The 72,089-nt window shown below is 41.0% G+C and overlaps 1 pseudogene; it reads left to right on the forward strand.

Annotated features, from left to right (window-relative positions):
- Positions 1-5,484: 5,484 nt before the first annotated feature.
- On the forward strand, positions 5,485-56,264 carry LOC100589892 (annotated as a pseudogene).
- The last annotated feature ends 15,825 nt before the right edge of the window (positions 56,265-72,089 follow it).

Here is a 72,089-nt window from a genome sequence, read left to right on the forward strand (position 1 = left end):
GACCTGCAGGCAAGAAAACTCAAATCTCTTCGTTGGGCAGTATTTGCAGAATAATCACCCCAGATATATTCCGTTGATGCAAAGAATTTGCTGGGACTCCTTATTTCCCAGTAACTCGTGCTGAATGGGCTATTTTCCCCCTTGTGAGGAGGGCGTCTCCATGGCAGGGCCAGTAAAGTGTATGACTTGGGGAGATACTTCTTAAGAACATGTGCTGAAATGTAATGTCTCTTTATATTTTACAAATCAAAAGATACTATGAACCTTCTCTTTCCTCTGCAATAGAAACCATCTCACTTTGTTTTCAGCAGCCTATTCCGTCTTTTCAATAGTCTCTTCTTGCTGTGTGAAGGCAATCCTCCACAGAGAAGTCTTTGACCTGCCTTCTGCATGTGCTGAAATCTGACAACCCAATGGCCACCATTAACCATTTTGCCCTAGCCACATGCTGAGGGTGATGGCTGGGTTGGGGTGTGTGTGTGTGTGTGTGTGTGTGTGTCTCGGGGGATGGGGGGGTGATCAAATGAATTAAATTTGGGCTGGTTTTCAGTCTTTGCAGTGGCAATTGTAAAATTTAATAATTTGAATAGATGCCTATTGACCTGATTCAAAAACTGTAAAAACTTGAAAAGGTACCCATGAAAAATTTAATAACCGTTCCCTCATCTTGTTCTTTTAGGTGCCTCATTTTTTCTCTTCCAACAGGAAAACAGTTTTCTGTTTCTTTGTGACCTGCTAGAGTTGCTTCATGTATATTTAAGAAAGAGCAAATGTAGATCCATTTTTTCCTGTTTTTATAAAAGATAGTATATTGTATACACTGTTCTGAACCTTTTCTTTAATTTTTTTTCTTTCTTTTTTTTTTTTACTTACTGGCATATCTGGGAAATTTTTCCATATCAGTACATAAGAAGTACCCTAGTAAAAAAAAAAAAAAAAGCAACTGGATAACTTTCCATCATGTACATATGCCATAATTTACCTAATCACTTGATAGACCTTTGGAGTCTTTCAAGTGTTTTGCTATTATTAATACCGCTATAGTGAATGATTCGGTGCATAGGCACAGAAGCGCATAATGACTTTGCGTGTAAGTCCTTTTGCAATTGTGCAAGTGTATATGTAGGATAAACTCCCCAAAGCGGAGAGCTGGGTCAAAGGATCCATGATAGCTATTACCAAATTGCCCTGCATGTGTGTTGTGCCCGTTTACCTTCTCACCAGCAATGTACAGAAATCTGAAGCTGGCAGTTTTAATCCCTCTTGGCAAGCACTTACATTTCTAGGTCAGAAACTGTACTAGTCAGGGTTACAAACAACAGAAAGAGAGCCCAGTTAATTTAAGGCAGAAAGAGTTTATTGGAATCGATTGAAAAACTGGAGCACAGACTTTGGGGAGACAAGGGAAGTGAAAAACAGCCAAAGATGTGCGGTGGGAACAGTCTCATGGGAATCATATCTCCAGGCATAATTCCTGTGGCCACTGGCATCTCCACGGTGCACCCCACCCCAGATCTTGCCCTCCCTGCACCACATACAATCTCTAACCTCCTCTGAGATGTGAAATGGAACCAAATTTGGCTTCCATAGGGTTATAAAGGTGGGGGAAAGGGAAGGGAACCCCTGCAAACCTCTCTGCCTTCTGGTGAGAACAGTTTTCAGATTTTGGGCAGCCCAAGCAATGTGCTCTATGAAGACCAAGCTACCTTTTCACCTTTCTTTCAGTTGGGGTGCTTCCAAAGATACTTCTTGAATTATGCGGGTTTTGGGACCTGTGTTTAAAAGCTCCTCTGGCTTTAGGATCAGAATTGGGCCTAGAATCTGCCACTGTGCCCAAGAGGGGATTAATGCATCATTTTAAGACTCAGTGAGTCAAGTCAGTAAGGAGTATACCATTTACTGATCACGTGCTGCATGCTAAGTAAGCAGACACTTGGCCAAGGATTCAGTGTCAAGAATTGGTCCATCTAATTCTGCTTCAGCTCTTCTGATGGGTGGCTGAGCCTTGGGCAAGCCATTCTTCTTAAGCCTGTTTTCTCATCCATGATGCAGCTATAATAATATCGACCTACTTTCCCAGGGCTGTTGCAGGGATTCATTTAATTGATAGCAGTAAAGAACTCTGAAAATACTTTAGAATCACCCAGCCCCCATCGCCCAACACACATCTATGCCTCCAAGCCCATTTCCCTTCGGCACTCCTGCCACTTGTCCTGTAATTTGGGTTGGCGCGAGGAAGGGAATAGACAAGGGATTGGAGCACAAACATGACTTGTTTGGCAAATAAAGTCAGTGATCCTGAGCCAATGCAGTAGGATGGTACTTAGCAGTTAGCAACTGTTGTTAAGGTTTTCGTGGTGCCCCACTGCCACAGGTCCAGTGAGCAAGGATCACAACAGATGCCCATGTCCTAATTGCTTTCCCTGGTTGTCATCTTCATACATAAATAAATTAGCCGCCCAGCCCTTGACACTGATGGTATGAGTGGCTCACTCTGAGCACCTGTTACAGAGTGTCTCTGATATTAATCACACACTCCCTCTAATGGCAGTGACCTTAGGGTGAAAATACCTTGCTCTTGTTCCAGCAACTGAGAAGCGGTCAGTCTCATAGAGCGAGTATATGCTTGTGCTGGGGAGAGTGAAGCTTTGATTCTTATCATTATGGTAATCACAATAATAACATTTTTATATCACATTAGGGTTTACAAAGCATTTTACATTTGTGATCTCCATTGAGCCTCAACAATGTTTTGAGGTAGACAAAAATGGTTATCTCCACTTATGATAGAAAAACCCCAATTCAGAGAGATTACTGGCCCTAAGATCCTAAAGCTGGAAAATGAAATCTTTCACCCAGCAAGTCTAGCACTGTCTGCATTTATATTATCCTGTTTCTTTAAATGATAAGTAACTGCCTCTAGTTCTCCCCTTTGATACTCAAGTGAATTGACTCAGAAATGTTAAAATATGCACAACAATTCTCGATTAAATGCTCACTATACCCCACACACTGTGCTAAATGCATCACAGCCAGAATATCCTCTAATCCTCACCCAACTCTACTAGGTGAGTATCTGTGTCTTTCTTTGGAGATGAAACAAACTGAGGTTCAGAGAGGTTAATAACTTGCCCAAGGACACACAGAGTTCAAGCATTCAGCTGCAATTCTATACTGCCTGCCTCAGAAAATACTAGTATCTGAGAGCCAGCAATACCACTGCACAAGGCAGAGGACTGCTTTTTCATGGTTGGATAGAAGAAACGGGAAGCTGCCTCTGGCCTCTGGAATCAAGGGTTGCTTCACTTCAGCTTACTGCACCGACTGAGAGTTTATTTCTATAATTTCAAGAGGAGAGTTGTAAACCTAGCATGGTGGAGTTTGCTGGGGACACAGTAGAGGAGCAATGGAACATTTCATAAGTGCATGGTAGAACATGCATGGCTCTCATGCTCCTGCCCTAGTCCTGCTGCCTGCTGTGTGTGAAGTGTCCCCTCCCACTGCACTGCCCCCTTGTGAGGCAGGTACAGCTGGGAGCTAGACTCTTATGCATGCCACATCACCTCTGACTTTAGCTGTGGCTGGGGTGGGCAGTTCGGAGCCAGCTTTGTGCTTCACTTCCTGCCCAGAGTGTCTGGATTCCTGCACATGTCTTAATATTTCTGCTTTCTGTCCCAGGGATTCCCTGCTACCAGGGATGCCTGAGGGAGCTCGGAAGACCAATACACCATTGGAGAGGGGTCAGGGGAACTCTGGGGAAATGCTGTTTCACCTCTCCTTGTGAGAGCACAGTGGCAACCCCCATAATAAACCTTTATTTCGTCTTTGTTTTTCTGTTGCTGTACCCCATCCTTTGCTCCTTGGGGTCACCTTAGAAATAACCTACATGCATCTAGATTCTTGTCTCAAGTCATGCTATTGGGAGGAACTCAAACTAAGAAAACATATTTCTTTTCTAACAGCCTTTATGGTGTCATTCACACGTTATGTCTTCTAAACAGGGTGGCCAAATTGTGTGGTAATTATGGTCTGCATTTGAATTCTGGCTTCTGTGAGATCTTGGACAAGTTACATAACTTCTCTGAACCTCAGTGTCTTATTTGCAAAAGGAGAATTGAAGTAATACCTTCTTCACTGTGTATTTTTGTTGTTGTTGTCGTTGTTGAGACGGAGTCCTGCTCTGTCTCTCAGGCTGGAGTGCAGTGGCGCGATCTGGGCTCACTGCAAGCTCCGCCTCCCGGGTTCAGGCCATTCTCCTGCCTCAGCCTCCGGAGTATCTGGGACTACAGGCGCCCGCCACCACGCCCAGCTAATTTTTTGTATTTTTAGTAGAGACGGGGTTTCACCGTGTTAGCCAGGATGGTCTCAATCTCCTGACCTCATGATCCGCCCGCCTCGGCCTCCCAAAGTGCTGGGATTACAGGCATGAGCCACCGCGCCTGGCCAAATTTTATGTGTGTTAAATGCATGGGGCAGTGTCTAGTGTTCAGTAAATGCCAATGTTGGTCCAGTTACTATCTACTATGGTAATAAACACAGGTTTTGGAATGGGAGGGGTTTGTCTGCATCCAGTGTCATTTACTTGGTGTCCTGTAGCCTTTGGCAAGTTTCCTGGCTTTGTCTCCCTTGGTTTCCTTAGGTATACAACGAGGCTAATAAGACTGTCTACATCATGGGGTGTAAGAGTTAGCTAATACATAGTCTGGTGCATAATAGCAGGATTTCAGTATTAAATGTAGCTGTTATTGAAATAACAGTTTCTAGTTGGATTTAATGGCTTCCTCCGCTGTAATCTTTTCACACTTCCTCATATAACTTCTAATGGAGTTACTGCGCACTTCCCTGTCTCTCCCCCAAGACTATGAGCTTCTTAAGGGAAGGGGTTATGAGTCATTTCTCCCTGAAGCGTCTGGTATTGTACCATGACTTTCAGGCAAGACAATTAAAGACAGTTTTAGTAGAGAGTCAGAAGAAGTGCTTTTGGGAAGCGCTCTAGTTTGGCTACCTCAGTGAATAAGAAAACTGTGGTTCCAGAGTTCCAGAGACATTAACTGAGCACTGGCAAATGCCATTGACAGGGCAGGCAGAAGGCAAATGAGAAGCAGCTCAGAGGAACTGGCCTCATTCGGCTAGTGGCCTAAGGTGGTCTTTAAAGAGGCTTTCCCTGGAGAGGCAACAGGGTTGAACTGTGGAAGGGCAAGTGTTAGCCACTAGTGTAGGTGAAAGTCAGATGCATCTTCCAGGAAGCATTTAAGGCTTTTCAGAGGCAGGATTGTCAGCTCAACCATGGCTTTCCCTGAAAAAGAGACCGAGGACATGCAGGGGAGCTGGAGGGAGGCCTCTGTGTGTCACCTGGGCATGGGGCTGTCCTGGCCGTGAGGGGTGGGGTGAGGGCGGAGGGTCAGAGGAAGCTCTCTCTAACCTTATTTCCCTTTAGTTTCTCATGTGACTACATCCTCAACATCAAGTCAGATGAGGGCAAACATGCCCTGGAGAGAGGAAATCACAGAATTTGGTTGTGTCGCTGAAGAGGCTAGTACAAGGGTGGAGAGCGACAGCAGCGTGGACTGGCAGGTAGCAGAGAGCTGGGTCTGCAGAAGAACTTCGGCATCCGCTCAGGGCTGACAAGAGGAGTTGGCTGCTTTGCTATCTGTCCTACATAGCTGACCAGCAGGCCAAACTTACTGCAGCTTGTGGCTGGAGTGTTAGCCCTGATTTGCCTCAAGGATTCCAAGGGAGATTCATTTCCTCTTATTTTTTCTTGGGGCTCCATTCCCCTCAACACAAACCTTCTCAGCTAATCCCTCTGTGCTGGCTTCAGAAGAAACTGAGAGATCGGTGGCAAGGAGGGATGGAAGCCGGAGGTGGTTTCTCCAAGTTGGGGATTGTGGTGTTTGAGGCATTGCCTTCTGTCTTTGGGACAGACTGGGAACTTTGGTAGGGGGTAGCTGAGAACTGCTGCTCTACTTCATCTCTGATCATAGTGGAAACATAGGGATGGGACATGGTTAAGGGGTCGTCTTATCCAGACACCTATGCAATGCAAGATTCCACCTGATGGCTTCTTGTACAATGACTTAAGGCTCACTCCCTCTGGAAATGATCTTGGCTGAATATTTCCACCCTGCCCCACACTCCCTCCAACAAAACTCTTTTCAGTTTCTTCTTACCCATCTGACCACTCCTTAGCTTCCCCCCAATTTCCTTTTGCATGTTGGTGTTGCTTGATCTTTGTCCTTGGTCTTCCCACTGACTTCAACTGCCGCTTACAGATCCATGACCTCCAGTTCCATAGTGCCAGTCCTGATTACTCTGTTCCCTGGATGTCCTTTATGCCTCCCAACATGGCATGGCCAAAACTCCTCCCGGAAATGTTCCTCTTCTGAATTCCCTAGCTCAGTGAATGGAGTCACTCTTCACCCAGTTTGCCTAGTCCAAAATCTGGGTGCAATCAGCTACTCTCTTAAATACTGCACCGCCTCCCCCCCACCCCCCACTGACCCCACTACTGCCCCCTGACCCTCACCCCCGATAGTCTCACACACTCCCCAGCACCTCCACAGATACATGTCACCAGATGTGCTGATTAATTTCCAGGTGCCCTCCAGGCCCATCTCCCTCCTTGTCCTCCCTGCTCTGTGCCCCAGGAGGCTGACTTCTGGGTTGCATCATCCAGGATCTATTGCCTTCCTGTTCTGGGTTGGGTTCTGTCAATGGGAGGTCCTGGGAAGATAAATAAGTTGATGCATTTATTATTCCTGCCCTTTCCCTACTGGGATGTGGTTTGGCAGCGACTGCATTTCTTCCCCTAAGGTCTTGCCTTCTGTGAGCCTACCCTCTCCCAGGGGTTCAGTCCTTTCTAAGTTCCAATAACCACTGCCTCCCCTTGCTCCTTCAGGTCTAGGGCTGGTAACAGCTTCCTGCTGTTGTTAGTGCTTCTGTGTGATTGTCCTTTTTGGTGCTTGTAACGCTGCCTACACTTTTCTGTGTATTGTCCCTTTAGTAAACTTTCTGCAGCTACATCTTTAAGCACCCTGGGTGTTTCTTGCTAGGATGCTGCCAGATATATCAGGTCATGCCATTACTATCTCCTTCATCTTCCTCAACTCTAACTTTGACAATTTAAAAAACAGGAAACTGGTTTTCTAAAACAAAATCACAAACAGTTCAAGGCAATAGCTCCAGCCACATGCCTCATTATTGTATCTGACCTGACTGTCTTGTGGTTCTTCTCATCAGTGTGACATAGAATTTAGTCCCATACTTTGGCTTTGTTTCCTGCCTCAGGTAGCATTGATGGCCCTCTGTACTTCCCTTCAAGTTTCCTACAGGGTGTTCACACATACTCATTCCCTTGGATGCTTGCCTTCTCTGTAATATACAAAGTATGGGGCATGCACCATCAAAGCTGGCTTCATGGGTGTGAGGTCCTATACTCAGAAGGGCCCAGTGCTTGGGTTCTTGCTCTTCTGTTACTGTCTTGAAACTATTAATAATTTTTTTAAATTTATTTTAATTTTTTGTGAGTACTTAGCAGGTGTATGTATTTATGGAGTACATGAGTTGTTTTGATATAGGCATGCAATGCTTAATAATCACATCAGGGATATTGGGATATCCATCTCCTCAGCATTTATCCTTTGTGTTATAATAATCCAATTATACTATTTTAGTTATTTAAAAATGTACAATTAAATTATTGTCAAATACAGTCAGCCTGTTGTGCTATTAAATACTAGGTCTTATTCATTCTATTTTTTTTTTTTTTTGTACTCGTTAACCATCTGCACGTCCCCCGCCATGCACCCACTACTCTTTCTAGGCTCTGGTAAACATACTTCTACTGTCTGTGTCCATCATTTCAACTGTTTTGATTTTTAGATCCTACAAATAAGTGAGAACATGTGATGTCTGTCTTTTTGCACCTGGCTTGTTTCACTTAACATAATGACCTTCAGTTCCATCCATGTTATTGCACATGCCTGAATCTGATTCTTTTTTCTTTTTTCTTTCTTTCTTTTTTTTTTTTTATGAGACAGAGTCTAGCTCTGTTGCCAGGCCAGAGTGCAGTGGCATGATCCCGGCTTGCTGCAACCTCTGCCTCCCGGGTTCAAGCGATTCTTCTGCCTCAGCATCCCGAGTAGCTGGGATTACAGGCATGCATCTCCACACCTGGCTAATTTTTGTATTTTTAGTAGCGATGGGGTTTCACCATGTTGGCCACGACTGTCTTGATTTCCTGACCTTGTGATCTGCCCACCTTGGCCTCCCAAAGTGCTGTGATTACAGGCGTGAGCCACTGCGCCCAACCTGATTCTTTTTTTATGGCTAAACAGTACTTCATTGTGTATCGGTATCACATATTCTTTATCTATTCCTCTGTTGATGGACACTTAGGTTGCTTCCAAATCCTGGCTATTACGAACAGTGTTGCAACAAACATGGGAATGCAAGTATCTCTTCAATGTACTGATTTTCTTTCTTTTGGGTATATGCCCAGCAGTGTGATTGCTGGATCATATGGTAGCTCTATTTTTAGTTTTTTGAGGAATCTCCAAACTGTTCTCCATAGTGATTGTACTAGTTGATATTCCCACCAACTGTGGATGAGGGTTTGCTTTCCACATCCTCACCAGCATTTGTTATTGCCTGACTTTTAGATAGAAGCCATTTAAACTGGGGTAAGAGAATACCTCATCGTAGTTTTGATTTGCATTTTTCTGATGATCAGTGATGTTGAGCACCTCTTCATATGCCTGTTTGCCATTTGTGTGTCTTCTTTTGAGTATATTAATAATTTTTTAAACAAGGACCCACATTTTCATTTTGCAGTGGGCCCTTCAAATGATAGAGCTGTTCATGTGTCCCATACTATGATTTAGGTAGTGTATGGGCACAACAGTGAATGACACTGAGTCCCACAAAGAAGGAAATGGCCTCCTTTTCATTTATCTTTTGATCCTTCTGATTATTTCCCATCCAACTACTAACTAGGCCCAACCCTGCTTAGCTTCTGAGATCAGACGAGATTGGGTACATTCAGGGTGGTATGGCCATAGACCCTTCTGAATATTTCAAGAAAAAAGATTTCATTTTTGTGCCAGCATGTGTTTAACAGCTCTCTTGACACTTGCTAATTCTCTCCTTTCTAATGTAGAGAGTGGGCCTTAGATTTTGGGTCTACTAATAACATCCCAGGGCCATATAAGAACACATTTTCTTTCATGGTTCCTTTTTATTATGGCGAGTGATACCACTTTTTCATTTATGGAACTAATAGAAAGTTTTCATTAAAAACGAATTTAAGGCTCACACCTGTAATCCCAGCACTTTGGGAGGCCGAGGTGGGCAGATCACAAGGTCCAGAGCTCGAGACCATCCTGGCCAACATGGTGAAACCCCGTCTCTACTAAAAATACAAAAATTAGCCCGGTGTGGTGGCGGGCGCCTGTAGTCCCAGCTACTCAGGAAGCTGAGGCAGGAGAATGGCGTGAATCTGGGAGGCGGAGCTTGCAGTGAGCCGAGATCGCACCACCGCACTCCAGCCTGGGTGACAGAGTGAGGCTCTGTCAAAAACAACAACCACAACAGCAACAACAACAAAGAATTTAAATAAAAAATATGGGTTAATTAAAAGTAAAATGTGAAGTAAATAAGTGTAGAGGTGACATTTGGATGTAACAACGATCTTGAAGACTTTTGAGAATAATTGAAATTTGGGTAACACTAGCTTAGAATAAGAACCATTTTTCCTTCTACCCTCAGCTCCCCAGAAGCCTATCCCAAGCCCAACTGGCCCTTGAGGAATTCAGGAGAAGGCTGTTCTGGAAATTAATATGAGAACTGAGTAGGAATTAATGTTATTCTCAGTTGAAGTCTTTGGTTCAATTTAAATAGCTCTGATTATGATACTTATAAGTTTAACCCAGAAATGGGTATACGAGGAGCAGAATCAGAGGGAGGCTGACTGTAAGACCTAATCATGCATTTATTTATTGCTGCCATCCACACCATGCCTGAACCCTGAGAGATAAGTAGACAGAGACAGAGTGAGGTGAAATAAACCTCTAGGGGCAGCTAAAGAAGACACATACTTCTCTGCAAACCTAAAACTCCTAAAGTCTCTTAGGCTTGGGGTTTTAGTGCTCAAATGGCAAGGAGTTAAACCAGGAGTAATCAGAGGGGTCAATTTACCAAAAAACCAGTTCCCAAGGTTCTTCTGGATGGCCATCCTGAGCTGGTGATGCATGTTCAGTCTGTGCATCTTTTTGTCTCTATGTATGACATTTAAGGTGGCAGAAACTTTCCCTACTGGCTACATTCTTCATCTTATTACACCCATCATTGATTTCATTGGCTGGCATTTAAAGAGGAAGCTTGTTAAACTAAGCTGTTATGCTTGTGGTTTTAGAGGTTGGCACAGCAAACAATTATAAAAAAGGAAGAAGCATGCATGGGTGGACGGAAGTGTGTCTCTCCTAACAACGTACAAACATACTTCTAGAAAAAAAAAGTCCCCACTAGCACAAAGCATCTCTGAGTGGATTTTGCAACAGCAAACTCCTAATCTCACTATCCTTCTGGACTGTAATAAGTGATGTGAAATGATTTCATTGGATGGGAGATGGAGGTTGGTGCAAGTTCCTGGGCCCGGCCCTGTATGTGTGGAAGTTATAAATGTGGTCCAGTTTCATCCCATTCCTCACAATTTCTGGGTAAATCACGTCAATTACAGTTCCATCTTCTGCCCCACAACATCATGCTCAGCTTGGACAACTCAATACAGGGAACCCAAGTGCAGGGTAGAAGTTAATTAATAATAGTAATAACGAGGATAATAACATTAACTGCTCTGCTCCAGGAATGAAACACAGAGCCCTTACTTAAATTATCTCCAGCTCTTAGAGAACATTTGAAAGCCAAGTATTATCCTCAGTTTTTAAGTGAGCTGCCCATTTGCCTGTTTGTTCTAATATCAATTTCCTGCCTGTTCCTTCTCTTGCTGTGTTCTGTATTTCAGGGAACTACATTTTCTAGGTCCCCTTGACAATAACCCTCCAGGTAGCTTCGGCCGATAGGAAGTACTGCTATGAAATTGAGGGTAAGAGGGAAGTAAGGACCCAGGATTTTCTCCCCTAAGCCCCACCCCTTTCCCTGGGTGGCACCTCTTGCATAGCAGCATATCATTCAGTTCTGTTGGCCACCTGCAGCTTCCTGGCCCTGATTAGTTACACCACATCCTCCCATGTTCCTCCAACTGCAGGGTGGTAGCAGCTTCCTGCAGTTGTTAATCTCTGTGCTGCCTCACTGTGTTCTGTTTGTCTCCTCAGTTCTTATAATCCTTGGGTAAACAATTCTCTAGTAAATTTCCCCCCATGTGAGTGGAGCAAACTGTTCCTGGTTTCCTGGCTGGATCTGACTGATATGCCATGGCAGAGGTTAGCAAACTTTTTCTATAAAGGGCCAGATAGTAAATATTTTAGGATTTGTGGGCCAGGAAGCAAAATTGAGGTACTTATTATGAAGGTATTTATATAATAAGAGGGAAAACAAATTTCCACAAGTTATTTTAGCTCACAGACCATACAAAAGCAGGTGCAGGCTAGAATTGGCCAGCAGGAAAGGACAAGAGGAACCAGTTAACCAGCTACTCCAACAACCCAGGCAAGAGTGGGTGGTGACTTGGACAAGGATGGTGGCCCTGAGATGGAACATGGTGGTTGGATTGGAGTCATATTCTCTATCTTAAAGCCAGAGTGATTGTCCTGAAATACAAACCTGATCATGTCACTGAGTAAAACCATCCCAAAGTCCTAGATTGTTCACAATGCAGTTGGTGAGCTCTGTGGACTCAGTAGCCATCTATTCCAAACCCCCATATGAGGATGCTAATGGGACAAGGAAGAACCAAGGAAAAGAGAGAGAAGTGGTGCAGTCTGTTTCTGTGTGTCAGCAGGGAAGAGGGATGAACAACAATTAATTTGGATGGATTTAGAGCTGAAAGGAGTTACTGTCTGTCTATAATTCTTTCCCTTCATTCCAGATTTCAGGACTTTCCATGCCAGCAGTTTGAGGGATTTGCTGCTAGCCCAGTTAAATTAAAAAGGTGAAAGTGTACTTTCATGTAGAGCTCACTCTGATGGGAGAGGGTCATTGTCATATTAAATTACCGTTTACTTCCAGTGCAGTGTTACTTCTTTCCAATGAGTATGTTACCCTCCAAGCATCCTGGGCCCCAAGAATGGCCTGGGGCACCCTTCTCACTCCTGACCCCACACAAGGCCCAGGCTCCTGGCACTTCTTTTCCTTAGTATGCAAAGACTTCCCATCCCACACACCTTTAAAGCTTAACCTAAGGCACATGGAGAGAATTCAGGGATCTATAAGCTTGGGTTAAAAAATTATTTATTTTCACTAACATCTGAATGAAACTTAGCACTTCTTTCTGTGATAAATGGAGGCCAGAAACCCACCATAGAACAGTTCCAGGCCAGGCACAGTGGCTCACGCCTGTAATCCCAGTACTTTGGTAGGCTGAGGTGGGCGGATCACCTAAGGTCAGGAGTTCGAGACCAGCTTGGCCAACCTGGCAAAACCCCATCTCTACTAAAAATACAAAAAGTTAGCCGAGTGTGGTAGATGCGTGCCTGTAATTCCAGCTACTTGAGAGGCTGAGGCAGGAGAATCACTTGAGCCTGGGAGGCAGAGGTTGCAGTGAGCAGAGATTGCACCACTGCACTCTAGCCTGAGCAGCGGAGTGAGACTCTGTCTCAAAAAAAAAAAAAAAAAAAAAAAATTAGCAGTTCCAGCACATATTATACAGATATTTTCATACCACACAGCTATTGTACATATTTTGAAATATTCATTACTTCCGTATGTCTAAGTTATTGCACCCACCACTAGATCTTATTAATGTTTAATAAAGACACGCAACTATCAGTACATCACCAATTTTTTTTTTTAAAATATCTTGGTAGCTGTATTCTTTTCTTATCCTTAGTATTTATTTTATATTCATAAAAATGTTGTTCAGGGAAGGTGCTTATAAGCTTCACTAGTCTCCCAAATCCTAAAGAAGAGCCCAGTTCCACCCCTCAGTGTTTCCACTCTCAAGAAATATCAGTGGATGGTGTTGGTCCCAGTTGGGGACAGGTATAAAGCAGAGTTCTCCTTCCTTAAGCACCTCATGCTTAAGAGGGAGCCAACTGTGCTCCCAGCCTTCCCCAGCACAGAAGCACTTAGCTAATTGTGTTGAACTCAGGGCCAGACCTCAGGGAGGGAGAAGCAGCTTGTCTGGGCCGCTTTGGCAATCAATTATTCCCCCAGGCAGAAAGATTGATAGCTTCTGCACATCTTGGCCCAGCTAATAATATCGCAGATGCTGTTTTAATTCCAAAGCACAGAGCCACCCCCAGACTTTCTTTTTAACCTCTCTGCCTAAAATGGGACGTAGTGAAGTGGCTTTCAGAGACAAAGTGACTATGCCACTTTGGGTCCATTTCAGTACTTATGCATCACGATTCTGTTCATTTCCACAGCTCACCTACTTTCTGGCTACCAATTTGAATTTTCTCCCATCCTTTGGTTACATTTCTCAATTTTATTTATTTATTTATTATTATTTATTATTTTTTTTCTTTAGCTCAAACAATCTCCTTCCCTGCATGTTCTGAAATTGCCTTTTCTCTCACTGGAAACCCCTGGATATTTTCTTGTCCTTCTCTGGACCTCTCTAATCCTTGATAGGGCTTGAGAAAACAGAGGTCTCTGAGTCTGAGCGATGGGCTGGGAGTGGGGAAATGGGAATTGGTTATTGTTTTCCCCCTGCTAGTTGTTCAGAGACACTTGGAACCCTGCAGGGCCCTGAAAAGCCCTTTTGAACAGATTGCTCCATGACATTGCTGAGAACTTATCCCTGAGAATACGGCCATTTCCAAGTTCAGCCTGAAAGCTCAGAAGTTTAAACAACAGTTTCTGGCAAGAAGTCTGTGATTAAAAGTGTTGAACTTTCCCAATCTGGTTGCCTAGAACTTAGCTGCCTTCCTCTCACTATTTGCTAATTTACCCTCTCCTTCTGTCCTTCTAGTATCTCCAGGGGACTTCCCCTCCCCACCCCCCAAGAGTCAAATAGAGCAGGGGGCCCCAACTCCTGGGCCACGAATTATTAGGAACTGGGGCTACACAGCAGGAGGTGAGCAGCCAGCTAGTGAAGCTTCATCTATATTTATAGCCACACCCAATTGCTCCCAAAACCTCCTGAGCTTTGCCTCCTGTCAGGTCAGAGGCAGCATTAGATTCTCGTTGGAGCTCAAACCCTGCTGTGCACTGTGTATGTGAGGGATCTAGGTTGCATACTCTTTATGAGAATCTAATACCTGATCATCTGTCACTGTCTCCCATCACCCCCAGATGGGACTGTCTAATTGCAGGAAAACAAGCTCAGGGTTCTCACTGATGCTACATTACGGTGAGTTGTATAATTATTTCATAAAATATTATAATATAATACTAATAAAAATAAAACACACAATAAATGTAATGCACTTGAATCATCCTGAAACCATCCCCCTCCACCACCCAATCTGTGGAAAAATTGTCTTCCATGAAACCAGTCCCTGGTACCAAAAAGGTTGGGGACCACTGAAATAAAGCATTGCCAACATAAGGCCCTTCCAGGAGCTTCTCTGAAAGGTCTTATAAGACTCGGGAGACACTGGTATCTCAATCAAGCAGTGTGGGTGTTTTTGCTTTTTCTCTGTGTTTTAAGCATAGGAAATCCCAACACAAGCAGTATCTTGAACTCTTTCTGGATAGAGGATTATGTAATTCAAGTGTTCCTATTACTGCACTTGTGTTAGTGACGGGCGCTGATCATGACCACGCTTGGGTGCAACCGTCTCTTAACAACTCATGGTAAGCTCGTCTAGTTTACATTCTTCTTAATTGAATTCTTTCCTTTTTGTCCCCCACAAACAAGAAGGTTTCAGGGTCACAGAAGGAAGTCGAATTCCACTGAAACAGCAGATAATTTTAAAATGATACTGTAAAAGGTGTGCATAGGGTTCAGGGGACCCACAGGGATGCTAAGATTCCCAGAGACTAGCATTGGAGGAGCCTGGACTGTCCCTAGACCTGAAGGGACAAGGGCAGCAGGCAGTGTTACGGGAGCCCCATGAAAAATGCAGCCGTAGAAGAGGGGCGGCCTGTCTTTCACAGGAAGATGCAGCCACCTTCAGAAATGAGGTGCAGAAGGAGGGAGGGTTGGGTTGAAGAATATCCTGGCCTCACTCCCTTCTCCTGTCCTCACATTTCCTTCTAGTAGTTCACATTAGTTGGCCCCTGTCAGAAGCCAGAAAGCAAGGAGACTTCTGTGGCCGTATGGGGTACAGAGCAGAGGGGAGAAAGGCAGAGGACGGACCTGGGTCAGGGGCAGGCTCTGGAGAATATGGTGGTGGATGGGAATAGCAGCAGTGCTGTTTGCTAGGCTGGGCTGGGTGTCTGCCTGAGCCCCGTGCCCTCTAGTGTGTGGTGCAGTTCTTCACTTTTCACAGAAAGGTGCTGACATGCTGAAAGATGAGTGAGCAAGTAAACTTTATTAAAGACAGTATAGGAGCAGTGCAGGTGGCCTTCATCCCACATTCCATGACATCCAGTGCAGTGTTACTTCTTCCCAATGAGTATGTCTTCCCCCAAGTGTCCTGGGCCCCACAAATGGCCTGGGGCACCCTTCTCACTCCTGACCCCACATGAGGCCCAGGCTCCTGGCACCTCTTTTCCTTAGTATCCAAGGACTTCCCTTCCCACACACTTTTAAAGCTCTCTTCTCTTAATCAGAGCAATCTATGTATCAGCTTTTCTAGATTTATAGTCATGTCTGAACTTTCTGTAATTGAGAAAGTTCTTCCTTAGAAAGCAGTTGGAAAAATGGTTTTTATTTTGGCTTACCTGTTTTTTGTTTTGTTTTGTTATTGCAGAACAGAAAACTGGGAAACCCCGAGTTCTTTGCTCTCTGGGCTGCGAAAAAGACAGACAGGACAAGGGAAACTGTTGAAGTGTTAGACAGTATCAGATTTTTAAAACAAAGAGATTTTCTTTCAAAGTTTAATTGTGATAATAAACACATAACATAAATGTATCCTTGTAACCACTTTTTTTTTTTTTTTGAGATAGAGTCTTGCTCTGTCCCCAGGCTGGAGCGCAGTGGCATGTTCTTGGCTCACTGCAACCTCTGGCTCCCGGGTGAAAGCAATTCTCCTGCCTCAGCCTCCCAAGTAGCTGGGATTACAGGCGCACACCACCATGCCTGTCTATTTTTTTTTAGTATTTTTAGTAGAGATAGGGTTTCACCATGTTGGTCAGGCTGGTCTTGAACTCCTGACATTGTGATCCACCTGCCACAGCCTCCCAAAGTGCTGGGATTACAGGTGTGAGCCACTGTGCCCGGCCCTTGTAACCATTGCTAATTGTGTAGTTCAGTAGTGTTAATTATATATCATGCAACAGATCCTTAGGATTTTTCATCTTGCAAAAGCAAAACTCCATACCCATTGAACAACCATTCTGCCATCTCCCTTTTTCCTAGCCTCTTGTAACCACTTTCTACTTTCTGTTTCTATAAGTTTTGCTAATTTAGATACCTCATATGAGTGGAATCATATGGTATTTGTCTTTTTGTGACTGGCTTATTTTATCTAGCATAATGTCCTTAAGCTTCATGCATACTGTGGTATGTGACAGGGTTTTCTTCTTTTTAAAGGTTGAATAATATTCTATTGCATGTATATTCCACATTTTCTTATCTACTCATTTATCAGTGGAAATTGGGTTGCTTCCACCTCTTGGCTATCGTGAATTATGCTGTAATGAACATAGGTGCAAATATCTCTCCAAGTTCCTGCTTTGAATTCTTTAGGATATATACCCAGAAGTAGAACTGCTGAGTTTTATGGTAATTCTACATTGAATATTTTGAGGAGCCTCCATACTGTTTTCCATGATGGTCACACCATTTAACATTCCTACCAATAGTGTACAAGTTTCTAATTTCTCCACCTCCTCACCAACACTTGTCATTTCCTGTTATTTTTTACTTTTTCTTTTTTTTGATTTTGGACAGCAGCCATTCCAATAGGTGTGAAGTGATATCTCCTACCTTTGTGGTTTTGATTTGATTTCTCTAATGATTAAGAATGTTGAGCATCTTTTCATATGTTTGTTGCCCATTCGTATATCATCTTTGGAGACATGTCTATTGAAGTCCTTTGTCCTTTTTTGTTGTTGTTGTTGAATTGTAGGAGTTCTTTATATATTTCAGATATTAACCCCTTGTCAGATAGATGATTTGCAAATATTTTCACGCATTCCATAGTTTGTCTTCTCACTTTGTTGATTATTATTTTTTGAAGACAATGTCAGGTTTTGCCTAACTTCTCTAATCATAACAATCTTTGGGCTCTTCTTCAAAATATAGTGTATTCCCAACTCATTTTCCTAGAAATTCTGATTCAGGAGCTATAGTTCAGGGCCCATGCATCTGCATTTTCAACCAGGGCCTCAAGTGATCCTATCAAATACATTTGCAACACTTTGGATTCCACTATAATTGTGTTTCTCAACTGCAGGGCTGCGCAATGGAAACATGTAAAAAATATTAATGTCTGGTCCTACTCCCAGAGTTTCTGAATTATTTGAGAAAAATCAATTGTCAGTAAATTGAGACCTAGGTGTTGGGATTTTAATAAGCCCTGAAGGGACACTATTAACCATCCAGGCTTAAGAACCACAGCCCTATCTTCCCTTCAGGGCAGGGACCCCCCTCCTGGCATAGTGCCTGGCTCAATTTGTATTTGTTGTACTCCATGCCTCACTTTCTTATTTTGAAAGTGATTCTTTCATTTATTACATTTGAAAGTGGTTCTTGTCTGGTGGGGTTGAGAGCTTTATACATGAATCGGACATCTGTGGTCAAAAGTCTCCATGTTGTGATGAGAAGCTGAAAAAAACCTGACTGTCAGTTTGTGTCACAGATAACCCAGTGAAGTTCTGCTCTTTTGTGGTGAGATCTGAATATTTCCTTCTGCAGAAGTTACAGGCACTGATTAAAGAAGTTGGCTGCCTCAACTGCTCAAAAGAATGTACCTTTTATCACTGGATTATCTACCATGGTTAAGTCCACAGCTGCTTGCAATTACCCTGGACCCTGTGAAATCATCTCTTTATTCATGGCAGGTTTTTCTTCTCAAAAACTAATATGTGATTATTTAAAAATTATTTCTACACCACCCTATGTAATGTGGATGTGTGGTTTTGTGGCTCTAAACACCAATATGGGGCAAGAAAAGCTAGCTGGAGAATTTATAAATTAGCTTCCATTTATCCTTCAGACAAACAAGCTATTTATTAGTAGGGGAGTGTAGTAAGAGAAAAGAATGTGGAATTGAGAATTCAGACCTGATTCTTTTGCCTGCTCTTTATGGGCTTGTGGGGCATGACATCTAACCTTTCTTGGTCTCAGCTTGTTTATCTGTAAAATGGAATTAATAATAGTACTCACTGAGGCTGCAGGAGGACCAAATGAAAAAGACATAACAGTGATTCGTTAACCTTTGTATGCAAATAAATGTTATGCCCTTAATAAGTGGAAGTTGACCCTGTTGCTACTATTGTTATGAGCTGTTGTGTCTATCAGTGAACATTGCTTTTACAAATCTCTTCTAGATGAAAGAGGCAAACTCTTCATCTTCATAGTGCCTGCAAGGCCCCAAAGAGCACACAGCCACAAGGACATGAAATATTTTTGAGCACATTTCCTGTCTGCACATGTTTGCCAAATTATTCCAAAACATGACCATCCTCCTATTGGATGAACACAACTGCAAGCCATAGCACCATTTTCTTCTTTAGCTTTTTCAGATGACCAGTCTCTTCCAGCTTACTCACCAGCCATAACCAAATCAAATGGAAAGAGAAACTGCCTGTAACTAGAACTCATTCATGCCAAAGTGTTGACATGCCTATTCCCAGATGCATTTTAATCTGTTTATTTCTACTTGTGGACCCAAAGCCATCTGTCATGTTATATACAAAAAAGTTTTGTATAAATTTTTCTTCAGCTGATAAGAGGTATATTTTTGAAAGCATGGATAAATTTAAGATTTTAGCATGAGACTGATTTGGAGAATGAAAGCATTTGCTCTCAGGGGAGGGATACAGGGCATACGAAAAAAAACTCATGGGGAGAGGATCAAGAACCTCTCATTAAGGCATGTGAAAGTAATGTTGATATAAAAGACAGGAAGAAGATCTTTACTGAGCACCTACTACATACTCACGCTGTGTTAGCTACTGCATTTCAGTTTCTCGTTTGATTCTTATAGTGACCCTGCTGGAAAGGCACTCATTTCAATTTTACACAAGAGGCCTAGAGATGTCATGTGGTTTGATCAAGATCACACAGTGTGAGTGATTTGTTTGATTCCAAAGCCCATATGTGTTCTTCTTTACCAGTCTGACTTAGGGGAAACCAACCACAGTGACAGTAAGTAGAGACAGATACTTGAAAATTATCAAAGAGGTGGATATTTGGAAACACAAAAATTGTTTGATATATAAAGTACTTCTAGCAAGAGTCATTTATGTCCCATTTATGCCTAATTACCACATAACACAATAATGATTATGATTAAATATCTGACAGATGAGTTGGCTGTACATTTTATTTGATCCAAACAGAAAGTACAGCACATATGGGCTTTATCTTCATCATTTCTTGCCCACACAGCATGGTCATTTCTTTGGTCAGCAGTTTCAGGCCACCACCTGTAGTCTAGACATGTAACAAAGTAGAGCCATATATAGTCTTTGCATTAATTAGCCATTTATATATATATGACTATGCCATATATAGTCTTTGCATTAATAAAGTAGAGCCATATATAGTCTTTGCTCTACTTTGCAAAGTAGAGCCATATATAGTCTTTGCATTACTTTAACAAAGTAGAGCCATATATAGTCTTTGCATTAATAAAGTAGAGCCATATATAGTCTTTGCTGTACTTTGCAAAGTAGAGCCATATATAGTCTTTGCATTACTTTAACAAAGCAGAGCCATATATAGTCTTTGCATTAATATATAGTCTTTGCATTAATTAAGATTCTTCTTTGCATTAATATTATTATATAGTCTTTGCATTAATTAAGATTATTCTTTGATTCAACAAAAGAATAATCCATCGATTTGCTAATTGTTCCTCCTTGCTTTGTACAGGTATCATTAGGAAAAACAAATACATTTAGGCTTCAGTGACTAAAAGTTCCTTCTTTGGTTATTGAATTTGCTGAGACTGGTTTTTAAATTTTGAGATTAAGATGAGTGTCTAGGCCCGCAGTGAGTGAGCAAATTAACTGATTTGTTCTTGGAGAGAGAAAAGAGGTTGCTTAAAATGGCAAAGGATGGGGGTATGAGTGGCAGGGAGATGCAGCTATAATGAATCAGGAAGCAGTGGATTAGGATTCAGAAAATCTGGTTTTGCTATTATTTGCTATATAGCTGTAACTTATGCATATTAATTTTTTAAATCCCTAAAGTGAGAATAATAATAATATCTATCTTATTTGGCATGTTTTAGACTCTTAACGCAAACCCTGAGACAAGAATTTTGAGTGAAGGTTCTTTATTTTGGATGTGATCCAAGGAAGCATAGTGAGGTAATTGATGAGCAAGTGAGAGCTGTGGGTAACTGAGGGTCAATACCATGAGGATGCTGTATTGTTATCTACCACTATGTAACAAGTTGACCCAGAATTTAGTGGTTTAAAATAACAAGTATTTACTGCATTCATATTTTTTTACATCTGGAACTTGGAGTGGCTTATCCAGGTGGTTTTGGCTCAGAATTTATCTCACATGAAATTATATATAGCCAAGACATTAGTCAAAGCTGCAATAATCTAAAGGGATGAGTGGGGTTGGATGATCTATTTCCAAGGTGGCTCAGCCATGTAGCTTGTGAACTGGTGATGGTTGTTGGCAGGAGACCTCAGTTCCTATCTGCATCAACTTCTCCACAAGCTGCTAGAATGTTCCCATGACATGGAGGCTGGCTTTTCCCAGTAGAAGTGATGCCAAAGAGAAGTCGCCTTCTTATGACCTAGGTTTGGTCATAAATGATGCTATGATGACATAGCATCACTATCATCTTCTGGTCATTCAAAGTGAGTCACTTAGTATAGCCCACATTCAAGGGAAGAAAACTCAGTCTCTATCTCTTGAAGAAAGAAGGTTCGAATAATTTGTTAACATGTCTTAGAACTGCCACACACCCTGTGTGGTACACACTTCAGAATTTTCCTTTTCCCTGAGAGTGAAAGGAACTGAGTTATTGATTGGTTGAAGATACTCGGTGGTGTGCTGCAGGCAAAAGTGAGTGAAATTGAGAGAGAGAGAGAGAGAGAGATGTTCTCCTGTTTGGAAGGAAATATAGGAGGTTAAGAGATACTCTCTGAGGTCCTAGGGTTGCTGAAGAGCACTGTTGATAAGCTGTACTGACACAGGCTGATTCCTGTCCGCAAGAAGAACCAGTGGTGCCCAGGCCAGCTGAGAAATCTGAGCTCAGTTTAAGCCTAACTCTTACTTAACAATCTCCATTTATCGTGACTGGAAGAACTTGCCTTTTCTTACCTTTGTATCCTTCAGCTGAAAATGAGATTGAGGATTTTGTTCTATTTCCTAGGATCCCCTTGCTTGCACTAGCAGATTATTTCCAAATGCCATATAAATGAAAGGTATTTACAAACATATACACATACACTTGCATCCACAAAGACAAATTGCACCCCTCTCTGCTTTGCTATTTCTGGTGCTAACCTTCATTTATAATGCCATATTTATGTAATTACAGTGCTGCGGCGGTGGATCATGATTTCAAAATACAATCATAATCACCATCAGAAGAAAGGTGAGAGAAGATGAAAAACAAACGCAAAGCAATTAAAAAGGATGAGTTTTCCTACTAAATGAGTGAATTTGTTTCCCATTGCCTTCTCCTACACTTGGGCCTTGGGATGCTCTGCCTCTAGCCATGTGCATGTGTGTGGGGGTGTGCATGCATGTGTGTGTGTGCGTGTGTGTGTGTTTACATTTTTGCCCTTATTATGAATCTGGGCCTGGGCTTAGAGCATGAATACTCACTGAAGTGGCTTATTACTTGGAGAATACCATCCTCCTGCTTGATTGGATTTTTCTGTTTAAGCATCTGTGGTTTTAGTGGTCAGAGGGTCTTGGCCACAAAGTTTATTTTATGACCCATGTACCACCCTTCACATCTCCTTTTATGAGAACACTTTTAGTACATGACTTCGACAGTAGTACAGTAGTATTTTTTTAAGTTTTTCTGTGCTTGAAAAATAATTTTCCACTTCCAGAATTTACCTGCCCCTCCATCCCTGCTTTCCCAATCCCCACTCCTTCCATTATCCTTTTGCAACACCCCTCCACCTCCATCACTGACCGAGATGCCTGAAAATTCAATAACATCCTATTATCTCTGCTGGGCAACTTGCTAGCTAGAAGCTCAGAGGACTGGTCACTTTGTGTTGGGGACACTGCCTTTCTTGCTTGTTGCATTCTTGCAAACCTGTGGAAACACTGAATCCCTTTGCACTGCCTGGAAAGCCATTCTTTGTATTGATCTTTTTTCTTTTTTCCATTTCTGCCTTGGGGTGCAATGAAGGCACAATATATTTCACCAAATCTTAAAACCTTAAAGTAATTTGTGCATCCAATTTTGGGGCTGCCTTTTTCTTCCAGAAAGTTCCCTGAGGCTATCTCATATAAAATCTTACTTTGAATAACATATTTGGACACATTGATGAAAACATTCCTTTAGTGCATTGCCAGTTGCCAGATTGGAGAAAAAGACTTCAGGAGAAAGGGAGGGAATATTTTGAATTTGTTTTTGACTGTGGCTTAAAGGAGTAATAATCACCCATTACTTTGGATCAGAATCTTCCAATGACTCAAGAGCAGATATTTTTATCATTTACTTTCTATACTCTCATCCTCTTTATCCCATGTTACTCTGTTCCTGTGAGAGTTGAGGGGCAAGGAAAAAACATAAGGAAGGGGTAGAGGTGAGAGAATTTAAATGGGAAGTCTGGTTCCTTTTTATTTTTTCATCAAGTGTCACATATACAAGTCTATAGGTATCTCAACAAATCTGTCCCCCACATCCAATGCATCTTTTGTACTGACAAGGAGGGGGTTGGAAATGTCGTCTGTAGCCAGCTTATATCCTGTCAGTGTTAAGATTTTATTCTTGTGACTTTATAGTTCTCAAACTCTTTTTAAGGGTCACTGGAGGGTGATCTTTTGTTGAAGAGATGGGTTGGGGAGGGAGTGTGTTTGTGTGTGCCTCTTGGTCTGTAATAATTATGGCTGACGTCAAAGTTAGAAAATAGGTTAATTTCAGGAAATTCTTTTAATTTCTCAATTAAGTAAGAAATAACCATTAGTTTATTTTAAAATAAATGTTAACAATTAAATATGAATTTTTAATGTAGATCCCTTTTACTGATTTAGGGCAAAGAGAACTTCTTTCACTAGGAGTTGTTTCCTCTAACTCAGTTCACCTCCTATTGTATCTCATCTCTGGCTTCTGAAATCTTACTCCTATTTTAATGGCTGGCTCAGGATTTCCTGTCTACTGTTTCTTCCATCACTGATAGAGTTTCCCCTCATCTGCGGCGACCACACATACTCTAATAAATTAACTGCTCAGGATTGCTATGTTAGAGGAATGGGGTGGAATCTAGCAAAGTGTAGCAAATTATTTTTATCTCCTACTCCCTGTTAAGCAGCAGTTCTTATTCTATTATCTGTGTTTTGATTCTAGCTGTTTGATCCTCAAAGTCTAAAAGTAGCTTCTGTGCAGTTTTATGGTGGTATGGCTGTTACTTGCTGCTATAAATTCCTTTGGTTGAGCCACATCCGCTTGCCACATCCTGAAAATACACTCAACTGTATTTTCCCATGCACACCTATATATTGTGGCCTGTAGGGACACTGCTTCTTTTTTTTGAGATGGAGTTTCGCTCTTGTCACCCATGCTGGAGTGCAGTGGCATGATCTCAGCTCACTGCAACCTCAGCCTCTCAGGTTCAAGCTATTCTCCTGCTTCAGCCTCCTGAGTAGTTTGGATTACAGGTGTGCCACCACGCCTGTCAATTTTTTTTGTATTTTTGGTAGAGATGGGGTTTCACCATGTTGGCCAGGCTGATCTTCAACTCCTGACCTCAGGTGATCTACCTGCCTCAGCCTCCCAAAGTGCTGGGATTACAGGCTTGAGTCACTGCACCTGGCCAACATTACTTCTATATACATTTATTTTTCCCTTCCTCACAAACCCGCCAGTTCTGAATCAACAGCAAGTACAACATTGCCATTTCTCCCACACCATGCTGACCTTGTTGTTTCTTATTTAGCTAATGATGTGTTACAGTTGGCATTTCACTGGATGGTTTGCAAGAGTCAGTCTTTCTTTTTCTAGTGCTACAATTAGGTTCAACAAGAGAGAAGAGTGCTGTGATGGGAAAACTTTACATTCTCAGACATTATTTGTATCTGGGCATTTTGAAAAGATGAAGGGCAGGCTTGTTGTCATTATGTCTCCATCTGACAATGTGGTTAATGTGTCCTTCATAAAGCTCAGCTTAAATAGGGAAAAACAAGGGAATTGCAATGGTGCATTTCCATGACTTCTGATGGCACACTCTAATTCTTCTGCCTTGCTGTATTTAAGCAAAGAAGGTGGGAGATGGGAAGAGGAAAAAGAGATAATGTAAAAGGTAGGCCAAGGGAATAGCTTGGATGTGCTCATACCTGAGGCAGGAACAGGTTGAGTTTAACACAGTGCTATCGAGTTTCTTATGTTACCTTCCCTCTGCTCTTGCTATTGACTTTGCTTTCTCCTAATTCTGGCTTGCTCGTGATTCCTCATAGCTTCTAAAGGTATTCCATGGCCTTCTTTGATGTACACTGTCATCGTCTTCTCTTACTCATTTCCTGTTTCAAATATCTGAGGAAAAGAATCTGACTGGCATAACTTTTTTTCTTTTTTTTTTTTTGACGGAGACTTGCTCTGTCACCAGGCTGGATTGCAGTGGCGAGATCTTAGCTCACTCCAACCTCCGCCTCTTGGGTTCAAGCGATTCTCGTGCCTCAGCTTCCCAAGTAGTTGGGATTAGAGGCACATGCCACCACACCCAGGTCGTTTTTATATTTTCAGTAGAGACTGGGTTTCACCGTGTTGGCCAGGATGATCTCAATTTCCTGACCTCATGATCTGCCTGCCTAGGCCTCCCAAAGTGCTGGGGTTACAGGCATGAGCCACAGCACCCAGCCATAACTTGTCTTTTTACCTGTGGCCACTCCAGAGGTCATGGAGAGGCTATGGTTTGCTTGCTCTTGCTTTAGATTTGCACCCCTGACTGAGACCAGAATGGCCAGGCTGCGTGGTATAAAACATATCTTCCTGGGGCTACATGTTCTGCAGAGGCTGTGGGTAGGCACATTCTGGGGTATGGTAGGTGGCGGCCAATATCACCTCAGGTTCTCCAACACAGCAGACACAAGCTATTCATGCTTGTAATTAATTTTGTACCCTACATGAACATAAGGCAAAAGAGCCCACAAACAAAGTGATCTAGCAAATGGCAGTTGTAGGATGCTCGTTGTTGATACATTTGGTTCAAAACGAAAGGCCTCTGTGTTAAAATCCACAGCAGGAAACAACAACAACTACAAACAAGAAAATCCTCAAGAGTGGTTTTACTAATGAAAACATAGATAAACAATCATTTATGCCCTCAGAGAATGAATAAAAGATCAAAGTTGGAATAACAGAACACAGAGACTTTTTTTTCCCCTTTTTCTGCTTGAGCAAAAATCACCCAAGGACTGAAAAGTTCACTATTCTATTGCTTCTTGTATATGAATGCAAATGTATATAGGCCAAAATTCAGGTGGGGTTTTTTCCTGCCCCTTGAGATCTACGTAAATTTGCCTTTAACTCTCAAATTCCATGATCCACAGAGCTTTACCTCCAAGATTTCTGCTACTTTCTAGAATGGGAATGCCAGTAGATGAGTGAGTGTGTCCTGTTGGCTTTCTATACTACTTGGGTTCAGCTACCTCGAGTGTGCCTTTGTTCTGTAATTTGTCCACTCTAGCAGGAAACTGCCATTTTGCGGAGGGTTTCGCCCCCTCCCACAGTCCTGTTTCTCACCTGTCTCTTCCAGGTTTCTCTAAATGGCTAAAAGTCTTCCATTTCTATTTCTTCTCTTTTGCAGAGCAACTCAACTCTCCCTCCAGATTTATTCTCCCTAGTTTTAACTCCTTAGCCCTCAAAAAACCTAAACAGAATTGAGGGACTTCCATTTAGTCTCTATGCTTATAAGGAGGCAGTAGGCATTATATAATAACTCACACATAGACAGCAAATAAGCTATATAGTACTTTATAAAAGCCCCCACCAAAATGTGAGATTAGAACCATTATCTCACTGTTGTCAATCAGAAGACTTGAGTACTGAAGTTAAGTGAAGAACTTGGGATCACTACACAACTAGTATGGCAGGTTAAATGCCAATGTGAAAGTTATGCTAGGTTCCAGCAGATTCAAGGAATGCCATAGGTTTCATATACTTGTATGTCAACAAGACTTTGTATCAATTTGTCAACACATCTTTGGTGGAACTAGTGGATCTATGTTTCTGGACAATTGGGTGGATCTGTTTCTGGCTGAACAGCCATCACCAGAAAGTGCTTATTAGTGAATTACTATCAAATGAGAAAAAGTTAGAATGGATTTTTGGCACTTTGTGGCATCCGAGTACTCATGACCTCTCCTGACATTGCCCTGAATTCATCTGGGGCAGGAAGTGCAGGTGGAATCCTTCTATTACAGCTACTAAGGCATCTCATTGGCCAGATCCTTCTTCTTACTGCCCTGGTACAGCCAGGAGTCAGTCATGAGACCTGAGCTCAGCAAAGAAGACCTTTCTCTGGGCTCTGCAAATCTTGAATAGAGTGACACAGACAAACAGATGATGATTAGAGCTTATTTATTCCAGAGCCAGCCTCTTAGACTAGACTGTTATGTACCTGATTTTGGTTCTGTCTAGTTCTGTTGTTCCCAGGCATGGTTCCTTGGCTTTCTTTTGATTTCCTAGAATGTGTTTTTGTTAACTGTAACCAAAGGACCTAAATGAGAACAGATTTCTCTAGTGGTACGTCAAATTCTGTCCATGACTGTCTGTCTTGTCTGCCATTATTTTTCAATATCTGAGATTAAAATGTGGATTATATCAGGGACTGGAATGATTACAACAAAATGGAATGATGGATAAAAACAGGCAAAATATGACTAATAAAGATGATTGCAGATTGGCATTTTAGAGGCGAAAATCTAACTGCACGCGCTGAGTTAGGTAAGTGGTAGAAGCTTATGTTACTGCAATAATAGCAATAACTCTCATTTAAGGTCTACAGTGCAAGGAATCCCACAGATTGGGAAATTGAGGCTGGAAGTGACTCAGCTAACATCTGGTGGTAGTAGAATTCAAACACAAGTTCTGGATTTTTCCCTAAGGCTACAAGTAGTAGCCAAAGCTGCAATCATAGAAGATTTAGCCAGAGACCAGAACCAGCAAGGGCAGTTCTGGGGTCCAAAGGCTGTGGTGAACTCAGGTATGAGCCAGGGGGCATTGTAATCCAGGGGCTGAGGCAAAGCAACCTGCAGGGGAAAGTTAAAATCAAGGTGTGTTTTATGTATTGCCAAATATGACACAGCAAATATGTAAATTCTCCCTGAATCCATCTGTAGGTTTAATGCAAATCTTATCAAAATCCCAGTATGATTTTTTCTTTTTCAATTTTTAAAATTGTGGTAAGATACACAGAGCATAAAATTTACCATCCTAATATTTTATATATACACTTAACTGGTATTAAATACATTCATAATGTGCAACCATCACCACCATCCATCGCCATAGCTCCTTTCATTCGCCACCATCCGTCTCCACAGCTCCTTTCATTTTGTAGAACTGAAACTCTATACCTATTAAAAATAACTTCCTCACTGGGGCCTGTTGGGGAATGGGGGGCTAGGGGAGGGACAACATTAGGAGAAATACCTAGTGTAGGTGACCGGTTGATGGGTGCAGCAAACCACCAGGGCACATGTATACCTATGTAACAAAACTGCACGTTCTGCCCATGTTAACACAGAACTTAAAGTATAAAAACAAAAACAAAAACAAAACTTCCTATTCTTGCTGTTCCCCAGCCCCTAGCAATCATCATTCTACTTTCTGTTTCTATGAATTTGACAATTCTAAGTACCTCATGTAAATGGGAGCATATAGTATCTGTCTTTTTGTGATTGGCTTACTTCACTTAGCATAATATCCTTATGGTTCATCCATGTTGTAGGTTCGCCCTTTTTAAGGTTGAATAATATTCCATTATATGTATACACCACATTTTGCTTATTCATTCATTGGTTGGTGAACACTGGATTGCTTCCACATTTAGCTGCATGGACATGGATGTTCAAATATCTCCTGGAGACTCTGCTTTAAATTCTTTTGGGTACATACCCAAAAGTGGAATTTCTGGGCCATATGGTAATACTATTTTTTTGTTTTTGTTTTTGTTTTTGAGGAACTACTGTAATCTTTTTCATAGGGGCTGTATCATTTTATAGTCCCACCAGTGCATAAGGGTTCCAATTTCTCCACTCTGACAACACTTATTATTTTCTGTTTTTTTGAGAGTAGCCATCCTAATGGATGTGAGGTGAGATTTTATTATATTTGCATTTCTCTAATAATTAGTGACGTTGAGCATCTTTTAAACATTTATTGGTTATTTGTATAATAGTCTTTGGAGAAATATCCACTGATGTCTTTTTCCCATTTTAAAAATTGAGGGTTTTTTATTGTTGTGGCTGATTTGGGGAGTTCTCTATATGTTTTGAATATTAATCCCTTACCGGATATATGATTTACAAGTATTTTTTCTCATTCTGTGAGTTGCCTTTTTTTTTTTTTTTACCTTGTTGATAGTGTCTTTCAATGCACAATTAAAAAATATGTTTAATGGACTCCAATTTGTTTATTTTTTCTTTTGTTGCCCGTCTCTTGGATGTCATATCCAAGAAGTCATTGCTAAATCAAATGTCATAAAGCTTTGCTCTATGCTTTCTTCTAAAGGTTTCATAGATTTAGGTCCTACCTAAGGTATTTGATTCATTTTGAATTAATTTTTGTATATACTATTAGGAAAGGTTGGAACTTCATTCTTTTGCTTGTGGATATCCAGCTCAGCATAGTTTTTAATAGACATAGGCAAGTTTATTTTAAAATTTACATAGAAATGCACAGCACCTAGAGTAGCTAAAATATTTTTTAAAAGAATAACTAATGGGAGAAAATTACTTCATATTAATGCTTACTATGTAGCTATAGTAATCAAGACAATGTAGTGTTTGTGGAGGGACAGACAGGTAGATCAGTGGAACAGAATAGAGAACACAGATATAGACCCTTATAGATGCCTGATTTTTTGACTATATTAGTCTATTCTCACATTGCTAATACAGACATATCCAAGACTGGGTAATTTATAAAGAAAAAGAAGTTTAATGAACTCACAGTTCCACATGGCTGGGGAGGCCTCACAGTCATGGCAGAAGGCAAAGGAGGAGCAAAGGCATGTCTTACATGGTGGCAAGCAAGAGAGCATATGCAAGGGAACTGCTCTTTATAAAACCATTGGATCTTGTGAGACTTATTCACTATCACGAGAACAGTGTGGGAAAAACCTGCCCCATGATTCAACTACCTCCCACTGGGTCCCTCCAGTGACACGTGGGTATTACGGGAACTACAATTCAAGATGAGATTTGGGTGGGGACACAGCCAAACCACATCATCAACAAAGGTGCGATAACAATTCAGTGGGGGTAAAATGGTGTTTTCAACAAAAGGTGTGGGAGCAATTGGACATTCATGGGCAAACAATAGGAAAAAAAGAACCTCAATCTAAACCTCATACCTTATATAAAAATTAACTCAAAGTGGACCATAGGTTTACATGTAACATGTAAAACTATAAAACTTCTAGAAAAAAAAAAAGGAAAAACTCTTGAAAACCTAAGGCTAGCAAATCATTCTTAGGCCTGATAGCAAAAACATGATTCCTTAAAGAAAAAAGCAATAAATAGAGCTTCACAAAATCTAAAAACTTTTGCTCAGCAAAGACTCTGTTAGGGGGATGAAAAAACAAGCTATAGACTGGGAGAAAATATTTGCAAACCACATAGTTGACAGAAGACATACCCAGAACATATAGCATAAAGAATTCTTAAAATTCAACAATAAAAATTGAACAAACAATCCAATTAGATAATGGGCAAAATACATGAATATATATTTCACCAACAAGAATATACAGATGAGAAATAAGCATGTGAAAAAGATGTCCAGCATTGTTACCCATCCAGGAAATACAATGCAAATTAAATTCACAATAAGATATAGCTACACATTTATTAGGGAAAGGTGTAGAGAAACTCATGTATTGCTGTGGTAATGTAAAATAGTATAGCCACTCCAGAAAATTATTCGGCATCTTCTTATAAAACTAATATAGACCTAACGTACAACCCAGAAATTACACTTTTGGACCCTTATCCCAGACAAATGCAAAGTTATAGTCATACAAAAATCTACATTAATGTTCATAGCAGCTTTGATACAGCTCAAGGCTGGAAACAATCCAAACTCGTGTCAGTGGGTAATTGGTTGAACAAATTATGACACATCTATACCATGGAATATTGCTAAGCAATAAAAAGGACCAAAGTGCTGATATATGCAACAACTTGCATAGATCACAAATGAATTATGTGGAGTTGAAAAAGCTAATCTCAAAGGTTATAACTATGTGATTTCCTTTATATAACCTTCTTATAATGACAACAATTATAGAGCTGGAGAACCAGATTCATGGTTGCCATAGAACTGCTTTGTATCTTGACTGTGGTGGGCACACAAATCTACACATGTGATAACATCGCACAGAACTAAATACACACACACATGCACACACAATGAGTACATATACAACTGGTGAAATCTAAGTAAGTTTGGTGAATTAAATCAATGTAAATATCCTGGTTGTAATATTGTACTATAGTTATATAAGAAGTTATCACTGGGGAAAACTGGGTTAAGGGTGCACAGGATATCTCTTTATTATTTCTTACAAATACGTATCTACAATTATTCAAAATAAAAAATTTTAAAAAATCAAATGAGTAATCTTTGTGATTCATCAGAAGCTGGTGTAAAGCCGAATGTCACCTGTTCCCCAGGGTAGATGAAGGCCAGTTCTACCTGCCTCTACAGCCCACGCTTTCCTCAGGTGAAACTGCCATGAGCTGTCCTTCACTTCCTCCATCCTAAGGCCTGGAAATCATAATATCTGGCACATGATGGTCACTAAAAGCTTCGCAAATGAATGAGATCTTTTTCTGATGTCCACTTTCTACAGAAGTCTCTCCATTAGCTGGGTTTACTTTGTTACAATTCTTTTTCACTATTGTTCTAACAGTTTTACATGAGTAAGTGACAAAGCCAGATCACAAAGGGGTAGTGATATGGTTTGGCTGTGTCCCCACCCAAATCTCATCTTGAATTATAGTTCCCATAATCCCCATGTGTCATGAGAGGGACCTGGTGGGAGGTAATTTAATCATGCGGGTGGTTACCCTCATGTGGTTTTCATGATAGTGAGTGAGATCTGATGGTTTTATAAGGCACTTTTCCGTCTTTGCTCAGCACTTCTCCTTCCTGCCGCCATGTGAAGAAAGATGTACTTGCTTCCCCATCTGCCATGATCATAAGTTTCCTGAGGCCTCCCCAGCCCTGCAGAACAGTGAGTCAATTAAACCTCTTTCCTTTATAAATTACCCAGTCTCGGGCAGTTCTTTATAGCATTGTAAGAAAGGGAGAAAAGGCAATGCAACTTGCCAATGAATGAACAGCTGAATTCTTAACTTTTAGCTAATTGTCTAAGACCCCAGACTCAAAGTTGACAGATATATGCAGACAAGAACAATGGTGAAGAATTCAATTACCATATAAAATAGATCAATCTTGTCCCGGAACAGAACACTGAACATCTCTTTAGGAAAAGAAAAATATCTTGTTTTAGTTTATTTACTTTCCAAAACAGAATGAAGACTTCTGAGGTCAGGACAATATAAATGTAATTCTCTGAGTTACTATGATAAAACAAATCTTGGCAATTGTTTTTCTGAAAAGCTCATGAATTTCTTTTTTCATTTATCACTCAGAATAGAAGTTAATCATAAAAATAGCTATTTGAGAATAGCACAACTCTAAAACAAGAATTCTTCAGAGTCCTTCCAAGATCTGAGTAGTTCCTAAGTAGTGGGCCAGATTTTTATTTTTATTTTTTAAACTAGGCATCCAAAGTAACAATCAGTTTCTTTTGTCATATCCTTTCTTCTTTACATCCTGTAAGAGCACTGAGTTTGACTGAGTTTGGATGTGTTCCTATTCAATATTTAATGGGGTTCACTCATAGGCTAATCTAATTCCTTATGTGGCTACACAGCTATCTAACCAAGACCAAAGAAGAAGAAATGATGAAGAAAAAAGGAAGCCAAAGATGGACTCACACTGTATATTGCATCTGAGGTTAGCGTTGAATGCCACTTCCATAATAGCGTGGATGTTGCCTCTAACCAGCATCTTTAGGAAGTTCTAGAGATAGGAAAGATCTCCAGAAAGATTATGCCAAGCCATGATTTACTTCCTAAATGATCCACTCTATCTTATGGGGTTGGATTAAGTTTTTTTTGGGAAAGAGTTTCGCTCTTGTTGCCCAGGCTAGATTGCAGTGGCATGATCTAGGCTCACTGCCACCTGCGCCTCCTGGGTCCGAGTGATTCTCCTGCCTCAGCCTCCTGAGTAGCTGGGATTACAGGCACCCACCACCATGCCTGGCTAATTGTTTTGTATTTTTAGTAGAGACGGGGTTTCACCATGTTGGCCAGGTTGGTCTTGAACTCCTGTCCTCAAGTGATCTGTCCGCCTCGGCCTCCCAAAGTGCTGGGATTACAAGCATGAGCCACCGCGCCTGGCTGGGTTAAATATTAAATAATGTACAGTCCTTGGTATAGAGAAGCACTTGTTAATTGTTAACTCTGGTTACTGTTTTATCACTATTACTATTTCAATGATTAAAATTTAAGAGTGAGAAAACCATCATTAGATAACCTCATTGACCCCCGTTATTCTTGTTCTAGGATGTCAGAGCTAAAATGAGACCTCACAATGGTGGAGTTTTACCCCTTGAGCTTCTCTCTTGATATGTGGAGGAACGAGCATAACTTTCATAATCTCTAAATCAGGGGCCAATAAAACATTATGACTCCTCCTTGCAGAGTCCTATATATTCAGTAGTTCTTGGTTACAGTATTATAACCCCTTGTGTCCTTAGTATATTCTGCCATAGTAAAGTGGTGTATGGGATATACTGACTCTTTGGCATCTTTGAAAATTATTTCCTTGTAAAGCTAATATGATAGCGGTTTGACTTACAGCAACATGCCTTGTTTGCTTAATGTTGAACTCTATGTCAACATTTCTGACTCTCCAATCTGCAGTTGATTGTGCTGACTTTGGCCCAGCAGCCATGGAAATTGCTCTAAACAATTTATACCCAGTCAGAGCAGATGCTATGATTTCATCATTTTGGACCACTATCAGTTCTACACAGAACCCAGTGCAGCCGCTACCCCTTGCCAGATTTATCTCTATCTCACAGTGTCAAATTGGAGTGGCAGACACAGCTTTATTGATATTGCCTTCTGGAAATTTCCCACTTACCAATATGTTTGATTCTTGGAAACATGATTTAGTTTATCCCAACAAAAATCCCATAACATCAAATGTGAGCAGAGGGCTTAAGATTAGGCTTTAAATTGCTCATTTCTGGTTTACTTGGCCATTGCTAAATGAATACTTCTGAATAACTAACTATGAAAATCCATTTTTTTTTTTTTTGACAAACTCAGTTGGGTAGTCACACCTACCATATTCCCTGGTCTGTCTTTTCCAACACCAATACCTCAGTGACTACCCCTATTTACTCCCCAAACTACCTCTCAAGCTCAGATTTCAAACTGAACCCAAATCAGAATATGAACTATCATTGAAAGAAGAAGAAATGAAACATCTGATAAACGTGAAGATGCCAATTTCTCATGGTCTGAAAAATGTACATCAAAATGAGATGTGATGTAAAAACATTTGTTGGATTGATTAAAATTTGTAGAAGGGCCAAGATTAAACCCTCATGCTATTAACCCCTTCCCGAAACAATTTTCTGAGCTTTGCTTTTAATGTAGAGGTCTATTTATTTATTTATTTAATTTATTGTTGGAAGGGTCTTGCTCTGTCATCCAGGCTGGAGTGCAGTGGCATGATCATAGCTTGCTATAATCTTGAATTCCTAGGTTCAAGTGATCCTTCCACCTCAGCCTCCTGATGTAGCTGGGACTACATGTGTGCACCACCACTCCCAGCTAATATTTCTCATTTATTTTATTTTTTTGTAGAGCCGGGGTCTCGCTGTGTTGTCTGCGCTGGTATTGAACTCCTGGGCTCAAGTTATCCTCCCACCTCAGCCTCCCAAAGTGCAGGGATTACAGGCCTGAGCCACCATGGCTGGCCCCTACAGTGGAGTTTCAAAAAATTATCTTTAGCACATATGGTTTGGCCTCTGGAAAGCCATTAACTAAGGCAATTCAAATTCCAGCCCCCAGTAGCCTGCTGTAAATCAGAGCATTTGGATATTGGGTGGGTAAGACTTGACAAGGCAAACAATGAAAGCCTCCGATATCTTGTTCCTTAGTTGCTGTGGGAGGTTTTAAGCCATGAATTGTGCTGGAAGCAATGGAAATAACATCCAATTCCTGTTTGTGGGCCATGTCCACTGGATAAGCATTGTGCTAAAGGGGCAGACAGGAGAGATTTATGATATAGTCCTCTATTTTAGGGATCTTAGAGCAGGAAAAACCATTGAAGGTGAAACTTTCCTTTAACTTCTAATACGGAAGTTTCATGAAACAGAGAAAGCATTGGATGGAACAATTAAAGAATATGATACTTGAATTTTGTTTGTTTTTTTGTTTTTTTTTTTGAGACAGTCTCACTCTGTTGCCCAGCCTGGATTGCAGTGACATGATCACGGCTCCCTACAAGCTCAACCTCCCTGGGATCAAGCTATCCTCCCATCTTAGCTTCCCAAGTCATTGGGGCTACAGGGAATGTGCCACTGTGCCCAGCCAAACTGGATCTTCAGTATGTTTATGTAACTTTCAGGGAGCAGAGGTAAGGTGTTACAGAAAGGGCATCTACTTTAGCACAAGCAGAGAGGCAGAGCTTGTTTAAGAAATAGGAGAAACAAAATCTTAATAAACATGGATGTTTTTGTTGAGAAGAAATAAAAAATAAAGTTATCCAGCTGAGGCTTGATTAGAGGGAGAAAGAAAGCTTTCAAAGCCAGGAAGAGAAGTCTGGAACTGAGGCAAAAGGCCATTGGCAAATCTCAGTGATCGTTTTTTGAACACTTTCTATGTGTTCTCAGGATTCTGAGGGAACAGAGATGAGTTGGATATGGCCCTGCCCTGAAGGAGTTTGCAGGTTATAGCAGATGATAAGTGTGAAAGTGGACTCTTAGAAAGACTAGTTTGACAAGAGTATATGGAAGAGATGGAAAGTTAAGAAACCCTAAACACAAAAGTTGAGGCAGAATCCAAACTGAAGGCAAAGTGTGTCTAGCAGCTCATTTTAGAGACATTGATTTGTTTGGCTTCTTTTTCCCCAGTGTTTTCAGCTTTGGGGCTTCAATCAAACTTTTGAGAAAAGAAGGTAAGTTAAGATTTCTAGAATTGCAAGAAAAATTTCTTATAGTATAAGTACATACTGTGCAACATTCACTGTTTATGTGAAATTTAATTTGACTGGGCATATTGTATTTTGCAATGCATTTGCTTATTCTAGTCATTGTTCCTAAATATCATTCATCCTCTGCAACTGATGTACTTGATTGTGTTCTGTGTTTATTTACAGAGGAAAGAAAAGAAAAGTGTCTTCTTCACAATTTTATTATTTTGGTGTTAAAGATTCCAGTTGATTATCCCTTTCTATCTCCAAAATCTAGCAAACCCTACTTACCTCCCCAACTGCTTTTGAAAGCATAAACAAAATAAAATAACATCATCAAAGATTCCAGAAGATTGGGAAAGGTGTGGAAGGTAGTGATTAAAGCATAGTTGTAAGGGCCCTTTGACATCAATTTTATTCTCTCAGTAGGCTTAAAGTGTTTCTTTTCTGCTTCCTTTACTACAAAGATATTTCACTCAAACTCTATCTTGTTATAGACTCTTGAAAACTGGGGATATGGTTTCTAGCCTTGTAATTTGTGTAATAAAATGTCAGTCATAAAAACCACTGGGAATCTGGGACATTTGTAAGGATTGGACTGTCATTAAAATACATGATTGCTCAAAGGTATGGCTTAACCCACGAAAACACAAACCACAATAAAAGGTCACATGGAAGATACAGGCATGGGCAGGCATCACTTGGTGGCAAGCAACAGAAATCCCTTAAGAAAGCTTGAGTGAAAAGCAATTTATTTCAGGGGACTCTGATGGTATGTTGAAGAAGGTATGACTCCTGGAACTGGAAGGCTTTGAGATACTTATCTCTCTCTCTCTCTCTCTCTCTCTCTCTCTGCCTCTCTCTGTCTCTCTTCCTCACCAATCTCCCATAGTATTGAGTGTAATCTTCACCTATTCCAAAATGTAGTAAGCACCTTAGTTTACATGGCTTTCCAAGTCTTGCTCCTGTGGCTAAATAACTACAGTGTTGGTGTCTGAATTCAATTTCCTGTGAAGGAGACCCTTGAGTGCCTACCCTTTATCAGGTGTTCATCAGTAGGGTGGGGGAAGGGTCCCATGGCTCCCGATGTCTTTAACAGGACTCTGGGCATGGATCTGGGCAGATAATTAGACAGAGCAGCTAAATCAAGTGACATATTTTCCTTTAATTGCCCCTAACTAGAATAAGAGGATGATTTGTGCCCTGATTTTTATGAACTTTTGCATTCTTTATCAAGTTCTAAATTCACTGAGTAAATCCTTCAGAACATTTGACCTTGTATTATGGGTTTTGTGGTTTAAATTTCCCATGAAGTTAATTATATCATGGACAGTATTGGGGTGAAAGTATTGTCCCTAAGATCATGTTTAAAATGTTTTGTCCCAGAATTTTAATACCCCTTTTGGGCTATAAACACTTTGTAGCACCGTGATAAGCAAAGACAGTATTTGATGCAGGTCAGTTTTAAGTGGGAGAAGGAGGAGTCTCTTTAAATTAAACTCACTAATCAAAGGCTTGAGGCTTAATAAAGGACATTTCACTGAACAATTGGTTATAGCAATTGAGTTTTCTAGAGTTTTTTTTTTTTGGCCTTCTCTCAAGTTGTGTTGTGTACTGTGCAAGAATAGAAATAGGCGAGAGAGAGTGGAGATGGTCTTTAATAGGCTTCCAGTTAAGCTCTTAATTTACACTGGTTATCTATACCGGCCAACGCTCCCACATCATTATCTGTGAGAGAATGGAGAAGAAAAAATGGCATTCTATTTTTTGCACCCTCTTCTCCTTGTGATCTTATGTCTTCACTTAAAAGCAATCAAGTGTGCAGGTGAAGAGATAGGGAAAAAAAGGGCTTTTAATAGCTTTTGAGATCAAGATTCCATCTTCCTCCTTAAAGGCTAGCCTGCACTTCTGTGATGTCTGGTGATGTTTTCAGTTCCACCTTTTGTGTTTTAAGAATTGCACTTTTAAAATTAAAAATGCCTTAAGGAAGGACAGCAGGGTATCTGGAGGTGGCATAAATAGAGATGAATGCTCTTCAAAATTCACCTGATTTATTCTATCAGTCAATTGCAATATAGTTGTCTTCCAACACTAGCCTTAGGTTTCAGTCTACACAAGTCTAGGATAAAGTGGTCTCTGTAAAGAGCATCACAGGAAGCATGCTGCCCACTTGGCAATGCAAGGTGGTTATTTGCTTGACTATACCATGCTCTCCTTCTCCTTCCAAGGGGCCTTTGGATAGGCTGATGCTATGGAGTTGGAGTCTTAAGCTGGAGGATGAGCCAATCAAAGTCATAAAAGGAAGCCATACATCACACACTTGGAAGTCCATGTGTAGACATCAAGTTGAGAGTGTCAGAGGCAAGGTCAAGACCAGGATCTTAGCACCAAGGTTAGAGTGGCAGAAATCAAGACTAAAGTAAGTGGAAAAAATATGTGGAAGTGGCAGAGGATGGTGCCTGAAGAGGTGGAATGGGAGAGGACTCAAGAGTGTAAGTGTTGTGAGAGAACATTATAGATGAGCGGTGCTCAGCTGCAGTGTCCTAGCCATGTGGGCCTCTGACTCCTGGCAGCAAACAGGATGGTGGATGCAGCTGTTGAGAATGCCCTGCAGAGTAGCCAAAAGTTGATATGGTCTTCCGTGCAAGGATAAGATGACTCTTCCTTACACTGCCCCACAGCAGTTGGTTTGTAAGAAAAAATTCCCCAAGATTTTAAGTACTGGGTATGCATGGATACCTACAGCTCTGACATAAAGCCATATGACTCTTCTACAGAAAGATGAGAAATTGGCCGATGATGCCATGGTGGTGGTCACTGGAGGCACCTGTGGTCAAAGGGCATGTGCATATCTCTGCTTTGACCTTTATTCCTCGGCAGAGCAGAGGAAACTTCTGCTCACAAAGCTGTGTGTGTCCTGCTTCAACATCACAATTTAAGGGAATAAAAATGGCATAATTTTGTCTGAGTCTTGAGGAGGGACTCTGGGAACCACGGGTGTTTATTAATATGCTTGACTCCTCATTTCATGAATAGGATGGGGCAGGAGTGGTGAGTGGCCCAGGCATAGGACAAGTGAATGACTGGGACCAACAATTGATTCTATGAGACTAGCCCTACCCAAAAATGAATAGCGAAACAAGAAGGCAGGCCAAATCAGAGACACCATGGGAATGCCAAGGGTCTAACAGCAGGGATATCACACACATACACCAAGTGAAGAGGGCCTGAGAAATGACTAGATTAGGAAACAGATCAATGCCAAAGTCAGTAAGAGACAAGGAAGGAAGTGAGTAGTATGATGGTGTGGGGAGGCAGAGAGATGTGCTATCAATTGCCAAAATAATCAGGAATATAATTTATTTATTCAATATATCATTCAGTTATTCAAGAAGTTGTCATTCATTTATTCAACAAACATTCAAGTTTCTAAAATGTTCTAAGTTCTGAGCCTAAATATTGGTATGCAATACTACCAGGACCCAGACACCAACATGGAGCGGTAGTTCTACGACTTGAAAGAGCATTATGAGAACATATAGGGAGGGCACCAAAGGAGAAAAGAGAAGCCTTCCTATTGGCAGAGAAAGCTGAGTTGAGGTTTAGGGACAAGTAGCAGTTAAGTAGGGGATGCTCATTTGGGGCAAAGGCCAGGTGGCAAGCATGCCAACAGTACTTTGGGGAAGCCATATGGCATCAGACTGGTTGGGACATACAGTGATAGGTGGGGCATGGCAAGGGATGAAGATTTCAATAAAAGCAAGGGCCATAACTTGATGGGCCTCCTAAGTCATGGTAAGGACTTTGAACTTTATTCTAAAAGCCATGGAGAGCTACTAGAAGGGCTTTTAGCAAGAGAAACTCAATTTGAGCTGTGCTGGGAAAGATCACTCAGGCTACAGTTGCATAATTTAGGACTGAGACCAGGATGAGCTGGCCTGGAGGGTGGCTGTTGAAAAACAGATGGGAGAGAGATTTAGTTGTCAAAGTGACGGGGCTTGATTATTGGCCAGAGACTTGAGGAAGACAGAGGAAGTGAAAATGAGTTCTACGTTTCTGGATTGGATAACGAGGGTGGATGGTATAGTTATTTGTCTGTTTGTGGAACTAAGAGGAGAATTGGGTTTTGGAGGGAGGACAATGAACTCAATTTTGGATATGTCTGAGGGTTGGGGGTGGCAGGGGGACACCCTGCTTTGGCAGTACTCCAGTGCCTGTCTGGGTGGCTGGGCAAGGCTGTTTATAGCACCAAGCACAGGCTCATCATCAGTTAACAGCCATGGCTTATTTTTCTCCCTGGTATAGAAGAGGATCTGGACTGAGGATGCAAGGAATTTGGGCTGGAATATGCCAGAGAAGTAAACCTTGAGTTAGAATCAAGACGTATAGTAACAAGATTTAGCTTCTGAATGCAGAGACAAACAAACACAAATCGAAATATCTCAGTGTAAAAAAAAAAATCACAGAATTTCACTTGCACCAATGGTTTTGTTTTACAAATTTCTTGACATGCTTCTGTAATAAAGCAATTGCTTTGTTGCTGTTTTCAGGGGGCGCTTCCTGCGGGGCACACCTAGAAAATGGTGTGCTTCACAGAAGATATGCATCTCCCTGGGCTCTGATTTTCTTCTCCTCGGGTCAGTATTTCACTCTTGTCAGGATATTGCCTGATGCCTGCCTGTCTCAAACCCCAGAAGAGAGCCATCTGTTGAGCTGTGGAATGTTTTCAGCCACAAGTCATACATCATTATTCTAGCCAGGTCATGCTGTTGCTTGTAGAATTTTTTTACAGATAGAGGCTCAGCTTATGTTCTGAATTAGACACTCTCATCTGCCTGTTGCAAATTGCGGCACGTGCTAGTGGAAACTCCCTCTTGGGTGGTGCTTGAAATATTTGGGATATTATCTGTTTAGACATTCTACTACTCCTTTTAAATGACTCTTTCTCCGTTCAGTCTTCGAAAGCAAAGTGTGTGTGTGTGTGTGTGTGTGTGTATTTGTTTGTTTGTTTTGGATTATTTCATACCAAAAGCATTTTCCATTTTCTTATTAGGAACTTTCTCTTTGTCCAAAAGGAGAAAAAGAAAAAAAAAAACTTGTAGAGAACACACTTAGTTTTTTTTTAAAGAATGGCCTGTTTATACTTTAAAGGTTGTATTATGGCATAACATATTTGTAACTTTAAACTTTTAAAGAGGAACAGTTTTCAATTTAGCCTAGTATTAGTGATGTCGCTAAGGAATACTTCCATTTAATAGCTTTGAGTGAAATAAATGCTCCAGCTTCAAGGAAAAAACAGCTAAAGGTAAATGGGGTGGCTAAAGGGAGAAACATATTACAGAGGCAGTTATGCAGGTTCATGCTACAAGTGCTGAGCCATTGTTATCTTTTCTTCTTGCTCTGAATGGATCAGGAGGATTCTACTCCTTGGGTTGGGTGATAGGAATTATTACCCTATCAAAGGACAGGTGGGAAGGGCTGAGCATGCTGGCTGGTTGGGAAAGTCTACAGACATTGGAAATTTCCTTTCCTATGGTGAAGTTCACTGCAGAAGAAAAGCTTTAGGAATTTTAACATGCCATGAGGTTGAAAATTCTGGAAGGTTTTAGCTACAAGAGATTGAGGTGGAGCTATACTCAATCCTGGAGACAGAAGTGGAGTTAAATCAAGTAGCCACTGATGAAAGTCCTTCAAAGGTGCTTCATCATCCTCTGGATAAAGCCCAACCTTCTTAAGATGGTGTATGGAATTTTCATGATTTGGCCCTGATAATGTTTCCAGCCTTATTTTCTTGCCATCCTTATCCATCTCTAATACCTGGTACCATGTCATTCTTCCCAATGTTTATCCTCAGCTTTTCAAATAACGCATACTGTTGTCAAAAAAAGAATATAACTAAATATAAACAAGCTATTCTCTGTATCTCAATTACAAATTTCTTGAAGTAAATGAACAAATCCGACATAAAACCAAATTTACTTCCTGTTGAAGTTGGAAAACGTGTTTCTGAAACAAATATGACTTAGATAAATAAATGACCTTGCCGCCTTTTCCAAGGTCACGTGGTAGTTTGGTGATGAAGCACACCTCTCTTTTATTATCTGTAAAATAGGAATATTACAATTTACTAAATATGGCTGTTGAGAGAATAAAATGAGATCATTCTTCTAAAGGACTAGTGATGGTACCTGCTGTATAGTTGGTACTAAATCATGACCACTATATTAATCTAAAGGACTGACTCAGCCCCTTCCAATGGGTGATGCTTCTAGAAATAAGCATGAGCCCACAATGCTCTGACTTCCTTACTGTGCTTCTGAATGATTCCTCTGTGTGTGTGTTTATGTGCTCATACCCATGCCCTCGCTGAATAGCATGGCCTATACATCACACGGAGATTGTTTTCCAAAAGCCTGTTCCATTGTAATCTACATTTCCATCAACCTTCTATTGACTTTGCCATGCAGTTCAGATCATCACTTAGGTATTACTGACACCTTTGAACACATCTGCTGAGAACTGTGCTTGGAGGGTGGCACATTTTGAGGGTGTGTGCATAAGGATATAAGGTTCTAAATAATAAAAGATAGTTTAGAGCCCTCATTACAGCCATCTGTGTTAACTTCCCATTATAAATTAAAATATCCATTTTGACACAAGTTTAATTTTTCCAAAACACCTGTTCGAAAAGGCAGTGTACTTTTTACATAATGGAAATGGCAACACTTTGAAAATATTACACTTTACTGGAAAGTCAGTTATGTTCCAGAATAAATGTTTTCCATAGCGGGCAGGGTGGGTAGTTCTCATACATAATGAAGACCATCAATCACCAAACAAAAACCCCTCATCATGTAAAAAGAACTCACCCACAGATTTCCTTTTCTTTCTCTTTCATTAATACTTTTTAAAATCAGCAATAAGTTCCTTTGGTTTTCTTCTCATATTTTACAAAAGTCATTGTAGAAGCAGAGGTGTGATCAGTTAACAACTATTGACTTCTGAAAAAAACAACAAAGCTTCCATCTTAAAGCATCCACAGAAATGGAAGAGATTTCCATTACAACCTTGTGGATTAGGCAGCTTATTTGTACAATCCATTTTCCTTCATGTTGGCTACTCATTTCATAAATAATTCTGCCTGTGTGGTTGTGCAATATACTGATATTTCACTAATTTTTCTGTTAATCCAAATAGCATCAGGCATTGAATGATGTAGGCATTTTTAGAAACTGACTTCAGTACAAACTAAAATAAGAGAATTCTGGATTACAATGGCTGTGCCATTTTCTAGGCATTTACTGTAACTGGGTAGCAAAACAGAAAACCAGTGTTTCCTTAAAATAAGACAATCGGCAAGGCCTGTCACAAGAAGTGAAAAGATTTTTCTTCCTTCTTGGTTTCCTTTTAACTATCTCTATGAAACAAAGGAATTGCCAGAAACCTTTGGATGCTTCCTCTGTCTTCATGAAAAGGACTACTTAATTGAAGTTACCGACCTTCTTTCCTTTTGCATTCAAAGATCACCTCTACCCCCTGGGAGAGATGTCAGGGGAAAGACTTCTGCCTTCCAGGAGCCTTAGAGAATTATAATAATCTGTCTCCATGTATAATATACTCTCGTTTGAGTACATTAAAAAGGCATAACATGCAAAACATACAGTGCATGTTCTTTACTACTTTTCAAATATAGGTTCTTTGAAGGCATGATGGGTAAGTTCAGTGGTGGATGCAGGGCTGGATTTAAATACATTTCTGAGCAATTGTAAGATTCTGTGATGTTGTCACTTGCATGATCTAAGGTATTGCTCTGAACATCACTTCTATGGGCTGACTGCCATCTACATTCTTATGTTTATTTCTGCACTGTTCCTTACTCAGGCAGTTTCTCATCCCTTTTATGCCCTCCTCCTCAAAAGTGGAAAGGCCTGGAGGGGAGAGGGAGTCTGGCATTTTGGAAGGAACACAATAATTGGCTGTGATCTGGATTTCACATTGTTGAGTTGAGAGGTGTGAGTGAGAAGAGATTGGAAATCGTGGATAGTCATGTCAACTTTGCAACTGAATTTGAACTTGATCCTAAGGACAAGGAGGTGCCAATGAGCATTTTACAGACTAGACATATGGTAAGATTTTAGTTTTAGAAACATTACTGTTAATTCTGGGTAGTGGGAATATGAGTGTTCATTTTACCATTCTTTGTACTTTTCTGCATTTTCAAAAGTCTGACTCAAATGGAACTAAACAAATACAGCTCTTCCTGGCTACAGAGTTGAGAACAGATTAGAAGAGATGTGACACATACGTCAGCTGGAAATTTGTGACAGTAATTTAGACAGGGGACAATTATGTGTTAATCAAGGCAGTGCCCCAGTAGTAATGGAAATACACAAATGGATTGAGGCACATGTCGGAGGTAGAATTGCAATTGGACGTGAAGAGGAGCGAAGGAAGTGAGTGTCATTAGGTTTCTGGAAGGTCAACTGGGTGAGTGATAATGGTCCACACAGGGACACACAGGGAAGATGATTATGTCTGCTTGGGACAGTTGGAAGTGCCTGAGAGTCATCTTAGTAGAGATGCCCTACAGGAAGTTAGATGTTTTAATCTAGAGCTTGGGAGAAAGTTTGGGAGTGCAGATTTACATTTAGGCATTGTCAGTTTGTAGAAGCCACAGGAATAGGTGAGATTGCTGAGAGAATATAAAGAGTAAAAAATAGAAAGTTTGAGGCATGAAACTCTGAGAGACATCTATAGGTATCAGGATGTTAGAAGAAGGAGACTAACAAGTGGATGAAGAACTTGTTTTACAAGGAAAAATGTCACCAATTGTGGCAAAAAGGTCAAGTGAGATAATTCTGAAAAATCTTTTTTTTTTTCTTTTTTTTGAGACTGAGTCTCCAGCCTAGGCTGGAGTAGCCCCATCTCGGCTCACTGCAACCTCCACCTCCCAGATTCAAACAATTCTCATGCCTCAACTTCCCAAGTAGCTGGGACTACAGGTGTGTGCCACCATGCCTGGCTAATTTTTTTGTATTTTTAGTAGAAATGGGGTTTCACCATGTTGCTCAGGCTGGTCTCGAACTCCTGAGCTCAGGTGATCCTCCCACCTCGGCCTCCCAGAGTGCTAGGATTACAGGCATGAGCCACCATGCCAAGCCTGAAAAATCATCTTTGATTAATTTTAGCAATAATGACATTTTTGAGAAGAGCAATGGTGGTGGGATGGCAAGGGAAGAAGGCAGATTGCAAAGTTTAAAAAAATCAAATAATAATAACAATAGCTACATTTTTGATAGCTTATTTTGTGCCAGACACTGTGCTAAGCTCTTTATCAATATTGCCATATTTTATATTCACAGCAATCCAATAAGTAGAACTAATATTTATTTCACTTTACTTGAGAAAACTGAGATGTAGAGAAATTAAATACTATGCCCCCAATCACACAAATCAGATGGGGGAAGAATGACTCTGACTCAAGTCTATTTTAATCCATAATTCCTAATTTTATTAGAGAGAAGAGAGGGACAGTGAGTTGTCCACCTGCTTTCAACAGTGAGGGTCTGAGGTTCGAGGGAAGGCAAGAGAGAACCAGAGGGGCTAGCCCAGGAAGAAGAGGGGTTTTGTCTGTCTGCTTGTTTGTTTTCAAGATGGGATAACCTGAAGTATATTAAATACTGATGGAGAAGAACTGGTAGAAAAGATCTGGAGAGAGAAGGAAGGACTGACCCACAGGATAGGTGTCCTGAGGAGGTAGCACAGGATGGAACGGGGTCCTGAGCATGCACTAACGTTCTCACCATAGCGAACACAACAGTGGGGATCCCACATTGGGGAACCGGGCAGTAGATGGGTGAGGGAGGTCTTGCCTTATGGCTTCTATTTTCACTGTGAAGGAGGAGGTGAGGAGCTTTTGTCGGTAAAGAGGGTGATGCCCAGGTAGAAGCTTTGCTGAGTATGAAGTTGCCTGTGTGGAGGAGGGGAGAGTGCTGACCAGAGAAATGCACAAAGACTCCAAGTAGCATGTAAGGCCCAGTGGAGGCTGAAGGCCACAACTTTGTAGTGAAGCTAATCTAGGGCAGAAAGGAGGAGAGAAAGGCACAGTCTGTGCTTGATACTTGGGAAGAATGTATTGAATCATGCAAAATTTGGTAAATAAAAGAGGGGAGTGGGGTGGGAGGTGGGGGAGAGCCAGAGGATGGGGGAAAGAGGACATGGGACTGGGGAGAGACAAAGAGAGAGGAGCCCTGACGTGGCTTTGGAGGCCTGGAACACCAGGATTATTGAGAATTCCAGTGTTCCCTGGGCTCGCTGGCATTGCTTTATCTGGATTTTCATTTTGTGGAAATTCTCCTGGGTCCTGGCCAGTTCACGCAGTGACTTTGTAGTTCACAGCAGTGACTGACAGCTTCGCAAACCAGGCTTGATGTCTGACAGACAACTACATCTCTGCTACTAAGTGCTGGATCTGAATTTCTGCATAGCTTTGCAAACCCCAGCATGGAGGTTCCTCGCAGGACCTTCAATTTTTGCCCCACTCTCTTCTTTCTCTTATCAAATTTCAGGATGGCATTTCAGGCATCATTTTCTTGACAGGAAGGGTTGGACCCAGTTGAAAATTCAAATGCAGTAAGGGGTTTTGCTTGGAAGGAACTGTGTGTTTCTAAATCAAGGCCAGATGGCTTTGAGTCTGGCAGCCTGGAATCTTCCTTCCATGGGGATCTGCTCCTCCCCCAGGGAGAAAAGAATCACTTTGGTGGACATGGACATATTACTTTTGGTACTTTCAACCTAACACCTAATAGACCATGTCATCACTCACAATTGACCTTAGATCACGGGGTCTTCAACCAAGTTGGGGAGGAGCTGAAAGATGACCAAAAGAAAGATTTTAGACAAAACTGCTCTAGTTCTTGGTGGATCCTTGTGAATAAGTGCTAATGTCATCAATTAAAATTCTGGGACACCATGCCAGTTTTCAGATGAAACTTTTTCCTCTTTGACAGTTGCAAACAAATCACACTTCCATTTTATTCATTCACCAAATATTTATTGAATACCTACTATGTTCTAGGCATGGTCTATTGTAATGGTGCCCCTCACTTTATGCTTCTGTGGTCAGACATTTTCTCCTGTGATTAGGACCAAATATTTGGAGGAGGGATTAAAGCTCTTGTTTACTGAGCACCTTTTATAGCCTGTGCTATGCGATCTCCAGGCCCACCAAGAATATATCAAGGTAAGAACTATTATGCCCATTTTATAGATCCAGAAACTGAGATTTAGACATATGAAGACAAATAGCAGGACTGGGATCTGAACCCTTGCCTATCTGTTTTCAAAGCTCATAATCTTTCTATTTGTTAAGCTGCCAGAGAAGAAAAGCAGAAATAAAGTGGAGACTGAGTTTTCAAGAACGCTGTTTGCTCACGTAATTGTATTTTGGCATTGGAAGCAGCCACTTACTCCTTTATATAAATAAGGATCAACTTCTTAGCAGGTCATTTTCCTAGCAGTGAGACTTCATGTAAGGTTATAGACTGGCTAATTTTTTTTTAGTTGGGGGGTGGGGGGTAAATGTAAAGACCACATTTACAAGGTAAAGCTAACTGGTAAGCCCTTAACTACCTTGAAAATCTGTGTGGGTTGTAAATCCTCATTCGTTTTGTACTCATTCTTCCATCCACTTGGCACCAGTATAATTAGCTGATGTTAAAGAGATGTCAACTGGAAGAAGAAAAGGGAATTCATCTTGGTTGAATATCCCTGGGGGCACCTGCCTATGTCACCCCATTTAATTGTACACATACCCTGCAAAGTAGGAGAGACATGTAGGAATTTACTTATTGCCCAAGTAAGAAAAAAATTCAGGATTTGAACTCCAGTGTGTCTGGCCCCAGAGTTCTGGCTTTTACCACTCTTAAAATTATAGAGAGCACTTAAGGGATTTTGTGGGGGCTGGCAGGGAGGAGGGTAGGTGAGGGTTAGATGTCAACTCAGTAGGAAACAGATCCCCTACTCAATCTCCTGGGCCTTTGCTGTTTTCACCTTAATTTCGGAGTGATTTTTATTTACAATAGCAGAAGCTGACTGTAGCTACATGCAACCTATGTGACTTTTCTCGTTGGGTATTACAAGGCTCTATAGCTCCTTCTCCAGAAACTTCTACCTCAGGTAATGTTGTAAGGTAGAAGTAGCAGTACTTTTGGAGTCAGGAGGCTCACTTGGAGCCCTGGTTCTACTGAGGAACTATGCATCCTTGGGAAAGACTCTAAATTCTTTTAGGTAGAATCTTAAAACTCTTATTTTCTTTACATTTTAAATGGAAACACGGATACCTATGGTATTCAGCAATTCATCATTCATTTATTCATTCATTCATTCATTCATTCACATACTTGTCCCCATGCCAGGCACTATCTAGCCATGAGAGTTACAAAGTGAACAAAATAGACAGCATGCCTGTTCTGAAGAAACTCATATTCTAGTGGGGAGATTGATTGGAAACAATAAGCAAATACATTAACACAACAGTTTGGGATTGTTTTAAGTTTCATAGAAGAAAAAAAAATAAACATGGCCCTATGATGTAGATGGGTCGCATGGATGAGGGAGACCGCTCCAGGTTGGGTGGCTAGAGAAGGCTCCCTGAGGGGTGACATGTGAACTGGAATCATAATTACAGAGGAAGCCAGTGGAGAGGAACACATCCCAGGGAAAGAAGAGAACAAAGGAAAAAGATGGACAGGTGATTGGAGTGCTTGAAAAACCGAAGGAAGATCTTGGATGACAGACCCAGTGGCATAATATATGCAAAAATACTTTGCATGTGTAAATAATTATATAATTCAAAGATTATTATTTTTACTTCTCTTACCTTCATTATCTTGCGTCTTTAACTTCAGTATCTTTCTTCTCTCCCTCCTTTCTTCCACCCCTCTTCCTTTCTTCTTTTCAGTTTGTCTTTTATACCAGTGCTTCTCAAACGCTGATAAAAAAAACAAGCATTAAACCAATAAAAACCTCATTTTTAATTTTTGTATTTCTAATCTGTTGTGGACTGCTACTTTTGTAAAATGTCCCAGTACTGTCAAATAACTACAGAGATTTCTAAATGCTGATCTTCATGTCTGCACCTCCCTCCTGGTGGGCTGGTCTCTGACAATTGGTGGACCACACCTTGAATAGCACTTTCCTAGATAATGGGGCTTTTCTGGCCCAACCCGGGCTCACAGACATAGTCATTGGGGATCGCTGACCACTTAACAAACTCTAATAATCCAATGTTTTGTTTTTATTTAACACTTTATTTAAATGAGGCCCAGGCTCCAAAACCACACCCCGGACATCCATGTAAGCAAATCGTATTGCAGGCCTCCGTGTGTTGCTCTCTGATTTCTACAGATCCTCCAGACTCTCAGAGACAAGGGCCTGGAGGCTGGTGTAAAGAACTGCCCTTAGTTTTTCCTGATACTGTTGTATAATAAAACAGCCTAATTAGCCTAGAGCCAGGGCAGCCCTGTGGGAGATTTCATACATAATCTAGAAGGAAAGCAATGACAGGCAGGCTTTTCCCACTAGGTCTCAATTCCTTTTACTAAGTTTGAAAAGCCAGGGGGAAGTGTCCAACAAGGATAGAATTCTTGCCAAGGTGAATTTCCAGCTGGCTTGAAAAAGTTTGAGCAATAATGGCTGACTCTTAAATGGGGAGTGGACAAGGTTATTAAAACTATCAGAGTGCACCTTGGGGCATTTGTAGCAGCCAGAGCGAGCTGTGAAACTATGTAGTGGAGAGGTGAGGACCCCATGCCAGGTCTGGGTGAGGAATAAATATAAGGATGCCAGGTTCCTGGGGGAAATGCTGCTTTTCAAGGGTGACACAGAATTTCTCTGATACCTCAGGCAGTGCACAGAATTTTTAGACACTGGAGAGGTTTCAGTCCTGACCAAGGAAAAAAAAAAAATCAGCGACTATTGGCTTCTGCAGACAGAAAACGGTCTTCTCATTTTGTCTTAATTTTTGAAACAACTAAAAATCGAGCAGAAATTGTTTGGAAGACTTCCTCAATGGAGTGTTCCTCTAGGCAAGGAAATGGAGTTGCTCTGGAGTTTTTTGAATAGCTACTTTTGATTTGGCAGACATAAGCCCATTATCCTTTTCTTGGGTATTTTTCTCTCCCTGTGATTAAAAAAAAAAATCCCAGAAATTTAAATATTTGAAAAGAGTTTAGAAGTCAATTAAAGGAACTATATGTTATCATTCAGTTTCAGTCTCCATGGGTACAGGTGTTTGCACCAACTTGAAGTTTAGTTCCAAAAAATGAATGTCATGTTCACGGAGATTTACAGAAGAGTAGTAGTTAAAAGCTTTGGACTTTGGAGTCATATAGACTCAGGGGTAAATTTTGACCCTGCCTTTTCCTAGCCTGGGTAAATCATTTCACCTCTCTGGATCTCTATCCCTCATGTGTAAAGTGGAGTAATGATAACACGGATGAGTGGCCCTTGTTGCCCCATTAAATGAGTTACATCAAGGAAGCCCTCAGCACGGTGCCTGGCACTCGTTACAGAATGCTTCCAATTAATGCCTGATGCTATCATTTTGTTATTCATTATTACTTTCTTGGCCAACTCGAATCCAGGGGACTCCTTACCAGTCCTGTCCTCTGTTGACACCTTGCTCATGTAATAATTGGGCTACTTCCTTGCTTTTGGTTGCCCTACTCCTTTCCGTCAGCATGTGGATTGTTTTTATTTGTTTGATTTGATGCAGGAATAAGCTTATACTGTTGTGCCAGCTGCCACGGTGGACATAGAAAATGGATTAAAAATGGCAGAAGGGGATTGATATTTATCAAAGACTCACAAAGGACACAACCTATTTAATCTCATTTAATTCTCACAGCAGCCCTGCGAGGTAGGTATATTACTCTTGTTTCACAAATAGGGAAAGGAATCCTGAGATGTTAAGTGACTTGTCTAAGCTCACACAGCAAATAGGTCGATTTGCACCCAGCTCTTTGTGTCCCCTAAGATAATGTTTGTCTTACTGCACTATACCACCTTTTTGCCTTTGATGAACTCACGAGCTAGTTAGGTGAGAGAAAATGTGCATAATGCAAGGCAGGAGACAGACTAATAGAAAGCTGTCACATACAAGTTGGAAGGGGAGTAGCAGAACACACCAGCCAGCTTGGCTGCCTTGCCTATTCCCCTTCCCTGAGGTTGTATATCCACAACCACTACTGTGTAGGTGGTGGAAAACCTGTGCTGTCTAGATCAGTGCTGAACCCTTGACAGCCAGTGGTGTCTAGATTAGTGGTGGACCCTTGACCCAACTAGGGACAAGATGATTCTCTTTATTTTGCTTAAAAATTTTTAAATTATTTATTATTTATTTATTTATTGAGACAGAGTCTCGCTCTGTCGCCCAGTCTGGACCTGAACTCCTGGGCTCAAGTGATCCTTCCATCTCAGCCTCGTAAGTAGCTGAGACTACAGACATGCCCCACCACACCAGCTCTCTCTATTCTTTAAGGACATAAAGACTATAGTTGGTGGGTGTTTGAATTGAGAGATTGCATAGGCCAGGAATAATATACTAGTCTTCTATTATTGTGTAACAAATTACCACAAATTTGGCAGATTAAAACAGTACCCATGTATTAGCTAATACCTGGCCCTGTATGGCTGGATTCTCTGCCCAGGGTCTCAGAAAGCTGAAAGGGCATTGGCTGATCTGTGTGCCTTTATCAGGGCTCTGGGGAAGAATTCTTTTTTAAGCTCTTTCAGGTTGTTAGCTGAATTCAATTTTGTGTGGTTGTAGTTGTAGGGTGGATATTCTCATTTCCTTGCTGGTTGTTGACTGGTGCTGTTCTTAGTTCCTAGAGGCCACTTGCAATCCTTGTCCTTCCTCTCTGAAGACAGTAATGGAGAATCTTCCTCCGTTGAATTCTTTTCATGCTTTTCATCTTTCTTCTCAGGGAGAGCGCAGACTCTTTTAAGGTTCACCAGATTAGGTGAACTATCTGCTTAAACCCCTTCTCTTAAGGAGAAAGTACCATACAATATAACTGAATCAAGGCAGGGAAATCCATGGTATTCATAGTCCTGGGGATTATGGAAGGCCCATGCACCAGGAGCTGGGAGTTTTGGGTGTCACTTTAGAATTCTGCCTAACACAGATGGGGTTGCCATTTGGGGAGCCATATGCAAGTAGTGCTGGGAGATCTGGAGGGGAGAAGAGAGGAAGAGGAGAGGAGAGAAGTAGAGAGAAAGGAGGAGAGAAGTGGGGAGAAAGGAGGAGGGGAGGGTGGAGGAGAAGACAATAGAAGAGAAATTTCCTTATGGAGGCTCCAAATGAGAATGTTTCCTTCCTTGCCTTTTTCAGCTTTTACAAGCCATCTAAATTCCTCCAGTCTTGGCCTCTTCCTTCATCTTCAAAGTGTGTCACTCCAGTCTTTGCTTCTGTCATCACATTGCCTTTTCTCCTGTTTTGACAAATTTCCCTCTGGCTCCCTCTTACAAATGTACTTGTGATTATATTTGGGGCCCATTGGGCTAATTCAGGATAGCACCCCTGCCTTAAAATCCTTAACTTAATCACATCTGCAAAGTCCCTGCGAGTTAACATTTACAGGTTCCAGGGATTTTGACCTGGATATCTTAGTGGGGGTAGGGGCAGGGTGTGCAGGTGGGAGAATTATTCAGCTCACAAAAGTACATGTGGACTCTTCAGCCCCATGGCTCAAGTTCAAATCTCAACCCTGCTGTTCACTAGCAACATGACCTCAGACAAATTATTAATACTTAGCCTTTCTGTATCTCAGTTTCATTATCCCTTAAGTGGGGATAATTATAATAATATATGCATTGATTATTTTTGTGAGGATTAAGGGAGGAAATTAATGAAAAGTGCTTATCCTAGAGCACAATAAACATTTAGTAAATATTGGTGATTTACTGATTACATAGTTTTCACTGATGTTATTTACAGCCTATGCTGCATATTTGTTGTTTTAGCCTGCCAACATCCATTTTCTTCTGCTGCTGCTAATAGCGCCTCTGTTTTTCTTGGAGAACTTCCTTTACCTCACTCTCAGTTCATATGGTTTAGGCAGGGCTGAATTCAGTACTAGCCCCAGGACTGTGAGTGGGAACCAGGTCTAAACCCACCAATATAATTTCCTTGCCTCGGTCCCAGGAATTGGTTCAATGATGCATGTATGAGCTAAATTGGTCCAAGTAGTGTGACTCTCTGGCTTTTCCAGGAGCAACTAGAAAAGGAATATTTTCATGGAGTTGCTGAAAGCAGAGTGTGTGAAGCTACAGCTACTGGCAGTCTTTTTTATCTTTAAAGTTTTCCACACTGTAGAGCCAACCTGGAAGATGAGAAGCAGAATTAAGGGAAGGAGAGAGACCCCTGAAGTTTGAGGTTAAGCTTCAAATACAGCTGGTCCTGAAATCAGCACTTTTGCGGTCTGTCCAGTTATGTGAGCCAACAAAGTTCCCTTCGTCAGTAAGAAGAGAACTTTCATCTGAAGGATTTCCAGAGTCACGGGATTGGGAGATCCTTTCCTTCTCTTTGAGTGGAGACAGAGATTTATTGGCCATTTCTAGGGTTCGGCCAGCTTGTAAGAACCCAGAAGCCCCAGCCATGAGTGCATAGCCCCAGAATATTATTACTTAGGTACAGTAAAGTCCCGAATGTTCCCTGTCACCCTTGCACAATAATGGTGATAACAATGATGGTATCTATTGAATGCCTCCCATGTGCCATCCATATGGATTTTTCATCCTTTCTAGTACTTGCAACAGCACTCCAAGGGAAAGATTATTTTGCAGATGGGAAATGGAAGCACCGGGAAGTAAATTTTCCACGGCCAAATAGTGAATGCTCAGCAAAAGCAGGGGTCAGTCATGGGGCTTTCTGGATTCAGAGCCTGTCCCTACACTGCTGCAATAACTCCCACAGCCAATCTGGGAGAAGTCCCTACAATCAGGAATCAAGTGATTCTGTTTGCAATAGCCACAGCCACTGGGCCTTTCTTCCTGGAGGGTGGGATTCTCCTCTTGTTCTGTACCTTGTTTCTCAGAAGAGGCTGTAGACACATAGACTCTAAAAGCCTCCTCTATCTGACTGGGTTCATCGAGCATTCTGTCCTTCCCCATTTTCCAGTGTTTTATTTAAACCTCTTCATGTGTTGGATTTGTGTCTAGAGGATTTTCTTTAGTGTTCAAATTAGGCATTATATGCTCTTGGGAATTATATACGCACTAGATTTACCATTCTTTTACAGGAATACGTCGAAACTGAGAAGTGAGACACAACATAAAGCAAATAGAAAGTAGTTACCACCTTTTGAGCTGTCATATTCCAAAACAGATAATAACAGCAGTGGGCCAGTGAATAAAAAGCATGAATACGCACACACACATATATGTAAGGATAAAACATTGTCTTGTGATGACAAACAAAGGTTGGACATGAGATATATTTGGATCTGAGCTTTATGCCCACTACTTTCAAACTTTAGACAAATTACTTGATCATTTACCTCTCAGGCCCCTCAACTAAAAATTGGGATGATAAAAATTCCTCATAGGGTCACTGTGAGGATTGCAGCTATTATGTGGGAGAAAATGAGAGCAACAGCAAGCAAGAGAGTCATAGAGAGTCATAATAAATGCTACCCGCTTGCGTTTTGCTAATGCTAGTTTGATATGTGTCCTGTTATTAATAAAAGTGTCCAAATAGGTAACACCTAACTTTCCAACATCTTCTTTTAGTCCCTATTTTAAAATTTTAATTTATAAATTTAAATATTTCTGTTCTCACTCTCATTTTCTCTCATTTCCATTTTTCTTCGCATCTACCTCACCCATCTCTCTAGACTTGCTTTCTTTACTTTCCCATGCATATAGCTACAGAGTTGTCCCACATCTCCTGAGTTTCCAAGTCCTCAGTTCAGAAGCGTCACTTGTAACTCTGCATCCCAATTCCAAGATCCTGGAATAGGGATTGACAGGTCCAACTGTCCAGTTAATAATGACTGGAAAGTAGGGTCAGGTCAGTAGAGGCAGGGCTTCAAAAACACACTGATTTCCTGGCAGTTCTCAGAAAAAGAGAATCAGGGTGTGTCAATACTATATAAAGATTTCAGAGAGCCATAAAAGTTGGCAAATGAATGGATATGAGATTTGTGTGAAATCTGTCAAAACACTTGACAGCAATTTTTTGCCGCCTTCTCTCTGCTGAAACCAGGGGCCACCTGGACTTCAGCTCTGATTCTTGTACCAGCAGTGGGTCTTGCTCTCCTATGGGCTGGCGGCCGAGGTCAAGAACTGGCTCCTGTCCAAATATGACCCCCAGAAGGAGGCAGAGCTCCACAGCTGAATGGAGGGACTCATCGGCCTCTCCATCGGCCCCAACTTCCAGAAGGGCCTGAAGGACGGGATTATGTTATGCACACTCATGAACAAGCTGCAGCCGGGCTCAGTCCCCAAGATCAACTGCTCCATGAGAACTGGCACCAGCTAGAAAACCTCTCCAACTTCATCAAGGCCATGGTCAGCTACGGCATGAACCCTATGGACCTGTTTGAGGCCAACAACCTCTTTGAGAGTGGGAACATGATGCAAGTGCAGGTGTCTCTTCTTACCCTGGCGGGGAAGGCCAAGACTAAGGGGCTGCAGAATGGGGTGGACATCGGCATCAAGTACTGGGAGAAGCAGGAGCAGAACTTTGACGATGCCACCATGAAGGCTGGCCAGTGCGTCATCGGGCTGCAGAAGGGTGCCAATAAATGCGCCAACCAGTCAGGGATGACCGTGTCCACACAAGGAGGCATCTCTATGACCCCAAGAACCACATCCTGCCCCCCTAGGGACCACTCGACCATCAGCCTCCAGATGGTTACAAAGAAGTGTGCCAGCCAGGTGGGCATGACAGCTCCTGGGACCCAGTGGCACATCTATGACACCAAACTGGGAACCAACAAGTGTGACAACTCCTCCATGTCCCTGCAGACGGGCTACCCTCAGGACGCCCACCACAGCAGCCAGGTCTTTGGCCTGGGCCGGCAGATACACGACTCCATGCACTGCCTGCAAGACACAGTGGCTGACAGGGCTCCCTCGGGCACCGGGGACTGTCCGGGCTCGGGGAAGACCCCTGAACATCCCCCTTACTACCAGGAGGAGGCCAGCTACTGAGGCTCCCAGCATGCTCTCACCCCACCTCGTCTCCCCGTCTGGGTTTTGGTGTTTTTCTGTATTTTCTTTTTTTTTTTCTTAACCTGTTCTGTGCTGCCAATCAACCGAGAGTCTGTGAGTGGTGGCATGGGATCAGGCAGCAGGGCTTTTTCCCCCTTGCCTTGGTCCTTCACAGGACTGAGCACCGGGCTGTGGGGTGTAAGGTCAAGGTTGTATTCCGATACGTGTAGGGTGAAGGTCCCTGCTGGCACATCCAGGCTGTGGGCCGAGCTGTGCTGGGGAGAAGAGACCTGGGCTTGGAGAGAGCTTCTTCCCGAAGGTTTCCAGTTGCCTCACCTCTTGCCCCTTTTGTCAGCCGATCAGTTTGTGGTTTCTGAACACGCAAAAATTTCAGGAAGTATTAACAAAAGAAAAATACATTTTTTTTCCCCAAGGAATGGGGCGGGGACAGTGGCATGGGTGCTGAGAAATTAGTCCCTGGGAAAGGGGGCCTGGCCACCATGCTAAATATCTCAGGCTCCCAAGTGGCTAGATTTCCCTAGGACCCTCAGACCAACAGACCTCAGACCCTCAGACCTACACTGTGGCCCTGTGGGGAAAGTGAGGCCCATACAAGCAAGTGGAATTCCGAGTTTTTGGGGCTAAGCCTGACCCCCTTTCCATGCTAACCCCCACACTGTGGCCTCAGTAGGGTTTGTTGTTGTTGTTGTTGCCCAGGCTGGAGTGCAGTGGTGCGATCTTGGCTCACTGTACCTCCACCTCCCGGGCTCAAAGGATTCTCCTCCCTCAGCCTCCCAAGTAGCTGGGACTAGAGGTGGTCCACCACGCCTGGCTAATTTTTGTATTTTTAATAGATACTGGGTTTCACCATATTGGCCAGGCTGGTCTCGAACTCCTGGCCTCAGGTAATCCACCCGCCTTGGCCTCCCCAAGTGCTGGGATTGTAGGTGTGAGTCACCACACCCAGCCCCTCAGTAGGTTTTAAGGAGCCCCCAGCCCTACTTCTCCCATTCTGGGCCTGACCAGCTATACTGCTCCATCTCCCCTGGCCACACGCCCTGCCAAGTACTGCACAGGGATCCCCACCCAGGGGCCCTGCTATATGAGATAATGTGAAATATGACCATGGACCAAATGCAATAAAACCTCTGTTTGTAAGAAGAAAAAAAAAAATAGCCATACTGCCCAGAGTAATTTATGGATTTAACCCTCTTTCTATCAAGCCACTAATGTCATTTCCCAAAGAATTAGAAAAAACTACTGTAAATTTCACGTGGAACCAAAAAAGAGCCTGAATAGCCAAAGCAATCCTAAGCCAAAAGAACAAAGCTGGAGGTGTCCCATTACCCAACTTCAAACTATACTATAAGGCTACAGTAATCAAAACAGCATGATACTGGTACAAAACAGGCACGTAGGCTAATAAAACAGAATAGAGAACCCAGAAATAAAGCTGCACACCTACAGACATCTCATCCTTGACAAAGTCAACAAAAATAAGCAAAGAGGAAAGGATTCCCTTTTCAATAAGTGGAGCTGGGATAGTTGGCTAACTATATGCAGAAGAATGAAACTGGACCCCTACCTTTCACCATATACAAAAATTAACTCAAGATGGATTAAAGATTCAAATGTAAGACCTCAAACTATAAGAATTATAGAATAAAACCCAGGAAACATCGTCCTGGACATCAGCCTTAGGAAAAAAATTATGACTAAGTCCTCAAAAGCAATTGCAACAAAAACAAAAATTGACAAGGGGGACCTAATTAAAGAGCTTCTGCACAGCAGAAGAAACTATTCACAGAGTAAACAGACAACCTACAGAATAGGAGAAAATATTCACAAACTATGCATCCGACAAAGGTGTAATAACCAGAATCTATAAGGAACATAAACAATTCCATGAGCAAAAAACAACTAACCCTGTTAACAAGTGAGCAAAAGGCAGTCCTCAAAATAAGACATTCAAGCAATCAACAAACATATGGAAAAATGGTCAACATCACTAATCATTGGAGAAATGCAAATCGAAACATTAGGAGATACCATCTCATATTAGTCAGAATGGCTTTATTAAAAAGTCAAGAAAACAGTAGATGCTATTAGACTGTGGAAGAAAGGGAATGCTTATACACTGTTGGTGGGAATATAAATTATTTCAGCCACTGTGGAAACCAGTGGCAATTGCTTTGGTGATTTCTCAAAGAACTTAAAACAGAAGTGCCATTCAACCCAACAATCCAATTACTGGGTATATATGCAAAAGAAAATAAATCTTTCTTAAAAAAGACATGTACTCATTTGTTCATTGCAGCACTATTCACAGTAGCAGGCGTGGACTCAGCCTAGGTGCCTATCAATGGTAGTAAAATGTGGTATATATACACCATGGACTACTATGGAGCCATAAAAAAGAACAAAATCATGTCCCTTGCAGCAACATGGATGCAGCTGGAGGCCATTATCCTAAGTGAATTAACGCAGAAACAGAAAACAAAATGCTGCATGTTCTCATTTATAAGTAGGAATTAAATATTGGATACTCATAGACATAAAGATGTCAACAACAGACACTGGTGAGAAATAGAAGTGGGAGGGAGAGGACAAGACTTGAAGAACTAATTGTTAGGTATTATGCTCACTACGTGGGTGATGGTATCATTCCCATGCCAAACCTCAGCGTCATGCAGTATATCCATGTAACAAACCTGTACATGTATCCCCTGAATCTAAAATAAATGTTGAAATTATTTTTAAAAAGAAGGAAATTCTAACACATGCTACCACATGGATAAAACTTGAAGACATTATGCTAAGTGAAATAAGAGAGTTATAAAAAGACAAATACCATATAATTTCAACTATATGATGTACCCAGAGTAGTCAAATTCATAGATAGAGAAAGTAGAAAGTTGGTTGCCAGGGGCTGAGGGGTCAGGGTGGGTTGATGGGAATTGCAATTTTGCAAGATAAAGAATTCTGGGGATTGATTGCACAATTATGTGACTATATTTAACACTACTGAACTGTATTTATAAATTGTTAAGATGGTAATTTTGTGGTTTGTATTTTTTTAACCGCAATTCATTTTTTAAAAAAGAATAAGTAAATGAGGAAATAAAAGTAGGGCAGGGCCTTGTGTAAACTGATAACATCCCATGGACCAAGGAATACGATTAACTCAACCCTTCCCATGACGCATGCACATTTAAAAAAATGTAGGCCAATTCTTGTGGCCCTTGCTTTTCCTAAAAGCCTCACACTATGGCAGTAGACAGATAAGTGACCCTTAGGTCAAATCTTCTTTATGTTGCTTGCAACCCTGTTTTCTATCAGATAAGCATGGTTGATTCTGATAGATTTGGAGGTTTTATGTTCACATTCTTTTCTCCCATCCACTATTTCTCAGCTTTGAATTGGCAAGATTTATTACAGTTACAAGGTTCTATCTTCCCCTTCTCTTTGTTCAATTTAATTTTGTTTAATTTAAACCTTCCTTTCTCTTTCTCCAGATTGTTTCGGATTCAAACTTGATATCAAAGAACTGGCAGATCACTTTGCCTTGGCATGGCTTACAAAATTAGGCTTTGCACCATCACAGTCACTTTGTGTAGAGGTGTTGAGTATGGCATTGTTTCTCAGCTATCATAGGTGGTCTCAATGTGCTACTGCAAGATGGATAGTGTTCTTAACATGGAATCTGAAATAGCCATGCAAATCCAAATGTGTATGTTGGGTATGAGGCTAGAGATGGTAGTATTGAATACAGGTCCCAGCTTGGGAGCACAGATGGTCTGATCATTGTTCATGATTCCCAGTTAGGTTGGACAATTCTCATGGCTAATTATGTACTCAAAGTTCTATTCTATGTAGTGCTTAAGTTGCTTTTTTCTGTGATTTTACAAAAGGAGATGCATTGAAATTTCTTTAAATTGTGAACTGATTTGGTGATGCAGTTTCACTGATGGAAATAATAAGGAACTGTATAAAAACATTGTTCTCTTTCCTGAATTGCTCAACTGAAATGCTTAAAGTCTTCCCAAAACAATAACAACATGTTGAGATTAATGGTGCCTTTTCTATTTGTGTCTATTTAGATGCTGTGACATGAGTGGAAGAATTTTATAGTCTTTGTCTTTGATAGAGTTAGATAATTTCTCTGGTCTTGGCCCGCAATGTCCTGATTCTGTACTGCAGTAAAAGTTCAAGAGTTTTTAATAAACAAGTTGGAGATTCAATAGGACATACATACACACAACAAAAAGAGAGAGAGAGAGAGAATGTGTGTGTGTGTGTGTGAGAGAGAGAGAGAGAGAGAGGGAATCAAGATCAAAGTAGTCTAAGGAACACTTTGTCCATGGCATGGTCAGGGAAATATGTAGGAGACACTGTTTTTTCTAAGGAATAATGATGATCTGTGATGCTATCTGTGATAGCCAAGGACTTAGGGGTTTCTTTGCTGGCCAGTGTAGTAAAGTGGATACGAGAGATGGAAAATAAACCCTGTTCTTACTATAAGCAATATTATCTTCTTTTCTTATAGGCACCAGCCTCCCTAAGCCTGACTGCTTGAAAGCTAAAGCTATGAATTATGAGTGATTGTTTGTTACTGTTATTTTTATTGGGCAGAAATGGAGCTGGTAAGGAAAAATAATTTTCTTAAAAAACAAAATGGATTGATAAATGCTACAACATGGATGAGCCTCAGAGACATGCTAGGTGGAAGAAGCCAGATACAAAAGACCACATATTGTATGATTCTATTTATATGAAATATCAAAAAAGGGCAATTTATAGAGACAGAAAGTAGATTAATGATTGCCTATGGCTGGGGATGAGAACAAGGCATGACTACAAATGGATAGAAGAAATCTTTATTGGCATGATGAAAATGTTCTGATGCTGAATTCAGGTGATGGTCGCATAACTGTAAAATCATTACTAAAAATCATTAAATTGTACACTTAAAACAGCTGAAATGTATGGTAAATAAAGTGTACCTCAAAATTTATGTTGAGAAAGGAGGAGAATTACGCCAGACAGAAGCCATAGGTTTTTTCCGTTTGAAATTGTACAAGTTGGCCCTATAAACCATCTCTTCTTTTGCCTTCAAACTGAAGGAAAGTGGATTCCCAGTGTCAGGAGACAATCGCTTTCTATTGTAGAAATTGCCAGAAATGCCATTTAGCAAATGTTTAGGATTGAAGGAGCTGGATATCTTATATCATGGCACTACACTGGTCATAGATGTGCCCATTCAGTGCCAGATAATGGTTTCTTGCCTGCATTGCTGCTTCATTGCTGGGCTCTCTGTCTTCTCAAGCATGGTCTTATAACCTTGAAAATGGTCTCTCCTGGACAATGGGATTACCACTTCCCACCACAGTACAGTGCATTTTATAAACGTATCGCTTATCATGTTATGATAAAATGATGTTTTATCTGTGTCCTGCCCAAAATATAAGCTCTTCCAGGCTGAGAGGCTGTGCTGTATTCATCTCTATGTGCTCAGGAGTTGACACAGAGTAGATGATCAATACTGGTCAGAGATGACTTTGTTTGCCAAAGAGTTGCTATTGAGCTGGAGAACAGTGGCATGATCATGGCCCACTGTAGCCTAGACCTCCTGGGCTCAACTAATCCTTCTGCCTCAGCCTCCTGAGTAGATGGGACTACAGGTGTGCCCCACCACCATGCTTTTAATTTAAAAATTTAAAAAATTTTAACTTTTTGTAGAAACGGAGTCTCACTCTCCAGCTCCTGTCCTCAGCATTGATTAGTTTTGCCTGTTTTTGAATGTAAGTTAACAAATCATACAGTAGGCATTCTTCTGTCTTCTGCTAAACAGTATGATATTGATTCAATCATATTTTTTTCGTGATTCAACCTATTTTTACTGCTGTTGGATATGTCATTGTGTGACTATACCAAAATGTATTTATTCATCTACGTTGATGGGCATTTGGTTAATTTCCAACTTGGGCATATTTATGAATGGTGCTGTTAAGAATAATATTGTACCTGTCTTTTGGTGTATGTATATATACGTATTTTGGGGCAAGGAAATGTATATACCTAAGGCTAAGATGGCTGGGACATAGGATATGTATATGTTCAGCTTTAATAGATACTGCCAAATAGTTTTCCAGCCAGTTTGTTCCAATTTACACTCTTGCTAGCAGTGTGCGAGCATTCTAATTGCTCCACACTTGGTATTAGTCCATCTGCCTTTTTCATCCTAGCCTTCCTGAAGGGGGTAGCACTATTACAGTGTGGCTTTAATTAGTTCCTGACAAGTAATGAGGCTGAGTGACTTTTTGTATGTATGTTGGTCATTTGGATATTCTCTTGGTCAAGCATTTGTTCAAGTATTTAGCTCATTTTCAATTGAGTAGTCCCTGTTTTTCTTAGTGGTTTGCTTGAATCCTTTTATATTCTAGATATGAATCCTCTATCAGATATATGTTTTGCAAATACCTTCTCTCACTCTATGGGTTGCTTTTTCACATCTCTTTGTTGAACAGAAGTTATTAACTTCAAAATAATTCGATGTATTGTTTTCCCCTTCTTGATTAGTACTTTCTGTGCCCTGTGTAAAAAAGCTTTTCAGATTCCAAGAGAAGTGGAATTTTATTTCATGCTCAATGAGGAAGGCACAGCAGGAAAGTGACATGATCACCTTATATTTGTAAAAGTTCACATATGCTGCTACTTAGATATGAGAATAAAGGAATTCCATGCAGGGGTCAATTGCATCAGCCCAAGTGAGAGATGATGAGATGATGGCTCAGGATTGACAGGGTTCACAGATGGGTTGGCTGCATTGAGGTGGAGGAAAAGGAGGGAATGAAGGGTAACCTTCAGCTTATAGTTTAGAAATGAGTAGGTAATGGTGCCATTTACTGAGATGTGGAACTGAAGGCACTTTGAGATGTACAAAGAGTGATTTTTTAAAAAATGAGATACATTTTGTATGTGTCAGGTTTGAGATGTCTCTGGGGCACCCAAGTGGAGACATCCAGGGGCATCTAGATACGCTGGTTTGGAGCTCAGACTTAGGGTAGGAGTGCGCATGTGGTGGGGTTAGGGAATCTGAATTCAAAGCCCTTGGAGTCCTTCCTGATCGGTCTGTAGGAAAATTGATCACTCCTTCTTTTACCTGCATCTGTATTCTGTACAGATTTCTGTCATGGTATCAGTAAATCTTTCTTAAAAACAAATTTGCCTCACTCAATTAGTCTGGGAATTCATTGAGAACAAGGTATCTGATAATGTCCCTGTACATTGCATGAGTCATTAATTTTTGTTAACCAGATGAATGGGTTTCCTTACAAAAGAAAAATACAGAACTTAAAAATAAAAAAAAAAACAGGCTTTTAAAAACTGAAACCTACCATTCAACTAGAATTCACAAAATGTTCTGCAAATTCCAGTAATAAGTCAATAAGACATGGGAAAGCTTCAGTACTTGAGCAAATAGAACAAAGTTTGTTTCCAGAACGTCTAAACTGCCGCCTGACAGTGAGTAATAAAATGATTCTGTGCTTGGTGCCTCGATGCAGGAGGGAGGGCACTGGGCACCATCCTGTGGCATGATTATTTAAATAGGCTGCTGGTCTGTGTCAGGGTCAGCAGGCAGAAGATGCAAATTTTCATGACAAAGTGGAGCTAAAACAGAGCAAAACTACTTGGGGCAGAGGAGGGAACTGACGCCTCTTTCCAGCTTCCTATTTCCTGTGCCTCAGCATCTCCCAAAGTTGGCTCTTTTTGAAAGCAAGAGGAAGAGTTAACGCATTAATTGAAAGCCATGTTTGTTTTCTAGGCTTATTGTCACAAAATTCTCCTACCTCACTGCTCTGCTGAGGCCCATTTCAGTGCTTCTCAAGGAAGCATGAAGTTCAGGGGTCCAGAGGAGGACACGATTTCAGTACGGCAAACCTATCTACCCAGAGTTTTGAAATTCTGCATCTCTCTATCTGAACCCATGGTGTCCATAGATAGGTAATGTGAGCCACCTTAAAATTGGTAGAAAGAAACAGGTGAGATTAATTTTAATAACATATTTTATTTAACCCAATATATTGAAATTATTATTTAAACACATAATATAAAAATAACTCATGAGCACCTAATATCCTTTTTTTTTTGGTATGAAGTCTTTAAAATGTGGTATGTATTACAGTTCTAATAAGCCACACTGCAAGTGCTCAACAGCCACATGTGGTGAATGGGTACCATATTAGACTGCTCAGGTCTAGAGTTAAAAACCAATGCAGTTCCTTTGCACACAATGCTTCCTAGAGTTACAGCTTTGGTCTTACTTCCATAGACCTTCCGAGTCCAAGAACATCTCCCTGCATTTGACTTTTCTTCCCACAAACACCCCGAGTCTCAGTTTAACTTGCTCTCTCCTTATAGCTGCCACCACTCACACAATTCCTTGGTTTCTGTTGCCTCTGAAACTGGTAGTGGGCAAGACTCAGCCCTTCTGCTCTGCCTTCCTCCATTTCCTTTATTCAGGGCCACAGACACCTGCTATATTGGGCTTTCCTATTAATATCATGAGAAAATGTGGGGAAAATACAACACTGAGAGAAAGCTTCTGAGTCCTTCAAGTCTTTTCTTATATAATGCCTGACCCTTGAGTGAGACGAAACCTGAAAGCTTCAGCTGTTTGTTTTTCTCTGTGAAGGGGCTTCAGCATTTGTTTGTAAGGATGGGGTTTACCAGCTCTCCTGCCGCTCCACCACTTCTGCAGCTCCTACTAGTAGTGATGGCCAAAGGTGGCTTTCTACTGAAGGCCTGTCTTCCTGGTTGTCGGCCCAGAGAGCAGCAAGGCCGAGATTGACAAGCGGACCAACTCTGGAGGGCTCTCAACTTGCTGATATCACTCACTGAATCTTTCTCTCCACTGGGAATTACCAGACACCTTTGGGTATGTTCTCCTATAGAACAAACTAAACCTAGATGATTGCATAGCTTAAAAAGGGGCATGAGGTTATGAGAAAATGTAGAGTGGGTGTTAATGAACTTGGATTGGGGTGGCAAAAGAGATTGACTCCATTAGCTTGTTAGAATTTAAAGAACTTTCAAAGAAGGAAATAAAAAAGTGAAACCAATTTATTTCCATGCTAACAAAGATAAAAGAGCACCGGCTAAAGGCGAATTCCATCACCTCGTGCCTCTCACATGCCACTGGCAGCATTAGCAGCTGGGCTCAAGTACATGCTGACATGACTGTGGTGACAGTTCTGTGTCCCAAACACTTGCTCTTCATCCTTCCCCCAGCTGCAGTGAAATAGTGAAATGTTTGACAGGCTCGGCCCAGGGAGAATTCTTTCTTTGTGACCTCCTCAGAGGGGTCTCACTTCTGGGAAACAATCTTGGTGAACTGTGCAGTTGCCTGGGATTTAGGAAAAGTTAAGCAAGCAAAATGGCAGCTAAGGTCCCAGGCTGAGTCAGAAGGCCTGCCTGAAGTAGCTCCTGGCTGTCATGAGAGGGTTGACAAGGCAACTTTGGTCTTTTCATTAGACATTCAAACAAAATAAGAATATACTCTAAATTTGTCTCCGAAGACCCTTTGTGGCCTAAGTTATCAATCATTACCTGTCTTAGCCATTCAGACTGTCTGGATATTAATAAATGACTTTTAGGCAGCCGTCCTATGCCTGTGTTATGTGTCTTGATGTGGATGTGTAGAGGGCTGATTTGATAGTGTAGTCACGAGCTGCTGTGTGGCAAGTCTACTCCTGGCTTTTCCTGACATATGTCTGATCACTCAGATAAATGAAAAGAAAGGGCAATGTGAATACCCAATCATTATGAAAAATGTTATTCTTGTTGTGGGCAATTAAGATGTATTAAGCCCATTTTATGTGAGAAATATGCAGATCAGATTCATGGTAGGTTAATCACAAGTTGAATGCTAAAACTTTTTCATTTTTCTTGAGCAAAGATGAAAGTTTCCAAATTCAGTGAATGATGAATCTCGTCCAGGATTTACACGAAGATTTTCACTGCCAACCCCGTGGCAGATGTTCTCATTGCCTCATGCCCAAATTATTCGAGAAGGCTTTTCTGTTCAAGACTGTTGAATCCTACCCAGCAGTCATTCTTCTTTCTTCCTTCGTAACAAAACTCCAATTTTGTTTAAGTACTTAATGTGTCAAGTCCAAGTGCATTGTGGTGAACCCATTTCTCTTTGTGATTAGTTTGTAGTTAGGCATGGACATGTGACCCTCTTGTCACCAATAATATGAAGGGAGAGGATGTCACGGACCTTCTGGGAAATATTTTCTTCTCTGATGGAATGAGTAGAATGTCTGGAACCTCCGTCTTGTTGGATAGACTTCAAGCTGCAAATCTACATACTTTGTCTTAGGTTGGCCTTTCCGAGAAGCCAACCCTGAGAAAAATATTTAAGTTCAAGAAGTTTATTTGAGCAGTGATCTTAGGAAACAGAAATAGAGAAGTGGGAAAGTGATGGGAAAAGACAGGGGGGTCAATGGAGTGTGTTTAATGCTAGGTTTCTGTGGGCAACTGAGCCCCAGTCTTGTTGAGAACAGAGTTGTCCCACCCAAGGGGTGAGGAAACCTGAGTGTTTATCTACCAGTTCTCACGAGGAGTTGTTTGAGCACTGTTCCCAGGGTGTGTTCTCCCTTAGCACTTCCTGCCTGCCCTACACATGGGATGAAAACATGCCTGTGGCTAGAGAGAGCCTGCAGACAGAGAGTCACCAGTGCTGGCCAGCGGAATCCTTTGGGACAGGGTACATCAGAAGGGTGAGTTCTGAGGGATATGAGTGGGCCCTGACAGTTCCTGTTAAGTTGCACAATTAACCACCTCTAGAACCGTTTTCCTCCAGATTTACTTTTGTGTGCATAAACAAATCCCTATTATTTAAGCTATTTTCAGGAAGGTGCTCTCTCACTTAGAAACAGGACGGCTATTTGGCTTATACGTGCTAGGCTAGCAATGTGTTGTTTACAGCCAGCAACCACTTTGAAGACTCAGTCACATGCTTTAATTGCTCAGTGCTGGTGCTGTGCCATTTAAAAAATATTTCAAATATCACCCAATTTCTAGGAGTATCTAACTGATAAACCTTCTATCCAGTCTTTTTGCGGCTAGCCTCTTCTATTCCCTAATTTATCTACTGAGTAATGACTGACCCAGGAATCTTCCTAGAACACCTTTTTCATCATATCACTCTATTTTGGAGAGCCCATAGTTTAAAGATGAAATTTCTCAACCTGACCTTCAAGGTCTTCCCAATTCTGGCCCCAACCTACCTGTCTACTCTTCTTACACTCAAACTTTTACTGCTACTACTAGTAACATCACCTACAATTTATTGAATGCATCCTCTATCCCATATACTGTGATAAGTGGTTTACATGCATCACCCCATATAATTTGCAAAATAATCCCAAAGTTTAGATGGGAACATCAAAGCCGTTTTATAGAAGAGGAATCTGAGGTTTCCGAAAGTCACATATGAACAGGAAGCAGATTCCAGGCCTTCCTAAATAGAACTACCACATTATAATTTATTATATAATTTATTCCCATGTGGACTCTATACTTCTAAAGGGCATATGCATGCATTTTAAAATTTGGCCAGTGCATTGTACAGTTCTCGCATGCATGGTAAATGTCTGAAAAAGTATTTGCTGAATAAAATGTTCCCCAAGCTCCATATGGGAGACTGTCTGACACCATGACTTTTCCTTTTGAACTCCTCTCTGCCCATGTCTTCTTCCGTGACACTAGTTTGTGGAAAAGGAGAAAATTATCCCAAGACTGATAAGAAAAATAATATAAATCAAAATTAACCGATTTAAATATTCGTTGAGGGCATGTGGAGAAAAGGGGAGTTTCATGCATTGCTAGTAAAAATATGAGGTATTTCTGCCTTTTAAAAAAGCAATTTGGCAGTTTCCATTAAGACTACAAAATATATATTTCCTTGGACCCAGCAATTACCAATTGTAGAAATCTATCCTGTAGAAACACAAACACTGATACATAAAACATATGCAAAAATGTGTTTTTGCTACATTGTGGCAAAAAATGGAGAATATATGGCTGTTAATCAATAGTGAGATAGCTGAATAAATTATGGCATATAATTACACTATGAAATCTTATGTAGACATTAAAAAAGACAAATTAGAGCTATTCAAGATGATTTTGAGGAATTAGCACAAGGTAATGTTTTCAAGAAATGCTAGAGGCAAAAAAGAATGTGTAATATAATCTTTTTTATAAAGTAAATAATGACAAAGAAGTGGTGTGCATCTGTGTGTATGTATATGCATGTGTGCGTAACTTATATAAATAAGGAGGGAAGCATGAAAGACAAAAAAAAGTTGTTAGCATAAATTACCTGGGAAAGGGGGCAGGGCCAGCTAGAGTGCCACTTTGGAGATAGGGTGAAGCAAACTATTGAGATAAAGGAGAAAATGACACTGCAGTAAAAAAAAAAAAAAACAAAAATCAAAGTTATGCATGTAGGCAAAATCAGGTATATGTGTGAGTATATGTGTAAATATACTAAATTAGAAGTAATAAACTAGGTGACGACAAAACACTTATTTTAACCCCAATATATTCTGCAAACTCATTCTGACATTGTACCTATGAATAGAGAGATCACATCCTACTCTTAAGATTTTATTCCCCACCCATAGAAAGGTCCTATTTTCCCCAGTCTTGGTCTTGTGATCACACCCATCCTCCTGTCTGTCTCTGAAGAACATGAACAGGTTTGGTAAGGATCATTTTGCTCTCACTAGGTTGGATGCCTTCCTATGTTTTGTTTAGTAAGATGTTGCTTACTTAGGCAGTCAGGTATATGGAAACAATTAACCTGAATTTTTTTTTCTTTCTGGTTTTCATGTTTCAGCTTCAGCCAGCCTAGGTTACCTTTAGTCACTTGAACAATTTCACACACATTCACATTCCTGAGTTAGATACGTACACTGAGATTTTTGCTTTGAATACAGCAAAGCCAACATTCCCTAAGAAAATTCTCCTAAAGGAAACATACCCCTAAAGGAAAAAAGAGTGAAAAATACAGATATAAACTCATTTTTTCAGAAAAACTAAGTAACAGCAAAAACCCCGAACTGCAAAACTGGTGGAAGCGCTGTAAAAAGCAGTGGAACCCAAGCAAAGGGATATGCATGAAGCAGAGAGAAACACCATGGCCAGAGAGCTTAGAGATGGCCAGGAACAAGTCACCCATGAAAAGTGACAGGACACACTCAGGTGAAAAATATCTAAATCCCAGTGGTTGCTGGAACTCCCCCCAGACCTGTATTCCTTTCAAGAAACAAAGGTTAAATGAATTCATGAGGTTAAATGAATTACACAGGTAAGCCACATCTGCAGGAAGCAAGGTGTTTACATGGCAGTGGAGAAGAAACAAGTCTTTACATTGCAAAAAACTCTATAGTTGTCTATCGCCATTAGCTGGGGAGAAGGAAAGTGTAAACACACATAAATACACACACACACACAGAGCAAACAATATTCAAGTACACCTGTAACAAGAAATCTACACAATAATTGTTGCAAAAAATACTCATCAACTTGAATGGTGAGTAATGAAACATGTAGAGTACAGGATCAGTGTAAGAAACCAGAAAGAGTGATGAGAAGCAATAGAAAACAGTGGCCGAGAAAGATATGTGTTTAGAAAAAAAATATTACTATCAAAAAGATAATCGCAACCATTTTTCCATTATGACTAAATAAACCTAGTAATCCCATCACTTTTGTGGAGCTAGAACAAAAAGCAGAAATGTAAGAGCTCAAAATAAAGACAGTGTCTTAGTCAGTTTGAGCTGCTAAAACAGAATACCATAGACAGAATGACTAAACAACAGAAATTTATTTCTCCTGCTTCTGGAGGCCGGGAAGTCTAAGATCAAGGCATCAGCTGATCTGACATCTGGTGAAAGCACTCATCTTGATTTGGAAATGACCATTTTCTCTGTGTTTCCTCACATAATAGAGAGGAGAAGAAACATTCTCTCTCTCCTGTCTCTCCTAAAAGACACTAAACCCATTCATGAGGGCTTCACCTTGATGACCTAATTACCTCCTAAAGTTCCCACTCCCAAATACCGTCACATAGAGTATTTAGGCTTCAGCATATGAGTTTTGGAGGGACACAAATGTTCAGTCCACAGCAGGTAGTAAGAATACAAGAAGAAACCAAACATGACCTTTGCAAAAAACATGACAGAGCATATTAAATAGTAACTATTAAAATATTACATAACCATTACAAAGGTGTCTATTAAATAAAATAAAATAATTGACTAAAAGTGGATAGTAGAGGTGAAGGAGGAAAGAAAGAGAAAGAGAAAATGTATTAAATTAATCATTTATAGTAAGGAATTAATAGGTAGTGTATAAGTTACAGTTAGAAAGGTAACTGCTAGCACAAAAATACATATGGTACTAAAGATGAGAAGAAACACAAAACATAAAGCAAAAGATGACACGTTAAAGTAAGTTTTGAAGCTAGAAAAAGAAAGCATAATATAAAATAGGATGATAAAAGTACTTGTCATATCCGTACTCATAAATGGGCTAAAATCTCCTGTGGAAAGGAAAAGCCTTTCATATTGGGATCACTACAACATATCCTAACAAGTTTCCTGGACCTCAAAGATAGTGAAAGAATCACCTGGGGAGTCACCTATTAGGGGAAAAAGTCAACTGGGTACAGATATTCCCCAGCAACAGTCAGTGCTAAAAGACTGGAGTAACAGCTACAAAACCCTTGAGGAACTAAATAAGATTCAAAGATTTGATACTGGGACAGAAGTTGTTCAAGGCTAAATTCAACAGATAAGAACAGAAAACCACACAGAAATTGTTTTTCCTGTAAGCCTTTCTTGAGATGTCTACCAGAACAAGGGTTTGCAAACTACGGCCCTTGGGCCGAATCCAGCCCACTGCCTGATTTTAAAATAAAGTTTTATTGGAATGCAGCCACACTCATCATTTACATATTGTCTTTGGCTGCTTTCCTGACACAATAGCAAGTTGAGTAGTTGTAACAGAGACCTTATGGCCTGCCTAGCCATATATATAGATATACTATCTAGCCCTTTATAGAAAAAAAAATGTGTTGACACCTGAAGTAGACTGTAAGTTCTTTAAGGGTAAGAGGTCTATTTCGGTTTTCCTTATATGCTTAGCACTTATAACATATAGGAAATGCTCAATAAATATTTGCCAAATGAGTAAGTACCTTAGTTCTCATTCTTTCACCTTGAGCTCACTCACCCCATCTGCTTCCTGAATCGCTGTTCTTTTTCTTCATTCCCTGAATAGACCCTTGGTAATAGGAATGCAGGAAAGTAAATAACTTTTCAGTAAAAGACTGCAAAAAGCCACAAAGAGTTAACACACTGGCCAAACACTCAGCAGACTAACAGTGAGTTAGTTTGTGCAGAATTGCATTGCATTCTCTGAATTTCTTACAGCTTCAAATACTGCTAAGAATATCTTACATTTGTGCAATGATCTACAGATAACAATTTACTTGCTCTCTTGTCCTTTCTCTGCCTGACTTCCATTAAAATTTGTTCTGTTTTCTTATAAAAAAAAGTTTGAAGGGAAGAACAGCTATATTTAGTAGGCATAGAAACTAAACTACAGGATTGCTTGTTAAATCAATCCTATTTCTTTCTCCTCAAAGCCTGTTTTGTCCCTTTTCCTACCCCTCCCCTTTTATTCATGCTAGGTTAGCTTAGACACTTGAGAAGCTTCTGAGCACCGGGGAAAATGGACATCAACCAG

Source organism: Nomascus leucogenys, chromosome 4, assembly GCF_006542625.1.
Source record: "Nomascus leucogenys isolate Asia chromosome 4, Asia_NLE_v1, whole genome shotgun sequence".
Taxonomy (NCBI): domain Eukaryota; kingdom Metazoa; phylum Chordata; class Mammalia; order Primates; family Hylobatidae; genus Nomascus; species Nomascus leucogenys.